Genomic DNA, 72,089 nt, shown 5'->3' on the forward strand with positions numbered 1-72,089 from the left:
GACCATTCTTGAAAACTTCCATGACAAAAATTGATGTTCACAGTGTCACACTCACTATGGAATTTGATGGCGAGGTTGTGAAATTTAATATTTATGATGACATGAAATTTCCTGACAGTGATGATTGCGTATTTTATGTTGATATTGTGGATTACTTGGCGCAAGATTATTGTGAGCATTCAGGATGGAATTGGATTCAGCGAAGAAGTGAACGAGATTGCGTGAATTCTGAATAATTCGCCTAAGCTACCCCAGTCAGGTAATGTCTCTTACATCTCTTTACCAATCTCTGATACTCGGCGTCTTCCATCTGTTTTGCAGGCACCAGTGTTCGAACTAAAGACACTTCCAAAACATCTTAAATATGTTTTCCTTGGAGAAGGCGACACATTACCAGTCATCATCTCCAATAGTTTGGAAGCCGACCAAAAAAAACAGCTAGTCAAAGTACTGCAAGAGCACAAGACTGCTATTGGGTGGACTATAGCAGACATTAAGGGAATTAGCCCTTCCACATGCATGCACCGAATTTTGATGGAGGAAGGAGCGAATCCCTCACGTCAGCCGCAAAGAAAGCTGAATCCACCGATGATGGAGGTAGTCAAGGCTGAAATTTTGAAACTACTTGAAGTGGGGGTCATCTAACCAATCTCTGACAGTCAGTGGGTCAGTCCGGACCAAGTGGTACCCAAGAAAACCGGGATTACTGTGGTGAAGAATAAGGATGACGAGATGGTTCCCACCCGTATTCAAAATGGGTGGAGGGTTTGCATTGATTATAGAAAGTTGAACGCCGGAACCCGAAAGGACCACTTTCCTTTAACCTTACTATTGTTTTCTTGATGGATATTCTGGTTATTTTCAGATTGCTATCGCACCGAAGGATCAGGAAAAAACGACATTCACTTGTCCGTTTGGCACCTTTGCATATCGATGAATGCCCTTTGGACTTTGCAATGCACCGGCCACTTTCCAACGGTGTATGGTTAGTATCTTTTCAGACTTCATTGAGCATATCTTAGAAGTTTTTATGGATGATTTTACTGTCTATGGTGATTCATTCGAAAACTGTTTGTCTAACCTTGCACTTGTCCTTAAAAGGTGTGTCAAAACCAACTTGGTCTTAAATTCTGAAAAATGTCATTTTATGGTTGGGCAAGGTGTTGTATTGGATCATGTCCTTTCCTCTAAGGGAATAGAGGTATATAAGGCTAAAATTGATATTATTCAGTCTCTTCCTTATCCCACATGTGTGCGGGAAGTGCGTTCTTTTCTTGGCCATGCAGGTTTCTACAGGAGATACATTCAACACTTCGCTAAAATTGCATCTCCCATGTGCAAACTGTTGCAAAAAGATGTCCCGTTTGAGTTTGATGATTCATGCAAAACATCTTTTGATAAACTCAAAGACTCCTTGACATCTGCACCAATAATCCTGCCACCAGATTGGAGCAAACAATTCGAGATTATGTGTGATACCAGTGACTATGCAGTTGGCGCTGTTTTAGGCCAAAAAGTTGTGAAAGCATCGCATGATATATACTACGCTTCGCGTATCCTTAACGATTCCCAACAGAACTACTCCACCACAGAAAAGGATCTTTTGGCTGTTGTTTTTGCATTAGAAAAATTTCGCTCTTATCTACTTGGTGCTAAGGTCATTGTTTATTCTGATCATGCAGCTCTTCGTTTCCTGATGGCTAAGAAGGAGGCAAAACCAAGGTTAATAAGGTGGATATTACTTTTGAGCGAATTCGATGAGGAAATGAAAGACAAAAGAGGGACAGAAAATAGAGTTGCTGACCACTTGAGTCGTCTAGTTCATGTTGATGAGGAGCTGAAGTTGCAAGAAGAATTTTCTGATGAGCAGTTATTTTCAGCAAGCGCCGAATTACCCTGGTACGCAAATATTGTTAATTAATTAGTGACTAAAGGGTTTCCTTCTGAATTTTCTAAGGCGCAAAGGGACAAAGTACAGAGCGATGCGAAGTATTATGTATGGTATGACCCATACTTGTGGAAACACTGCGCTGATCAAGTTATACGTCGATGTATACCCGCGAGCAAGGTAATCCCTATCCTCACGTTTTGTCATTCTTATGCATGTGGGGGCCATTTTGGAGCGAAAAGGACAGCAAGGAAGGTGTTGGACATCGGTTTTTTCTGTCCTTCCTTATTTCGAGACGCTTACCTGTTCTGTAAGTCGTGCGCTCAATGCCAAAAGACAGGTAATATCTCCCAACGAAAGGAGATGCCCCAACAACCTATTCTAGTTTGTGAGATCTTTGATGTTTGGGGCATCGACTTCATGGGACCTTTTGCAAGTTCATATGGATTTATTTACATATTACTTGCTGTGGACTATGTTTCGAAATGGGTGGAAGCAAAGGCTACCTGTACTGACGATTCTAAAGTTGTTGCAGAGTTCATCAAGCATAACCTTTTCTCTAGGTTTGGAATTTCGAGAGCCCTCATCAGTGATAGAGGTACACACTTCTGCAACCGAACTGTGGCTAGTTTGCTTAAAAAGTACCATGTGACGCACAGGATCTCTACTGCATATCATCCACAATCCAACGGTCAAGCTGAGGTCTCGAACAGAGAGATCAAGTCTATCCTAGAAAAAATCGTGAATCCTACAAGAAAGGATTGGAGCTTGCGTTTGGATAATGCTTTGTGGGCACATAGAACTGCGTTCAAGATGCCGATTGGAATGTCTCCGTATCGGCTGATTTTTGGAAAACCATGTCATCTGCCTGTGGAATTGGAGCATCGAGCCTATTGGGCTATAAAAAACTTCAACATGCATATGGATGAGAGTGGAGAGCACCGAAAGATGCAGTTGCAAGAATTGGAAGAGATCCAAAATGATGCCTATGCCAGCTCCAAGATTTACAAGGACAAAACAAAGGCCTTCCACGACAAGATGATATCTAGACGGGAATTCGAAGTCGGTCAAAAAGTTTTGCTCTATCATTCACGACTTTGGTTATTTCCAGGTAAGTTACGTTCACGTTGGAATGGTCCGTTTGTTGTTACTAATGTCTTTCCCCATGGTGCAGTCGAAATTCAAAGTTTGGACACATCTAAGACATTCAAGGTGAATGGTCACCGACTTAAACACTACTATGAAGGAGTCCAAGCGAACATCGGAGGGGACGAGCATGATATCACTCTAGATGCTCCGCCAAATGTCGACTAAATCGCGGCATGCAGTCGAGCTATAGATTGATTGCAAATTTAGCGCTGACTGGGAGGCAACCCAGTGTTTTTTTTTCCTTTTTGTTTTATTTGATTTAATTTCTTTTTTTTTTGTTTTGGCTTATTTTTGTTTTAATGTGTTTTTCGAAAATTTTTGAAAATTCAAAAAGAATAATAAAAAAAAATTTCGGGGCTCGCTCGATCGGTCACATTCTACCGATCGAGCGAGCGTTTTTTTTCGGAGGCAGTAAGTTGGTTTTTCCTTGTCGCTCGATCGGTCACATCTTACCGATCGAGCGACATGTTTTTTTATGCAGATTCCCCTTCTCTCCTCTCTTATTCTATCTCATCCTCTCTTATTTTCTCACATCCCTAATTTCCCAAAACCCTTTCTATCAATTTACCTCGTATGATTCTTTGATATTTTTCTTAATCCGCAGGGAATTTATCGGAGGCAACACTACGACTCTCCAGGCACCATCATCTCTGATCATCTTCTCTGGTCTTCTCTCACGCCGGAATATTGCTCACGCCGCCGGTTCGGCTATATTGCTCTTTTTTTTTCAGTCGCCAGTCATCCTCCTCGGGCTATCCATCTTATCAGTCACATCTTCCGGACTTCGTCTTCGGTTGTTGCTCTCACGTTTCTTCAAGGAGTCATCGGATTTTGTTTGCACACCAACTGTTCTACGTATTGTCTCTTCTACTCTTGGTGTCATCTTCATACTGAACATGGGCCCTAAACGCACCCGAGTTCGTGGCGAGTCTTCTTCCCAGGCAGCAGATCGCTCTTACGCCGAATTCACCGGGCTCTTTGTCAATGATGCGGCTCGTGAGCACTACATCACCGCTAAGGTAACTCGCTCTCCCATTCCCAAGCGTGGATTCGAATTAGCATATGGCGATAGTGAAATTTTTGGAATAATTCAAGAGCGTGGTTGGACAAAATTTTGCGAGCCACCTCCTCTCGCTGTAGTGTCGATTGTCCGAGAATTTTATGCCAATGCAGCAGAAAGGACGGATAGCAAGGCGGTTGTTAGGGGGAAACTGATTTCCTTTTTGCCTCATGAGTTGAATGCTTTGTTTGAAATCCCGGAGGTTGATGATTCTCTTTATCAAAGCATTAAACTTGCCCCGGACTTGGATGCGTTGCTTGTCCAGCTGGCATATCCTGGAGCTACGTGGGTTGACCCAGTGTTGTCATTGACTTTTAAAGAGCGTTTTCTGCATGTGCTTCCTGCTACATGGTGTGCTTTTGTGAATCGGCGTCTGATGCTGATTTTACATTCTAGCGAGGTCAGTCTGGAGCGTGCTCCCCTTCTTTATGCGCTTGATATGGGGTGGCCAGTTAACGTGGGGCGCGTCATTCATAGCAAGATTCACCGATCGATCACTTCTCCTACTGTGGTCTCTACTTTCCCATGATCATATCTTTTTTGTGCATCCGCGCCGTTGTTTCCATTTGCAACGATGAAGAGTGGTTGCAGCCTATGCGATCAATTGACGCAGCCTTTATAGAAGCAAAGAGGGCTTATCGCATTAAGCATTTTGTGCGCGATGGCCAGTTTCATCTTTCTCCGGTACACCAACGACCACCTCAGCCCCCTCGTCGCTCTCAAGCCGATGCTATCCGTGAGCTGACCGCTTTCGCTCATCACCAAGATGCCTACAACGCTGTGGTGGCTCACAACGCTCAAGCTATTGACTCTCTGATCCGCGGTATTTCTACGCACTTGGGCATTGACACTTCTGCCATTCTTGATGCGCTGCCCTATCCGCCACGCTTCCCATTTCAGTATGCTGCTCCTGTTCCTCCGCCCGAGCTCGAAGAGGAGGACGACGCCGACCACTAGACCAGGGGAGTTCTGTTTTTCTTTTGTTTGCATAGCATTATGTTTAGTTGTTTGGTTGTGTTTTGGGTTGTGCTGTATTGGGGACAATGCTTTGTTTAAGTGTGGGGGGAGTTGCATGCATATTGTTTCATATTGTTTCATTTCGTTGTATTGCATTATCTTGTTATGTTATTGTTTTGTTGTTGTCGTTTGTGTTGTTCAAATGCATGAGCTGAGAAGGAGTTTGTTAGCCTATGACGAGGTAGTTGAAAAATAATGATTTTTTGAAAAAAAAAAAAAAAAATTTGCTCTTGATTGGATATGAGAAACCGTAGGTTTTCTGTTGAATATTCTTAAGCACGCATGTTTAACCGGTGAATTGTAGCGATGTATTTGATTTTGTGGATGGCTGTTGGACCATTGCACAACAATAGGTGTTTTTGGAACTTGATGGTTTTCGAGTCTCGATGATCTTATTGATTTAGCATTTACTCTCTTGGTACTTTTAGAGTAGAAAAAAAAATATTTTTTTTACATATCTTAGATAAATTAACTCCATCCGGGTTGCGAGAAAGATGTTTTAAATCCTATTCATCTTGTTTGTGGCTAAGTCTGCGGAAAAAAAAAATAATAAAATGGGGTTAAGCCTTGAAAAAAAAATCTAGTAAGGCATCAGTTCCATCCGGGCTATAGACGAGGGGATTGAAATTCGAATCTTATCTAGTTATAGCTAAGTTTGCGGGTAATTATTGGGACTGTCAAAAGATCTAGATAATTGGTGCGTATTTTGCTTGAGAGAGTTTATGTTTTGTTGATGGATTGTTGGGAGGAGAGTTCTTGATTGTGAGGCTTACACTGAATTGTTATAGGTCGGCGAACAGTCTTGAAACTTTGTCTTTTGAAGTTGCATGTAGCTGGGGTAACATGACACACACACACGTTCGCATTCGACTGAAGGTGTATCATTGATGATTGAGAGTAGCTATGAACTTGTTTTAGATGACAGTGGTTTTCTCTGAGGCTATGTTGTGTATGCTCATTCTTGTTTGTGTATTTGTTTTGTTTCATTTTGTTTTGCATGACTTACTCGAGGGCTAGTAATGAGTAAGTGTGGGGGAGTTTGATAGTTATGTTTTTATTGCATTTGTTAGTGTCATTTTGCTGTTGTTTTGCATTTGTTTATGTGTTTTATTTATGCATTTTGTTCGTATTTCATTTTCCGTGTTTGCATGATTGGTTTTCCGATTTTGTGGTTAGGTTGTACATTTTGGCGGATACTAGGATGGAACTTTGAAGCAATGGAAAAGCTGTAATTTCTGAAGAATTTTGCGCCGCTCGATCTGCAACATTCTGCCGATCGAGCGGGCACCTTTATTTTGAAGACAGTAGCTTTTGAATTTTGCGCCGCTCGATCTGCAACATTCTACCGATCGAGCGGCACACATTTTTGCCAGGCAGTAGCTTAAATATTTTGGCTCGCTCGATCGGCCAATGTTTACCGATCGAGCGAGCGGGTCTGTTCAGGAAAGATTTTATATTTTCGGAAAATATTATATTTTGGACTCTAGGCTTTATTAGGCTTTTAATTCCGTTTTAGGGGGAGAATTATCAGACTTTGGAGATCTCTAAGGCGGCTAGGTTTTGTTCTGTCAATCTCTCTCTCAAGTTTTCTTCTCTTCTTTTGAATTTTTCTTGAGTTTTCATGAATCGTTGTAGCTAACTTTTATACTTGGTTGAGGGAGACGAAACCTTGATATAATTTATTCATGAGATTCGATTTTCAGTGTTTAATTCCTGTTGAATATTGATTTTTGATCTGTTTTATTTCATGTTTGTATGCGAGATTTTAGGATTGGCCATCTTAGGATTTTGTTTTGCAAACGATAGCTAAATTAGAATTCAAATCCGTAATTGTTTGAATCAACTAATTTGCGAAGCGACTACGTTTGATATTTTCTGCTGTTGAATTTATTAATTCGTAGGATCAATTATTGACTAGGCTAAATACAACCGCTGGTGTTTGTGTTGTCTAGATTCGTCAGTTTTACTAGTTTGAACGCTACCGTAAATTTAAATCTAGATCGCTGGAATCTGGGTTAATTTATTGGTAAGGGTTAATTTAGAATGCTGTTTTCTAATCAACTAAAATTAAGGTAAAATAGGAATTTGATTTTCAATGACGAATATTTAATATGATTAATTAATTTTAGGGAATCGATGATTGAATGAATGAATATCAAGGGTGTAGTCGACCAATACCAAGTCTCGTCTCTTATTGATTTATCCGGTTTAATTTTCAATCTTGCATGTTAGTGATTATATTTATTTTAATTGCTTAAATTTTGAGTAGTTAATCTCAAACCTCAAAATCCCCCTTTTATTTTACTTAGGACACACTAAATTTACCTTTTCTCGTGGGAATGATCCCTACTCGCACTACTACATTTTTTATTGTTTACATTGAGTTGGGTTAATTTGGGCGCGACACGATTGAGCGCTACCAGTTACCAATCCTTTAGAATGCATAAAGAGGTTTTTTTTTTAGCTATGTGGAATTTTAGTGAATAATTATGGCCTGAAACCCACAAGAAGTGTGAGTGTTGAAGAGCAATTGGCAACTTTCATGATGATAGTCGGTGTATGTGAAGGGAACAGACAACTACAAGAATCTTTTCAACGGTCTGGCTATATTAATAGTATGTCATTTCATAATGTCCTGAGAGCTTGTACAAAGATGTCTCTTGATTGGATTAGGCCATTTTTTGATAACACCACTATTCATCCATATATTCAACAAAATTCCCGATATTTCCCTCATTTTAAGGTAAATAATTATAAATTTTCTTGAATATTTCATTTTATCAATTATGTTAATGGTTTATGTCATTTACTTTATACAAATTTTCAGGATTGTATTGGTGCAATCGACGGTACTCACATCAAAGCATCAATACCGTGTCACTTACAAGTTCCATTTATTGGTAGAAAAGGTAGTCCAACCCAAAACGTAATGGTGGTATGTGATTTTGATATTTGTTTCACATTTGTTTTGCCTGGTTGGGAAGGGAGTGCTCATGACACTAGAATTTTATATTCCGGTATAAAAGACGCCTCAAAGAACTTTCCAATGCCACCCAGAGGTTCGTATTTCGATAATATTTTAACATTTAATGATATCTTAATTTCTGCATTGTAATTATATTTATTTTTTTCAGGAAATTATTATCTAGTTGATGCATGATATCCTAATATGTTGGGATTTCTTGCTCCATATACAGGGCAGAAATATCACATTCCAGATTTTCAGCGTGCCTCTTCATACAACAGTCATGTTGAGGTCTTCAATCACTTGCATTCATCACTGCGTGGTACTATTGAGCGCACTTTTGGTGTATGGAAGAAAAATTTTCAAATTATGAGTAACATGCCTGTCAATATTTCTTGGTTAGACCAGATTGCACTTGTGTCATCCACAATGACAATACACAATTTTATCAAAAAGACAGATGCAAATGATGAAGATTTTTTGGAGGCTGATTTAAGAGCAAATAATGGAAATGATTATATTGAACAGAGTGATGCAAACAACTTTGCATCTTACTGTATACAGTCAGATGAGACCATGGACAAATTGAGAGATGATATAGGCACATCGATAGCATTTGGAAGGACTAGTGTTCCCTTTTCTAGAACATCAGAATGAACATTAGAATATATTAATATTTTTTTATTTTTTATGGACAAATATATTGTGAATGGTTGCAGATATTCTAGCAAAATATCGAGATGATTTTTAATTTCTTGGTATATTAATTTGTTGGATGTTATATTAATTTGCTTTATTAGATTTTGCATCTTCAAGAATTTTAATTATTATAGATTGTATATGTTTTTCAATTAATAATGATTTAATTTGTTAACTATTTTATATATTTTATTTTGCTCAGGTTTAATGAGATGGTCCAACTAAACGGCACAATTTAATCATCCGACGAATAAAAATAAATTTTTTAATATTTTTGGAGATTATTTTAAAATTTTAATTTTTATTTATATATATGAGGTTTTTAATAGTTTCTAATAATGGAATTCATAAAATTCTCATCATATTTACTATAAGGATTTATTTTTTAAAAAAAATATTTGCATTGTTTAAAAGTTTTAATTTCTAGAATTTTTAAAAATATATATATATTGTACATTTATGCAAATTTTGTATTTTTTATTTTAATTAAAAATCGTAAATAAATTTTTAAGAAATAATTATAGAATTCTTCTATGTTGTCTTGAAGAATTAAAATAGCGGAATTAATTCTACAACAGGTTTTAAAAATATTTTGATGTGGAGGGATAATTAATGATTATATCACTAAAGTTTCCTACCTTTCCCAAAAATATACTAACACTTTTTTCGGGGCCAATTACATCCCTCTTTTTATAAAAAGTTTTCCTGATATGTCCTCCAAACTAAAAATTTTCTATACTACCCTTATATTAATATTTTATATTAATATTTTGTATAAACATTTCCCAATGTATAAAAATGGTATCAGAGCCTAGGTAATTTTATTCAGACTTTATATTATTCATTAAATCATACTTTTCTTTGTTGAGGAAGAGATTTTCAACAAACCATGGTTTCAAACAAGAGTTTGAACCAGAAGGATTTCATTTATATGAAATCCCAAAAACAAGTGAATCTATTTAAAATAGATTCTTTACAAAACTTAAAGAGACTTAGGTCTTATATACTCTCTGAAGAGATTAAGAAATATGATTTTTAATTCTCAATTTCTAGAGATCACACCAGATTCCTCTAAACTCTCCGGAGATCTTAGAGAAATTCAAAAGACGATACAATACTACAGTAATCAGCTGTACGAAATACCTCGGCAGATTGGAGAAATCCTTAAGAAACAAAAAGAAATTCTTGTAACTATAAAGGATCTTCAAACCAAAATCGTAAATCTAGAACACACTTCTAGTTCTAGAAAGGAAAATACAGGAGGAAGGTTACCACTCTCGTTTGGTACCGAACCTCTGTTACATCAGAAAGTTAAAACCAAAATGGTTCAAAAACATTTAACTGATGATGAAATGATGATTAATCTTATAAAGGAAGTATCAGAGAAAAACACTATCTGATGACTACTTTAGAAAGATTAAATCTCGAGGATCTACAAGATCTTGTGGATTCTTTTGCGAATCTCAAAGTAGTAGATCTAAAAATGAATTCCCCTAAGGGTGAACAACTCATAGGGAATCCCCCTAGATATGTGGTTAAAACAGAAGAACCACATAGTGAGTTCCATGTTGGAAAAAATTCACATCTAGCCGGAACCAGATAAAGAAGGAGTAATATACCAATACATCAAACTCCTTATGGAAAAACTATTTTAGACCCTATACATCCTTATGGGGTTATGTTAAACCTGGATATTCTGGACTTCAAAAACAGAGAAGATCTTATAGATAATTGGACATCAGCAATGAGAATAGCAGCAGGAACTTTAGATCTCAATAAAGAAGGATTTATCAAACTTCTGGAAATGAGTCTAATGGGATCTGTCAAGATAGCTTGGGAAATGACCATGCTAGAAACCAAGGAATCAATCTTAGCAGGAGAATCACTTAGCGAGATTGGAGGAAGAATGGCCACCCTTTTTAAAGCACAATTCATAGAGGTAGACTATTTCAATAATCAAGATACAGAGAAAAAGAAAAAATATACTCAAGCTCTGTATAGCCTCGAGTTACATGATATCTGTTTAGTTGATGAATATATTATGTTATTCACCAAATACAGATGGAATTCGTGAGTTGAAGAAAATATAGCCATTCAGCTATTTTTCGCAAAAATGCCAAGCCCCTGGAGAGAAATGCTGATAAAAGAATACGTTCCAGGTAATCTTGATACATTGGCAAGACGCGCCTCCTTTTTGAAAGGTAAATTGGCGGAATGGTGCCATATGGCAGCATTACAGAAGAACTACAAGAAAATAAGGGGTATTAATAAGCATACTCCTCTATGTTGTAGAGAAAATGATCTCCCTACGGTTATAGAGAATAAATCACAGGGATTTAAGAGGAAGAAATTCAGAAATAATCCCTACAATAAAAGAATGAAAAGTTCTTGGAAACCAAGAACATTTTGGTCCAAACAAAAGGCCAGAGCCTATAGATCTGGTAGAAGAAGTGGACCTACACGAGCATCCCCAGCAACAAACTCATCACAAAGCAGGGAAAGAACACCATCTAGAAGAACTTTCAGAAGAACTCATACGAGAGCAAGTGAAAGTTTTAAGGATTGCAATTGCTGGACATGTGGAGCTAGAGGCCATATATCTACAAACTGTCCAGAAAACGAGAAAAAAGGAGTTAAACTCTTTGAAGCAACACCAGATATGGATGATGCGGTCTTCTTTCAAGATCTAGTCCAAGTATATCAATTTGAGGATATCCCCTCAGATGAAAGTATATACGAAGAAGAGATATTGTTTAACCAAGATGAATCTGAAGATGAATCAGAATCAGAATAAAGAAGAAGTGTTTCGACACGAAACACATGAGAGTTTGGCTGGGTTTTTTAGTCAAACCACGATATCTCATAATATGGTCCAAAGGATTATGAGAGAAAATCCAACATTACAAAAGTACCAAGGATTTTCGGCAGGACAAGTAGAAAGAGTCTTAGGCAACCTAGGGCTTAGACAAATAATACATCATTTGATTTACAAAGTATCCAGAAGGGAAATAGCAATCCCTATGGAGTTAACAAGTAATCAAATAGAGATGCAGTTAATTTCTTTTGAAGACGTAAGAGAGGAATTGCAGAAGCTGAAAAGTGAGGTAGCAAGAACGATGTCTTGGATTCATATTGGAGCAATCCAAATAATGATCAAGGCAACTTTTAAAGAAGGGATAGATTCATCCATTGATATCGTAGTATGTGATAAAAGAATGGGGAATATCCAAGATGATGTTCTGGGTACGATCTCAGGAAATCTATGTGCAGGGAAAATTGTAGGAGTTATTTATCCAAGAATAGCCTACAATTTAGCTGACAGAGACTTTATTCGAGCCTTGACGTTGCATCAAAACTTCAAGAAAAAAAGATTAATGAAGGAAGGTAATAAACCATATTCTATTACCTATCAAATTTCATATGCTCTTTCTAATACTCATAATTCTGAATTATTTATTAGAAATGAGTTTATTGAAATTCCATAAATCTTTGGAAAAGTTGCTCAAGCAATATACCAGGAAAGAATCGAGTTTCCTTTAATTCAAGAAACAGACATTCAAATACAAGATAAACCGGTTCTATACAGAGATCTTAAAATAGAACCCCGTAGGTTATCTTTCCAAGGTGACCGAATGACAAGTCGAAGGTGGGAAAAATCTCCTATTCAGGAAATTCCACCAGAAGAAAAGGAGTTTTCGATAATAGAAAAACTTAGATCTCCAGAAGGATGGAAAGAAGTCAAAATAGTATTCGAAATTACAAGTCACAGGAACCAATTTCCTTGTAACTCGATTTACTATTTAGAGCAGCGGGTAACAGGAACTTACCAAGCATTAATAAATATTGGAGAATTGGAAGTTCAAATCTGTGGAATTCCAGGAAAAGAAGTGAATCAGCTCATTCTTGGCCTAGAGTTTCTGGAGGACCAACGCCTTGAAAAAGGAATAGAGTTTATGGCAAAAGAAAAGACTTGGAGGATTCAATAAGAATTCTACGAGATGGAAAACCAAGACAATTGGATAAGAGACAATCCCTTAATCAGATTCGAAAACTCTGTTCACAAACAGAGGAAGAAGCAATTGTTGAAATTAGTAATTCATGAACATGATTTACTAGAACGCATTGAGGAAGTAGAAAAGAGTAACCATACTCTACCTTCTGAAGCCTTAGGAAAACTAAAGGTGAATAGTCTTAATCGGATTACTAAGGTACAACATAGTCTGTTAAAAATGGCGGGGCCATTTAGTAATCCCTTTAAAAAATGATGGCAAGTCCTTTCTCCATATACATTCCGATTGGTATGTTGTATGAACAATATAAGGTTGAATACTTTGCAGCTTATATTGACTCGGGAGCAGGAATTTGTACAGCAAAAAGGGGAGTCTTCCCTGAAGAATGTGAAGAAGAATTGCCAAAAATTGCTGGACGAGATTTCTCTCGACGAATTTTAATTCTTTGCAAAGGAATAAAACAAGCAGAGATCATTGTGGGAGGAGCAGGTCAAACACCCTGGTACAAGGTAAAAACACCACCAATCTATTTCCATGATACAGGAGCAGACATCCTGTTAGAAAATAACTTCTTACAAATGTTTAAAAAGTACACACAAGACAACGAGTCAAGAAGACTTATGTTCACTACACTTTGTGATCATAAAATTATCATTCAAAAACTCAAGGTTGCTTTTTATCGACAATTACCGATAATATTTCGCAGCCAGCGTGGTGATAAAGGACAACTTTTTCACCCAAAAATGAAAGATCCAAGAAGGTTTGGAGAAACCATGTTGAAAATAACAAGAGAACAAGAACTCCAAACAGAGGATATGGAGCTTCTCAAAGTAACTCTAAAGCACAGAGATATAGAGTTAGCAAATAAAGTATCCCTTGAAGATGTCAAAAAGAGGATCAAAGAAAGTTACAATGAGCATCCTTTGGCATGGTGGGATAGAAATCAACTGAAAGCCAGTCTTACTCTAAAAGAAGGCAAAGAGTATGAATTTGTCAGATATAAGCCTATCCCAATGAACATAACAGATCAAAGGGATATGAGAATGATTATCAAGGAACATTTGGACCTTGGTCTAATCAGAGAAGGAGTTTCACCATATAGCAGTCCAGGTTTTCTGGTCAGAAATAATGGTGAAATAAAAAGAGGAAAACCCAGGTTAGTTATTAACTACCAAGGTATTAATAAAATTCTGGAGTTTGATGGGTACTTCATACCCAGTAGAGAACATCTAATTAGCTGTGTACGAAATGCTAAAGTGTTCTCAAAATTTGATTGTAAGTCTGAATTCTACCAGATTCGAATGGAGGAAGGCAGTAAGAAATTCATAGTCTTCTCTACACCACAAGGACATTATATCTGGGAAGTTATGCCTATGGGATTGGCTAATGCACTCCAAATATTTAAAAGAAAAATGGATAATCTTTTTAAAGATTATTTCAACTTCATGTTTGTTTATATTGATGATATTCTTATAGCATCAAAAAATATAGACGAACATGTTAAACATTTAGAGATTTTCTCTAAAATTTGTAAACAATAAGAACTGGTTTTATCTGAAAAAAAAGCAGTCATAGCCACAAGAAAAATTGAATTCCTTGGGATTGAGATTGATGAAACTGGAATAATTCTACAACCCCATATTGTGGAAAAGGTAAAGAATTTTTCAGATAAACTCAAAGATGTAAAACAACTCCAAAGTTTTCTAGGAGTAGTTAATTTTGCAGGGATGTTCATAAATAATCTGGCAATGTACAGAAAGGTGTTCAGCCCTTTGTTGAAAAAGGATGCAAGGTTTATATGGACCGATGACCATACTAAAGGGGTGAACCAATTAAAGGAGATATGTAAGAATCTCCCAAAAATGGCTATACCCGTGGATGAAGATGATCTGGTGTTATTTACGGATGCTAGTGATGAATGGTGGGCAGCAGTGCTTACTAAGATCACTCCGGATGGAGAAATACCATGCAGATACTGTAGCGGTCTTTTTTCAGAATCTGAAGCTATCAGATGGCATATCAACGAGAAGAAATTTTATGCAGTAAAAAAGGCTTTCGAAAAATGGCCATTATTTTTACTTGCTAAAAAATTCACTTTGAAGGTTGATAACACTCAGGTAAAAGCTTTCCTAAGGAATAAGATTGAATCTAAACCGGAGAAAGCTAGGTTATTAAGATGGCAAGCTTTATGTCAAAATTATATTTTTGATATTGTTATTATTAAATCTCATGAAAATATTCTTGCAGATTTCTTAACAAGAGATGGAAGAAAGTGACGTAGATTCCATCATGAAAATGCATAGGCATCTCAGGGAACACCTTGGACTGCTTCAAACCGAGTTCAACCAGCTTGTCCTAAGTGCCGATATGGCGGGCAGGTTACAACAAGCTGATCGGATCAAAGTATCCAATCGAATCACAGGATGTATGCAAGCTCAAACTCAACTATGGGCTGCTATTCAAGGGCCAATTATGCGTGCCATAGAAAAATCACTGGTTTCTCAAAAACAAGAAATGTTAAAACCATTGGTTTTATAAGAACAAAAAATACAGCCACCGGTTGTAAAACAATATGTTGAGGATTCTAATACTCAAGAAACAAGCGCTAATCTATCATCAGCTTTTGATGATCTAGATAAAGCAACAATTGATGATGATAACTCATCAAGTCAACCCTCCGCCTCTGGGGTAAAAGAGGAAGAGATCAATCTTAGACCCCCACACCGACAAGGGCAAATCTAAGATCGATACTAACCCAGCTGTCATTTCTCCATTTCAGGTTTATCAACAAAGATGGGAGAAATTAAGCACAAGAAGTGAAATCAACCCGATCACTTGCAGGGTTGATGTTGCAGGAATATATCCAAGGGTTTGGCTAAAAAACAATGTCAATCCTAAGGATGTAAAGCTATGGTATGAATTTGGGGCTCTAGCCTCAGTTTATACAACTTCACCAGGCTTTTAGGAAATATCACAACTACCAAAATGGATTCAGGAATCAGTCCAAGAAACATGGGCAAATAATGATCATTTGTCCAGAGGAAATGTGCTCGAGTTATACTTCTTTAGTGCAGCTCCAGAACCAACAGCGAAAGGATCACACGAGCCCTTTCATTTCATCAAGCTAAGGAGACCCGACATAAATAATCAAAGATTTATCAAGGATCCTATATCTGAAGAAATACCATTGTTGTCCACTTTTGGAGAAAATGAAATCTCAACCATAAGGGCATGGGGCATTTGGGTTTGTCTCACCGAGATGGATAAGGTCAAGTTTTCGTTCAAATTTTATCAAAATTCTGTGAACGGATCATTCCTGTTAAACACAATAACAGGGAAAACTACGGCTTTTGCGGAAGAACTCTTCGAAAAGAAGAGGAACTTTTTGTGGAACAACAAGCTAACGGGGAGTAAAGAAACTCATCGAAAATTTTGTAACATGGCTCATATCGGAAGATGGTCAAAGAATATCTGCCCAGAATGTCCAAACCAGAAAGATCCAGAATTCGAAAAAACCTTCAAACCCCGAACGGATCGAAAGATTTTTCCGAGACAAGCAAAGGTGGACAGGGACCACCAAAACCGCGTTTTCCCAGGGGCCCACTGCAAAAGCAAAAGATGCCCCGACAACAATAAAGAAGGCATGTGAGGAGAATAAATCCAAAAGAAAAAGTCAAGCATGTGACTCCTCCACTAGTAAAAGATGTCATCGGGCATGTGACTCTCCCACTAGCAAAAGATGCCATCAATAATGGCATAAAGAATTCAAGACAGCTGTAAGATTCCCTGAAGTTTCTCGGTAAAACGAGTGGAACTTCGGCTATAAATACAGGATTTTGAGGAAGCTGAAGACATCGATCATTCCCTTCAATTTTCTTACGAAATAAAAATTATTGTAATATTTCTCTTTCTGAGTTTGTGTTAAATTTCTGTTTTATGTATTTCAAGAACAAGGCTACTATAAGTAGCTAAACTAGTTATCTCCTCCTCTTCAAAAGAGGTTGATTTATGTAATAATATATTATCTGAATAAATTTCCTAAGTCTCTTGTTCATCCATGCTTATATTTTATAATTAGTTTTATATACCATACGCCTTAAGGTAGAAAACGAATTAAGGCTGTGCTGGGTGTCGTTGAAGGAGCTTGTGCAGAAACCATCTGTTGCGACTGCGTGGTTGAGTGTGAGGAGCACTTCGTAAAACTCGGCAGGTATGACCCGACGACACTATGGTCAAAAAGGTATTTAATTTTAATTAATCTTACGGAAGCATGATGGGCTTATGCATAACTTTAATAAAATTGGAAAATAAAGGGCAGAATAGGTATTATTTAGTTTCAAGGACATGTTCGAGACACTTTTTAATTGAAAAGGGATATTTTCAGGATACGAAAAACAAAAGGGATATAATTGGCTCAATAACGAAAATAAAAGGATATATTTAGGAATTATCCCTGATGTGGACAATAGCGGTTTTATTAATTAAAAGAATTAATCAAGTGTTAAATAAGTTAAGGATATTGTTGTCATTTTATTTAAAATTAAGCTTAAAAGCATTTTTTCTCCAAACACTTAAATTTTAGCTTGTATTAACTTTTGACTTTTGTTTTCAAACACTATCTACTTTTGCTTATCACCCACTTCTTCATAATCTCTAAAAAAATCACTTTTAAATAAGTAGAAGCTCCACCAAATACACCCTAAATCATCCTTGCACTTGATTAAACTAAATACTACAGTAAAGTGTCAAATTTACCCAAACATGGGTGTATTGCATCAACTAATGGAAAGTGGTGTGGATGTGTATACATAAAAATGATTGCAAACGATTCATATAGCAATCCTCGACTCTAGCATTTAGAACAAGACTTTGTTTCAACATCCTATGTAGGCAAAGTTCTAAGCAGATGAAGGGCGCGCGTCCACTGTGACCCTTGAGAAAGCACGATTTTCTTCAAGACTGGAACCGCCCCGGCTGCTACAATCACTGCATGGTTCTCACTATTCATTCCTAAACTATAAAGAATCGCTAAGCTCGCCTCCTTGGCTCGGTCACCACCGTTTTCCATCAACTTCACCAATGCAAAAATCCCACCTTCCGAAGCGACAGCTCGGGTAGAATCTATCAAACCTTCTGATATTATCCTGTTGAGCTCTAAAACAGCAGCTTCTTGGACTTCAGGGTAGAATGAACTTTGGATCTGTTGTATCAATCTTGGGATTGTCTCGTAAAGAGTTACTTCTGTACTTATCGGGTTCTCAAAGCCTGAGTAACGCCCTGATAATGAGCTGAGTTTAACAAGGGATGCCGCGACCCAGTCTTTATAATTAAGAGGGGCGTTAGATACGATGATGGTGCGAAGTAGCTCCGTGAAATGGGGAGAATTTACGGTTTGGCGAAAGTGGTTGTGGTCTAGCAATCGAGTGAGCAATCTGGATGCTGCAGATACTGCTTGGCCAGCTTCTTCAAGTTCCAGGGAGTTTAGTTCAGGCTGTTCACCCCGGGCGTCGTCTTCGGTTTCTGTGGATCAGTTTATACGGATTAGTATAAACACGATCGAAAAGAAAATAAAGGAATAAATAGTTCGAGGATTTTCTCATTATTGATCAAGTTCTCTCCTCGGACAGCACCTCTAGCCAATGGCTCCATTATAGAAGCAAAGTTCGTAACGAGTTAAAATCTTGAATTTCCAGAAATTTTTTGCATTTCACTTATTGCTCACAAAAGTGGAGAATGTTGGGGAGGTGAAAGATCTAAAGTAGCAGGTAGCTATGGTAAAAACTATTGTAAAATCTGGGGATTTCCACCATACCACAATCTTTAACTGAAAATAACAAGCAGAAATCTTTTAAACTATAAAGTTCCCCCTGCCACAAGGTAAACATTGGTTAACAGGTGCTATGCTATGGAGGGCGTAACAAAATGTCGCATTTTTGCCTTGAGCTCCATTTCCCAACCCCTATAGTCAATATATTGACTCAAAATTAGAAATAACTGTTCGACTCATTCTGGATTTCACACATACTTCAATTATAAGGAATTAACAAAGGGAAAATGGATTTTTCTTCATGGAAAAATCTTGCAGTTTTCATCCTCTCCTAAAATTTTCCATGATTACTCTGATTATTTTGGTATAATCTACCAACAGGGCTCACACGACTTATAATACATTCATACCTGTCAAAGATTTTTGTCGAAAAACTGCTTCTAGACCAGATTCAATGTCTGCCAAGATGAGCTTTTCCACACAAGGTTTGATCATGGTAATAAACTCTACGATTGACAAAGCTTTTCTCTGTAAATTTGGATTTGATGTCTTCATTATGTCCACTAGGGAAGTAAAGACAGTGGAATCAACAAGCTCACGTAAATCAACAGTCTGCCCACTGTCAAAGAATTAATCTGCATCATGAAATGGCATCTAAAGTGCAATTTCATATTACATCAGTAACATAAGACCACATTTTGGGATGATTTTTATACCAGATAAAAAAGTTCTGAAAATGCTACTTTTCTTTATAATCGAAGTGGGATGTCTAGTATAGTAAGTATACAGGAAAAACAGCTCAAGCGTTGGATGTAGTCCTATAGACTTTCGATGCAACAACGATCATGGCAGATCAACATGAAAAGTTGAAGCAGTTTTGTAAATTCATTATATGCAGCTAAATGTACCTCAAGTCATTTATGATATTTTTTTTCTTTCTCGTGCCTAAAATTAGCACGTTCTTATAAAGAGGACAATGAGACAAAAAGACAGAACATTGAACCCAAAATTTCTAATGTATGTTTCAATATTAACTCAAGAAAAACAAACCTGGAGGACGACTTTGATGACACCGTGTCATTCCCCTCATCTGGTATTGAATTCCCAGTCTCATCCAATCCATCTTTTGAATCATCCACTGTTCCATTGTAAAACTAAAACATCGATATTCAAAGAAAAGTTCAATGAGAGAAGAAGCTACAGAAATTCCCTGAAAATCACTGGTCAAAGTAGCTACATACCTTCAACGTTATTTCTTTGTTGGGGTCCAAAATACGAGTAAGAATACTCAGAATCTGCAGTTGAACATACCAGTATCTAATATTTCAGTAAAACAGATTACATTGTATTCAATATAGGAAAAGAAATCAGTCTTATCACCCTTGCAATTAAGCTCTGAGATGTCTCCAACTTAGAATGCCGCAGCAAATTTATTAGAGGATGCAAAACGCCTTCTGCTTCAATTTTCTGGCATACATCATTGCTGGATTTTAATGCATACACAAAGTTATATCAGCCAATTCCCAGTGGATAAAGTGCAGCAACAGATTTATAGAAGTTAAAAATGGGATTCATAGAAAAGGTTGGTCTAAAACTGGCTCTTGTGCATTAAAAGAAAAGAAAAAAAACTCATGCAAAGAAAAGTTCATTTTCAAGAAAACAGAATACTAGGGCTTTTGCCTTCTAAAAGAATAAAATGCAATAAAATCAGCAAGCAGTAGGGCACATGAGAGATGACAAAAAATTTAAGAATACTAGAAACAGATTTCTGGACCTTTTTTCTGTTTCTGGACTTATCATGTTTATGTTTCTCCAGTAATAAGTTCTCCCAAACAGGATAGTTTACTTATTAATTGTGTTTGGAGAAACAGAAACAAATATCGAGATACGCCTAATTCTGAGCCACCAGACAAGACCAATATAGTCAGTGACTCAGCATGCAGTTTGATTACTTGATATATGAAACAGGACAAAGAATATGAGTTTTACCTGATGGACAGCTTGTCCAAGGCTTGAAGTACGGCCAATCTAATAGTGTCACTTGAATGATTAATTAACTGAACAAGAAACTTGAGAGCACCCGCTTCCATAAATGAAATCCGCATATATTCATTGATGGATGCATCGGCAATAGACCTTGCAGCTCTAGCAATAGCTGACTCATCTTCAAGTCCGAGAATTAAAACCAATCGAGCAACACCATCTATACATGGCAAGAGAGTAAACCTCTCATTTGAATTGCAATGTTTGTCAGATTTATTATCATCTTCCATTTCTATTGCACCTATACGGGCAAGAAACTGCTGTTGTGTCCGTCCCACTAAAGCATTAGTCTTTGCCTCATCCAAATCGATATTTTTTCCCTGAACATTTAATCCAAGCAGTAGTTCTGAAGCACCATATTTAGAAGGACCTTTTGATGTCTGTTCAATCTTTGTACCATCGGGCAAAGAAGGCCATGCGTACAAGGCCGGTCTGAAAGACTTGTAGGCAGCTGTCCCAATCAAAGGGACCAAAACTATACCCTCCTCCATAACAAGTATCCTATTATACTCATCTTTAGCAAATTCCAACAAAGCATTTCTCGCTACCTTTCTGATGACTTTAGATTCTTCAAGCTCAAGCTTCAAGAATTTTGCCTGCATAGTGCACAGTGCATAGTGCATATAACTAAGTTCTCAAAATTATTAATTCAGATTAAACATTATCAATATTACAAGGGGAAGAGTACAGCACTTTTAGTTGATGCTGTCATTCTCTAGAGACAAAACACTACTTAGACCACGGTTTTGATTCCATTTGCTTGTTATAGTAAATATACCAACAAGAGAAAAATGTAACAGGAAAGCAAACATGTGGAGGTTTACAATGACTAGGGGGTACATGATTCTGTAACACCAATCTGAAACCATAATCACCAAAACCAAACAAATCTGAAAATTCACTTCATTTTCAAACCAAAATGGCACAATGTGGTTCAAAACTTATGATCAGAAGTTCAAAATGAAATTGAACCATATTCCACCGTTGAGGGCTAAACCCGAATATATGTCTCTTCAGTTCAAACCTAAGCAGTTTCTTTTAGATGTGTGTGTGTGTTTGTGTGTGATCAAGAAAAAGAACTACATTATTAAGACTTCTATAATTGATATGTGTAACCTTGTGTTGATAAGTTTATCTTTATTTGAATAATATTTGTTTAGATATAGATTTGATTTATATTTGGTATGATAGGATTGTGGGAATATTATCCCAGATTTGTTAGGATTTAGTTCTATCTCTTTAATCTATTTAAATGTATGCATTGGACAAAATAACGTAAGAAAAAGAAGAATGAAAGTGATCTTTTCTCTTCAACATTTTGTTCGTCAGTTTCCATATGGTATCAAAGCCAGCCGATCATGAATTTTAAGGCTGCGATGGTTGGAGCAGGGTCTGGTACGAGCGGCAGTGGCAATTCTGGTGGGAGTGGCTCCAGCAGTTCTGGTAGCAATAGCAATTTCCCCCCATCCTTGGCTGTATCCGAAAATTCCCTTCAAATATCGATCCTTAAATTCAATGGCAAGAACTACCTTGAGTGGGCTCAATCAGTCCGCCTTGTCATCGATGGAAAGGGAAAATTGGGCTATCTAAATGGTGAAATGAAAACGCCTGCCTCCACAGATCCAAAGTATAAGCAATGGAGGTCCGAGAACTCCCTGGTTACCGCCTGGCTGATCAATTCGATGGAGCCTATCATTGGTAAACCTTTTCTGTTTCTTCCTACAGCCCACGATGTTTGGGAGGCAGTTCGGGAGACATATTCAGACATGGAAAATTATTCACAGTTATATGAATTGATTACCCGTATGTGGCGGGTACAACAAGGTCATCGAGATGTCACTTCTTACTACAATGAATTGATGTCCATATGGCAAGAATAAGACCTTCTTGAAGTTGAAGAATGGGAAAGCAGCAAGGACAGCATTCGATTTAAGATTAAAGTGGAACGAAGTCGAGTGTTTGTTTTCCTCGCAGGTTTAAATAAAGATCTTGATGAAGTTTGCGGCCGTGTTCTTGGTCGTAAACCACTACCCAGCATTCGGGAAGTCTTCTCTGAGATTCGGCGTGAAGAAGCCCGTCGTCTTGTCATGATGCCAAAGCTAGATGAATTCAGAACAGAATCTGATAGCTCGGCACTTGTGAGCAAAGGCAAAGGCAACAGCTCATCTGTGGATGAAAGCAGGCCCAGAATATGGTGTGAAAAGTGTAATAAACCATGGCATACGGTTGACACTTGCTGGGAAATCCATGGCAAACCTGCAAATTTCAAGAAAAAATCCGGTGGACCAAAACGGGTTGGTCGTGCTTTTCAATCAAGCAGTGTCAACTCCAGTCAGCCCTCATCCCCTTCGGAATCAACTCCTTTCACTAAGGATCAGCTTGAGCTTCTGTCCAAATTGTTCCAATCCCACCTAGGCAGCTCTAATTCCTCCTGCTCCTTAGCCCAAACAGGTATATCCTCCTTAGCTAATCTTGCAAACTCGATTTCTAACACCTCCTGGATTGTCGATTCAGGTGCCGCTGATCATATGACAGGATCTTCACACCTTTATTCCACCTATATCCCATGTGCTGGAAACAAAAAAGTTAAAATTGCAGATGGCACATTTGCTCCTATTGCTGGAAAAGGGACTATTGTCATTTCTCCCTCTTTAACACTTAAAAAATGTTCTGCATGTTCCGTTGTTGTCATATAATCTTCTCTCTGTTAGCCAATTGACTGCTGATATTAGTTGTCGGGTTGTTTGTTTTCCTTCTCATTGTGAATTTCAGGATTTAGCCTCGGAGAGGATGATTGGCAATGTTAGGCAGGATAATGGTCTTTATATTCTCCATGCTGATTCTTACCATACTCAACTGACCCAAAGGACTTGTCTCAACTCCATTTCTACTTCTAAAGATTGTGAGATTATGTTATGGCACTGTCGTTTAGGGCACCCAAATTTTGGTTATTTGAAACAATTGGTACCAAAACTTTTTATTAATAAAAATCTCTCTTCATTGTATTGTGAATCATGCGTTTTGGCTAAACATCATCGGTCTGCGTTTCCATCTCAACCTTACAAACCGTCTGCTCCGTTTACTTTAATTCATAGTGATGTGTGGGGTCCTTCAAGAGTTTGTACTTTATCTGGAAAGCGTTGGTTTATCACTTTTATTGATGATCACACTCGTCTCACTTGGAAATTTCTTTTAAAGGATAAATCTGATGTTGTGCATGCTTTCAAGAATTTTTATAACATGATTCAAAATCAATTTAATATTGCAATTAAAATCTTTAGAAGTGATAATGGGAGAGAATTTTTTAATAATTTACTAGGGACCTTTTTTACGATAAGGGGATTGTACATCAAACCTCTTGTCCTCATACTCCACAACAAAATGGAATAGCTAAAAGAAAAAACAGACATCTTATGGAAGTTGCTAGGGCAATCAGTTTTTATACTAAGGTTCCAAAGCATCTTTGGGGTGAAGCAGTTCTTACAGCTACTTATTTAATTAATCGTCTCCCATCCCGAGTTTTAAAATTTCGGCCTCCCATTAGCATCTTTAAAAAATGTTTTCCAAGTACTAGACTTCTCACAGATATTTCCCTAAAAATATTTGGAAGCCTAGTCTTTGTTTATAATCATGATGTTAACCGTTCCAAACTCGATCCCAAGTCTCACAGGTGTATTTTCGTTGGGTATCCCTCTAATCAACGGGGGTTTAAGTGCTTCGATCCTGTGTCAAAACGAATGTTTGTCTCTATGGATGTCACCTTTTTTGAGGGACAGTCATATTATGACACTCAACTTCAGGGGGAGTATAAATCCGGTGAAGATGAATGCCAACCTACCTCAGACCAAACTGTCTTAGACCTAACAATTGAATTTGAAACTCCTGATAAATCTATTCCGTATGATAGAATAGAAATGAATGAGAAGCAGTTCAAGGGTCTAGTTTATACAAGGAAAGGCAAGGCACAGAAAAGAGGAGACATTATCCTACCACAAGGCCATGAATCTGAACTTGGGCCAAATTCAGAGACACGCAATCACACATCAACAGATCCTGTTAATGTGAGTCAAGGTACGCCCAAGTTAGCTCCTTCAAATACTCTTGACCTTTCTATTGCTCAAAGGAAAGGTGTTCGATCATGTACCATGCATCCTCTATCCAATTTTGTGACTTACAAAAATTTATCACCCACATTTTCTGCTCTTATTTCTAAAATAGATTCTGTTAGGATCCCAAATAATGTACATGAAGCTCTAGCGATACCTGAATGGAAGGAAGCAATTTCTGAAGAAATGAGAGCTCTGGAAAAAAACACAACTTGGGAGAAGGTTGATCTGCCCAAAGGAAAATCCACTGTGGGGTGTAAGTGGGTTTTCACTACAAAATACAATTCTGATGGCTCACTAGAAAGATATAAAGCTCGTCTAGTTGCCAAAGGTTTCACCCAAACTTATTGGGTTGATTATTCTGAGACTTTTTCTCCAGTGGCAAAATTGAACACTATTCGAGTTATATTATCAATTGCTGCAAATCTTGACTGGCCTCTAAACCAACTCGATGTGAAGAATGCTTTCCTAAATGGTGATTTTGAAGAAGAAGTATACATGGATCCTCCCCCAGGTTTTGCGGATCAGTTTGAGTCAAAGGTGTGTAGGCTGAAAAAATCTCTCTATGGATTAAAACAATCTCATAGAGCTTGGTTCGAGAGATTCACAAAGTTTATTAAGAGTCAGGGATTCACTCAGGGTCAATCTGACCATACTTTGTTCACAAAGAAATCGTCCACTGGTAAGATCTCGGTATTGATTGTGTATGTTGATGACATAATATTAACAGGAGATGATATCCAGGAGATGAGTAAATTGAGGAACAGCTTGGCAGAGGAATTTGAAATCAAAGATCTGGGACATTTGAAGTACTTTCTTGGGATGTAAATAGCAAGATCTAAGAAAGGAATTATGGTGACTCAACGCAAGTATGTTCTGGATCTTCTGAATGAAACTGGGATGAGTGGATGTAAGCCTTCAAATACTCCAATAGAGACGAATGGTAAACTTGGACAAATTATAGACGACACACCAGTAGATAAAGGAAGGTATCAACGATTAGTTGGGAGATTGATCTACCTATCTCACTCACGACCAGACATTGTCTTTCCTGTGAGCATGGTGAGTCAATTTATGCATTCACCTTGTGAAAAACACTTAGAATCTGTATATCGGATTCTCAAATATTTGAAGAGAACACCAGGCAAAGGATTGCTCTTCAAAAAGGGTACAAAGAGAGAGATTGAGGTGTATACAGATGCAGATTGGGTAGGTTCCATCTCAGATCGAAGGTCAACTTCAGGATATTGCACTTTCGTATGGGGCAACTTGGTAACATGGAGGAGCAAGAAACAGAGTGTAGTCGCTAGAAGCAGCGCAGAAGCTGAATTCAGATCTATGGCTCAAGGAGTATGTGAGACTCTTTGGCTTAAGAGAGTTATGAATGATTTAACGAGGGAAGTGAAGTATTCAATGAAGCTGTACTGTGACAGTAAAGCTACTATTAGCATTGTGCATAATCCAGTTCTACATGAAAGAACCAAGCACATAGAAATTGACAAGCACTTCATAAAAGAAAAACTTGAGGAAGGAACCATTTGTACACCATTTGTTCCAACTACATTGCAGGTTGCAGATATTCTAACCAAGGGGCTTCCAAGACAACTATTCGAAGATCAATTGAGCAAGTTGGGAATGATAGACATCTTCGCACCAACTTGAGGGGGAGTGTTGATAAGTTTATCTTTATTTGAATAATATTTGTTTAGATATAGATTTGATTTATATTTGGTATGATAGGATTGTGGGAATATTATCCCAGATTTGTTAGGATTTAGTTCTATCTCTTTAATCTATTTAAATGTATGCATTGGACAAAATAACGTAAGAAAAAGAAGAATGAAAGTGATCTTTTCTCTTCAACATTTTGTTCGTCAGTTTCCATACCTTGTTTATAAAATATATTGATTTTCTCATCATATCAAAGAAAATGTAATAAATTTCTATAATGATGAACACTTTTGGCTCAAATAGATAGAAGGATGATATAGTGACTTTGAAACATAAGTGTGTTTTATTCATGGTTAAATCAAATTATGACATATGGCCATTAGTCCATGCAAAAAGGGAAAAAAAAACAAAGAGTTATTATTGTTAGGCATCTTACAACAGAGATTTGGGTAAAACTCTTTCTTTATTATCCAACCAACCTTTTCTTCAGTTTTCAAGAAAGATTATTTTTTAAGGTATACATTAGCTGAAAACCCCCACAGAAATTACAAATATATAAGGAGTAATCCTCACCAGTTTAGGAATAACACCTGCTTCAATCATTATATCATGTTCCGAGTGGCTCAATGCCAAGTTAGCCAAAACTCCACCAGCAGCCTCGTTAACTCTCAAATCCTCGTCCTCCAAGAACTTGACAAGTAGAGGCAGGATCTCGGACCTGGTAATTCTCGCTCTAACCTTCTCATCTACAGACAAGTTCCACAAAGTACATATACTTTGCTCCTTCACCTGCAGGCGCAAAAAAAAAAGAACAAAAAAAGAACAAAACAAGACATCAATCCTGATCATTAACCACAATGCCAATTGCCAATATAGTGAACGATGTTCTTCTTTACCTCAGATGACAAGGGAGATCGTCTCAATAGGCCAGTCATCTCTTCTACTGCAGCACTCTCAGCAACTAAATCTCGATAGACATTAATCGCGGATATAACCCGTAAAAGACCAGCAGCTGCTTCACATGCAGAATCAGAGTCTGATTTTAGAAGGTTAACAATGAGATTTACAGTGCCACTAAATCTCATGATGTTGTCAACAAACTCCTTGCCACCAAGCGAGTACTTCCACAGTGTCACAACAGCTTGTTCTCTATCTTGACGATCATTATCCAAACCTAGCATCCGAACAAACATAGCGATATAACCATCATTCGAGCAGGATAAGCTGTCCTTTGAAATGTCAACATCCTGAAATCATAAGATGATAAGAAATATCATCCATTGCATGCAAAGGAACCACACTTCATCACCATGATCAATCCAATTTAAAGAAATCTGTTACCAAATAAAATGTAACGAAATACATACAAACAAACACACATACTTAGCAATCAACTTTGAACCCAAAAAAAAAGACGTTTAACAAATGGCTGCATGCAGCCACAACATCCCTTATATGTATCTGATCTATAACCAACTCAGAGACCAAGACTGAACATGAAGAATCTGTACTTTGAACATCGTATCCAAAGTTAAACATGTTTTACATTTTGTTTATTAACTTCTAGGACTCCATAACATGAAAAATATAGTATAATATGATTCTATGGTAAAATGTGAACCATGTACTAAAATTTTCATGAAAACTGACTGTGTGGAAGAAGAGATGAATGAGCTAAGAACGAAAAATTTCCAGTATATTTGGTAAAGCTGACGATATTGTTCAAGAAAGTGTTACTAAGCATGTTCCATACAATCACGAAATTAACGATCTTTAATTTCATTAAGGCCATCGGTTCAGATTCACCCTTCAAACATTTCAGGAATGGTATTGGATAGATTAAGTAAGCATCAATCAAAATTCTATTAAACCGATGCATCCCACGATTACTCACGCGAAGTTCATAATTCCAAAAACAAGAAAGCCAAACCGTCCAAAACTCCATCAGTATCACCATAATCGAATTCATACATGGAAGTCAGAAATGCCCAAATACCTCTATTTTACACGAGAACTAACACGCCCAAGTGAATTTAGAATTTTCACTAAGGAAATAACTTACAGAAGCAAATGCCTGCTCTTTGGCAGCAAAAACTTCAACTCCATCGCCATCACTGCAAGCTCTAGTCAACACAGAAAATCTACGGACGCCAGACGGGTTAGTGAATTTGTGAGGAAGGCAATGGTTTCTTGAAGTAAGGATTGTATTCGTGGATCTTTTAGCTGAAAATACTTCGACACGAGAATCAAAATGCAAGTTTTTCTGCTGTTGGAGAAAATTGGGTGGCTTGAATTTGAGATGGGATGGGATTATCAATGCCATAATTATGGTTACAAGCTTCCGTAGAGTTACTAATATGGATTGAAAAATGGAGGGTTTTAATAATCTTGACGGGGTTTTCGGGAGAAGTTTTTTTTTCTTTTTTTTAAAAAAAAAATTTATTAAAAAAAAGTTACATGCCTTAAGTTTTTTGTATTTATATGTCAAATAACATTGAATTCTTTTCGTGCAAGCAGTCACGAGATAGATTATGATTACTATTGGAGTCTCAAAGCTCCATCACCCTCATTCATGTTAAGAGATCGGCGAATATTACTGCGCATTCAATAGCCGCTTTTACCATTTCTTCCTCTTTCCCTTTTGTTTGGGAAGCCTGAAATTTTTCTTTATAGTTGATTAATCTTGTAACAAAAGAACTCTATTTTATGCAATAAATTACAAAAATTTTAACCGTAAAAAAATAGTTGATATTATTTATTTATATACCATATCAATTATAAGATATTATCTTTAATGTTACGATCGTTTGTGTGAGAAGTGGTAAATACACACTTTTAAAATATTTCAAATATTTTATTGAGTAAAGCAAACGGTCTTGTTAGGGCCTTAAAAATGGTTTGAACCACAAAAATAGTGCGGATAAATGGTCCAAGAGGTTTTTTGACTTTTTTATACTCAGGCAAGCACAATTAACGAGATAAATAAGCAAATAAATAAATAACACAAGAATTATGAAAGTTCAAAGCTAAAATCCTTCTATGTTTCTCTTTCTTCCACTTAGGAAAGAATTCACTAAAAGACTTGGCTTATACAATCTTTTTTAAATAACTCACTCCAATCGTATGAATTATCTCTTGCCTAGACTGAAACTCCTAGTCCACAACAAAATGAAGACAACAAGTCTTAACACCAATACAAATACACAAGTAAGATAAATGAATGAATCATCAGATTTACACTGGCGAGCAAAATATGCAATGGTTTAAGATGAACGGTTGAGAGGTTGACTCTAAGCCCTTGATGATCCTTGATAATATGATGAATAGACTTGTATGAGTAGGCAATATGAGCAATGTAGATGTAGATCTTGCAAGTGCTCAAAGAATGCAAGCTTGTGAAAATGTACGTAGTTCGGGTTGTCTTTAAGATTGCTTGCATATTGTATTTATAGGCTAGCAACGCTAACGTTCGACTGCATCCTTCTTTAAATTCTTAAAGTAAAGATGTCTCATTTTATCTTAAGTCGTTGTACATGCTCAATAAGTACGGTACGAGACTCTTTTCTAAAATGGATGAGAACGATTACTGCAACCGCTAAAGTGGACTATCCACATGTACCATTTTTAGCAAAGATTTGAACGTCTGAATCTTAAACATTTATTGTCATCAATTTTTTTGCTCTTGAAGTACGTGAAATGTGACTTATCTTGCACGAACATTGAAGTTGAGGAATTAGTTCAATGAAAATATCTTCAACATTGAGTTGTTTGAGCGGTTTGAGCCTACAGACAAATTATATCAGCGATTTTGAGCTTCTGAGCAGTTTGAGCTTGTATGGCCAGTTCAAAACTTCTTAAGTTGTTCAACGGTCTTGAATATATCCATAATTGACCTTGAACTAGTCTGAACTACTTGAACTGGCCAGAGTATTCTTAAATGGTTCTGTTTATGAATTTTATTAATTGAGACGCCCCCGCGCCTATCAATTGCACCCTTGCACCACTCTACATCGTGAAAAAAAGTAAAATCAAAATTATAGACGCACCCGCGCCCGTCGGAGTCCAAATTTTTGGAAAGTCTTTCTTCTCGGTTTTAAAATATTTGTTTGCATAACTTGAGAGAGGATCAAGGGTTTCAAAGGAAAAGATGGCTAGAGACATAGGAACACTTGGAAACACCGAAAAACGAAAGATTTTGGCCAAAGACGGAGATCACATCAATCTCGAAACGGAGAACGCATCTCCAATCTTCGTTCTAGTTTCTTCCCTTCATAAATTCTTTCTTTTAATGAATTATTTTTAGAACATGTGTGATTATTTTATTGAGTTCATCATGAACTAACTTTATTATCTAGAGGAAGGACGTAGTTTGACTTATATATATCATTTTTTTAAAAATAATTTTATTGATAGATTATAACTTTTCACTGGTTTATTTATGTTATCTTGATTTGATTGCGTTTGATTAAATGATCATTAATTGAATAATTATATTTATTTGAAATATAGTACTCGAGAGAGAAGATTTTGAATAAGATTATAGGAAAATATATTCTTGGAGTTTGTAGTTTCGGAAAACCAATAACTTCATTGAAGACGTTAGAAGAATATTTCGTGCTATTTACCAGGTTTGATATTTGATAGGAATATTGAAATCAATATTAGATACGAATTTATATTTGTCACTTGGTAAAGAGAATAGAAAATATTAAGAATTCTTGGCTAGTAAACTAGATGAAGTTATGATCTAGATATCTTTAAGAATTAAAAATGGTTGATAATCAAGTGAAATCGAACCTCTATAAATTATCTAATTTTTTTATTTTTTCATGCGAATTCATATTTATTTCATTGCAGATTGTAGTAATTAAAAATCATAACAATTTTGTAACTTTAAATAGAATTAAGATTATTTTAATTTTATATATTTATTATAACATAAATTGTTAGGATCAGTTTAGACACCACTGCCTAATATTGCTAAAATGAGTTAAGTTGTGGTTGGAAAATGAACTGGTCTTTTCTCGACTGTCCATATATATTTACAATTAATGTGACAGCCCACTCCAAGACTTGGATTTATTCAACTGCCTATCCCAGAACTCCTAGTAACTGGACTGAATGCAGTCCTCGACTGATTCATATTACAACGATGTTTGCAGCACCTCAACTGAAATATTATAAAGATGTTACAACTATATAAACTAAGCACAACTTGATCCTACACTTGATCTGATTAATTCTATGAAGTGTGTGCTATATCAGTTGAGGTGCGAGTTGCTTCTTGGTACGAGAGTGATCTTAATGGATCTTGAATTGATCTCTTATCTTTTGTTGTGTTCACTCTCAGTCTTCTTTTGTTAGCACAAATGATCTTTTATTTATAGCTTCCAACTCCAACGGTAACCTGATTTAAATTCTAGCCGTTGGTTTGACTTGTCTACTACCTTTTACCTTCTCTGAAAAAAAGTACATTGATGCTTCTGTAGCTCGGCGGTGTCAGTCTTGTATGGAAAACTTTATCCAATCACTGTTGTATACTTATGACTTCATTCGTAGTTTGGTCAACTGATCAGCTTTCCTAACTGATCAGTCAAGGTGACTATCCAGTCTTAATAATTCAGTTTAGCTCTGCACGACTGAATACAATTAGCTTTGCTAGTCCAGTCGTGGTTTTAGCTCAGATACTTTTTAGGTGACTCCAATTGACGTGTCCAGTTGACGTCTTCAATTTCAGTCGTGGTCAAAGTCATTCGTCCGATGATTTTGCCTATGTATGTGAGACCCCGGTTCTAATCATCTAATCTCGGGTTAAACAATAACTAAGCATATAAGATCCAAGATTAAAAAGCAAATAAAAGAATTTTACTTTTCCAGAGCTGCAGGCCTCGCTCGATTGATAAAACTCAACCGACCGAGCGGGTTAAGTTCTGCCCTCTACTGCTCGCCTCATGGACCAGCTCGCTCGATCGGTGAAACTCAACCGATCGAGCGGGCAAAGCTCGAAAAAAAGAAAGAAAAAAGGTTACAAACATTCTCGCTCGATCGGTCAAACTCTATCAATCGAGCGAGGGTAACTCTAAACCAATTTCCAGAAATAAACTCAAACCAAAATCAACTACATAAATCCATTCAATACATAATGAAGTACAAAATACATGCAACAACAACATACAAACCTCAATTCTCGCATAATCTATACAACATAATCAACAAAGTTCGAGTTCTCTACATGCTTCAAAACACTCTGCCCCTACCGTACTCCAGCTTGGTAGTTTCCAAGGCCTTTTTCGAATAAGCCAATTCATTTGGGACCTTTTTTCATTGCTTTTCGAAATGAAACTCTATTCTTTACTTTAGCAATTTAAAGCAATTATGAAAATACGCAAGCGGAAGACTTAAAGCAATCAATAATAAATGCGATAAATAAATGCGTAATCTAAATAAAGCAGTAAAAGGGATATGAGATGTTTATGGAAGTTTGACGATAAATCTTCTACGTCTCCTCTTCTTGGTTAGGATCGATTAACCAAGGATCCACTAGCACTTCAACTTCTTGGCCTTGATGGCTCCAAGGATAGCCGTACAACTCAACACGATCACCGTGCCAATACAACTCGATACACTTGGCCTTAAGGGCTCCAAGGATAGCCACAACACTCGTACAATATACTCGGCTTCACACACGAGTATTTACAACAATTGAACAACCAACTCACAAATGATCTTATACAAACAACCCTCGATTTGAATATATCGCACAAATATCACTTGAACACTTGATGGAGAGGATATTGCTTGTAAAGAAGAGAGAAGATGAATTGGTGATTTGAAATGGCTTCAAATGACATGTATTTATAGTTGCTGATCCGAGCTGGTTCGGAGCCTCCGAACGGGTCTTTGGGTCGTCCGAACGTTGTCTGATTCAAGTTCAAATTTTTGCGGCTGGTGAACTGTTCGGGGGATCCGAACTCGTCTTCAGGTCGTCCGAACGGCTGCATTAAATTCATTCCGGTAAATTTCTTCCGAAGGCTTTCACCTTGTGGCTGAGAGTTTGATTGGATCTTTCTTTGCAGTTCTTTAGCTTTTATAGAAGACTGGACTTCATCTAGAGTGATTGTTTGATCTCTGTCATAGAGTAATGCATCACGAAAGTTTTCAAAAGACGATGGCAAGGAGTTCAGCAAGATTAAAGCCTTATCTTCGTCCTCTAATTTGATCTTTATGTTCTCAAGATCATCCAGGATCTTGATGAATTCATCAATTTGTTCTGAAGTTCCCTTATCGATCATACGAAATCTTGAATGGGTAAAGCCTTTGCTTCATATGCAATCTATTGGCTAATGATTTCGTCATATATAAGTTTTCCAACTTAAACCAAATCCCAGTAGCTGAAGTTTCCTTTGAGATTTCCCTAAGTGGTTTATCTCCCAAGCAAAGTATGATTGCACTTTGAGCCTTCAACATGATCTGAGCTTTCTCCTTAACATGTCCTGTCACAGCTTCATCACCTTGTAGAGCTTCAAAAAGTCCTTGTTGGATCAAGATTGCACGCATCTTGATCCTCCATAACCCGAAATCATTATTGCCGGCCCGAAATCATTATTGTCAGTGAACTTTTCAATATCGAACTTCATAGTTCCCATCTGAATTTGATTCTCCTCTTTCTTGGTTCCCGCGGACGGCGCCAGTTGTTAGGAAAATCAACCCAATATCAGATGAATGCAGCAACAATAAGAGGCAAAGACTTTGTTTGTGAAAGAGCTATAGCAGATGCAATATGAAAAACCGATCCACCAAGATCAAACACACAACCAATATCAAGCTATAAAAGAGAGACAATGCAATTACGTGGTTCGACCCTTAATTGTTCTACATCCACGGGAGAACAACCACCATTTAATGATAATCACCAAGAACGATTTATAGATTACAACCCAGAGTAAAGCAGTAAACAAGATTACACTTTTGGCTTCCTAATCCTCAAGCACGATCAAGATTAGGGTTGGGATACCGAACCAAAATACCGACTTCTCGGTATACCGTACCGAAATTTTTTCGATATATAAACATTTTTTTGTTATATCGAATTTATTTTTGGTATCTATACGGCATTAGTATGTATTTTTTATATACCAAAATTTCGGAATTTCGATATCGATATTGGTATGAATTTTTTTCATACCAATAATTTTGATACGGTATACCGAAAACCCACCCCTATTCAAGATTACAATCCTTGATCTCCTTGTTGACACTGCTGGATTTGATTCTCTCTAATCGATATGTGAAGATCTTTAAGTATTTTTATCTTCTGTCTCTCTATCGTTTTCCTTGAGCTGTCAATAGCATATATATATATATATATATATATATATATATATATATATATATATATATATATATATATACTTTTCCCTTCAAAATCGACTAACAAACTCCAACTAACTCACGGACTTCTCTTGATGGATCTGAAAGCCTCATATTGAAGCCTTAGTCTATGGCCCAAGTTGTCCTTTAGCCCAATGAAAGGAAAATAAGATTTATGGTCCAAGCTTGTACGACACATCCACTTACAACCAATGAAGTAGAACTGATGCACTTGATGAAACGACCCTATCTCTATAATTAATAAATAAATATGCGGAATTTTTTTTTTTTTATACTTACTAAATAAAATATATACATATATGCCCATACATATATGCACAGAATAAAAAGTTTTAAAATAAATAAATAAATAAATAAACAATTAAACACTTAAATAAAAATGCATTCTTTAAAATAAAATAAATATCTGAGTCAAATATTTAATTAAAAATACTGCATAAATAAAATGATTAAAATTTGCATGCACTAACAATATTCCATAAAAATATTCAAAATTCCCAACCACTGAAAAATAATATAAAATGTAGCATGCTGACATAAATAAACATGCACGTGACTCAGACATCTATCACGGTCACGGGGTCACTGCATGTCCGCTCATACATCCTCGCCTCCGGTGGGTACAACATCCTCCTCAACGTACTCACCTGCACCATACCAGTGTAGTGAGCCTAGAGGCCCAACATGCTAACATAACAAGGGTTTAAAATAATTTAAAACAATTAAATACTAATACATACATATACATGAATGAGCATGCTTAAAAATTACATAACATAACTTAACTTAAATAAACTTAAATAACATAATACATAACATTGTTGAGCAATTAATTTTCTAACATCGCATGGTTGTATCCGTAGTGTAACCTTAAATCATACATTAAATACTGATCAGCGTGAAAACCAACGTACGTGGCCGGTGACGAATCACCTCTTAAATTGGCAGTAAACTGCCCTTCAATCATATGGGGACGAATCCCCCTTAAATTGTCACACTACTTCAACTTCCAACATAAAATATTTTCTTGCTCAACCTTAAACATTAAATCATGCATAAAATATTATTTCATGAATGCATGTACTTGAATAAAATGTGTGTCCTTCATATATATTTAATTTAAATTTCATACTATCATATAAATATAAAAATAACTTCCATGCATAAAAAAAAATAATTAAATATATATTCAGGACACATGCAATTTCTCATGGGTTGTCCTGAACTGCTGGCCCTAACACTCAAGCCCATTTTTCTTAAATCTGGCCCATTAACACTGAGAATGGCCCAATAACATACTTAAGCCCAAAAATACAATTCTAAGCCCAAATAATTAATTTAAGCCCATTAACACTCTATTCTGGCCCAATTGGCCCAAAAGCCCAAAGACTGGCCCAATAATTTTCATGGGCCCCCAAGGCCCATAAAATTAATGGACTTACTTAATTAAATTAATTAAGCCCAAAATAAATAAATTTGACTCAAAATAATTAAATGGAGCCCAATTAAATTTTGGGATTTAATTAGGCCCATTAAATACTTAATTAAACCTAAAACTTAAAAATAAAAATACCCGAGCCCGACTCACTTAACCCGGACCCGGACCCAACTAACATAACCCATGACCCACTGACCCGACCCGAAACCCACAGCCCGACCCGGACCAGCTAGAAACCCTAGAACCCGAACCCCTCTCTTATCCTTCTCCTCGGCCGCGAGCAGCAGCTTTCTGGGGCTGCTGCCGCCGTGCTCCGTCCGTCCCCTGGCCGGAACACCACCACCTACCCCTAGCCCTCTTCAAGACGTTTCCAACAAGCTAAAAACCAGCCCAATCCGAGCCCTAACGAAGGAGAACGAACCAAAACAAACTAGCCCTTATTCTGCTCGCCTCCTGCGCGCGACAGCAGAGTTCCGACCGTTTGGCCGCCCAGCTCCGGCCACCACTGGCCGGAGAACAACTTGGATTACCTTCCCCTATGTCTTGTGGTTCTAACCCAACTGGAATCAGTCTAAAACATGCCTTATGGACCGAGAACGTCCCAATCTCCCAACATCGCTCAACCTGCGCACCCTAGGACCTGTTCTGAACCAGCTCCTCTCCTGGCCATGCATGGCTCGAACCAGGCAAGCCATTCAATCCTAGGGACCCTAAGACATCACCCTAGATGTGGTTAGCAGCCCTGGATCGGCCCCTTCCTTAAAAACATGAGTATGCATCATGAACAAGCCAACACATGCAGAAAAACGTGAATAGTTCATTCAAAATCCAAAGTTTCTTACAAAAATCGAACAGGACAGTACATAATCTGATGCATACACACTCACACATATACCCACTGATATGGTCTTAAAAAGTGGAAGAAAACATGCCTTTCACCGATGCAAATAAAGAGCTAAGTGCGTAGGACGTTTCCGGGACGACGATTGGACGAAAACTTGACAAAACGTTCGAAAGTTGGCTATGGAAGCTTGAAGGTTTCTGCTGAAAACGTGAGAATGGGGTGGAAGGAGAAGGTGTCGGCTGATGGAGTTAGAGTAGGATAGGTTTTTGTTTTAAATTTTGATAATTAGGAATAATCTAGGATAATAACTAACATAAAATAATTAGGTAGATAATATAACATAAATATAAGATTTTAAACTTTTAAAAATACAAAATAATCTGATATAAAAGATAAATCCCGAAATATAAATTTAAGGGATTTTTAAACATTAATAAAAGTCATTAAAATGACTTATTTTGGCTAAAAATAAACTCCTAAATAAATATATAATTAAATACTATAATTTTCTTGACAAAACACCTTAAAATATTATTTTGAGGCTCATAAAACTCATAAAATATTTTTGGCTAAAAATATTTTGGTATCTCGTCCGTCCACGTTCCCGTCTACGCGATCAAAACAATTAATTAAAATACTAAAAATCATAAAAATCACTAATTATGGGTTAAATGCTTAAAAATAAATTAAATCATGCACAAATAATTCACATAATTATTTAACCCATAAATCTAAAATTTAAATAATTAAATATCCTAATTATGCATGCGGATTTACGTATTTAAAAATACCGGGTGTTACAATTCTCCCCCCCTTAAATTGAATTTCGTCCTCGAAATTTAAAGTACTTACCCGAACAACTCCGGGTAGCGAATCCTCATGTCTGCCTTGGTCTCCCAAGTAGCTTCCTCCTCTGAGTGATTCAGCCACTGGACTCTGACCATCGGTATGACCCGCGTCCTAAGCCTCCGCTCCTCCCTTGCCAAGATCCGCACTGGCCTCTCCTCATACACTAGATCTGGTGGCAACTGTAAGGGCTCGAAATCCAACACATGCGACGGGTTGGAGACATATCTCCGAAGCATGGATACATGGAAAACGTTGTGCACTGCCGCTAGCCCCGGTGGTAGAGCTAAACGGTAGGCCAACGTGCCAACTCTCTCCAAGATCTCGAATGGCCCTATATATCTCGGATTAAGCTTGCCCCTCCGTCCAAAACGCACTACTCCCTTCATCGGTGACACCTTCAGGAATACGTGATCACCTACAGCGAACTCCAAATCTCGTCGTCTGGCATCTGCATAACTCTTCTGCCGACTCTGAGCAGTCCGCATCCTATCTCGAATCTGAGTCACAATGTCAGCTGTCTGCTGCACAATCTCAGGACCCAGTAAAATCCGCTCACCAACCTCATCCCAATGCACAGGAGATCTACATCTCCTCCCATACAAGGCTGCATAAGGAGCCATACCTATAGACGACTGAAAACTGTTGTTATAGGTAAACTCCACTAATGGCAGTCTAGTCTCCCAAGAGCCCCGAAAATCAATGACACAAGCTCTCAGAAGATCCTCGAGAACCTGGATCACCATCTCAGACTGACCATCTGTCTGGGGATGAAATGCTGTACTGAACAAAAGCCTCGTCCCCAAAGCTGTGTGCAGACTCTTCCAAAACGCAGATGTGAATCTCGGATCTCTGTCTGACACAATAGACACTGGTATGCCATGCAGTCTAACAATCTCTCTGATGTAAAGCTCTGCATACTGTGTCAAAGTATAAGTAGTCCTCACCGGCAAGAAATGAGCTGACTTGGTGAGTATATCCACAATCACCCAAATCGCTGTGCACCCTCTGGCACTCCTCGGTAAGCCAACCACAAAGTCCATCGTAATATTCTCTCATTTCCATTCCGGAATAGGAAGAGGTCTAAGAAGTCCTGCTGGACGCTGATGCTCTGCCTTGACTTGCTGACAAGTCAAGCACTCTGACACCACTCTCCCGATGTCACTCTTCATCCCGGGCCACCAATACAATAGCTGCAAGTCTTTGTACATCTTCGTACTTCCGGGGTGAATGGAGTACGGAGATGTGTGAGCCTCTACTAAAATCTCAGCTCTCAACTGATCGACGTTCGGTACCCACATCCTCCCACGGTACTGAACGATACCATCCTCCACTGTATACAAGAGATTACCTCTAGCCTCATCTCTCTGTCTCCATCGCTGTAACTCCTCATCAGTGGACTGTCCCTCCCTAATCCGATCTCGCAGAACTGGCTGCACCGTCAACACTGACAAGCTCGGTGCGCGACCACTCGGATAACACTCCAAACCAAATCTCTGAATCTCGCTCTGTAGTGGTAACTGTACTGTCAAACACGATACCACTGACGACTTCCGACTCAAAGCATCGGCCACTACATTAGCTTTACCCGGATGGTAGCTAATGTCGCAATCATATTCCTTCACCAACTCCAACCATCTGCGCTGTCTCATGTTCAACTCCTTCTGTGTGAAGAAGTACTTGAGACTCTTGTGGTCTGTGAAAATCTTGCACTTCTCGCCATACAGATAGTGCTTCTAGATTTTCAAAGCGAAAACCACTGCTGCCAACTCCAAGTCATGCGTCGGATAATTCTGCTCATGAATCTTCAGCTGTCTCGACGCATACGCAATAACCTTACCACACTGCATAAGCACTGCGCCTAAACCTAGTTTAGACGCGTCGGTGTACACCACTAACTCCTCGTGTGGTACTGTCATCGCTAATACTGGTGCAGTAGTGAGTGCTTCCTTCAGCTGATCGAAGCTCCTCTGACAGGCTGAACTCCAGATAAACTTCGCATTCTTCTTGGTCAAGGAAGTCAAGGGTACTGCAATAGAGGAAAAACCCTTGATAAACTTCCTATAATATCCTGCCAAACCCAAGAAACTGCGAATCTCTGAAGCATTCTTCGGAATACCCCAATTCTGCACTGCCTCAACCTTAGACTGATCAACTGCAATCCCATCCCTCGAAATAATGTGGCCAAGAAATGCCACCTGCTCAAGCCAAAACTCGCACTTGCTAAACTTGGCATACAACCGATGCTCCCTCAAAGTCTGCAAGGCCGTCTGAAGATGCTGTCTATGCTCCTCGATGCTCCTAGAATAGATCAAAATATCATCAATAAAGACTATGATGAACTGATCTAAATACGGCTGAAAGACTCGGTTCATGAGATCCATGAAAACCGCTGGAGCATTGGTCATCCCAAATGACATCACTAAGAACTCGTAATGCCCATATCGTGTCCTGAAAGCAGTCTTGGACACATCTGCATCTCTGACACGCAACTGATGATAACCAGATCGCAGGTCGATCTTGGAGAACACTGAAGCTCCCTGCAACTGGTCAAATAAATCCTCTATCCTCGGCAGTGGATACTTGTTCTTCACTGTGACCCTGTTAAGCTCTCGGTAATCGATGCACAGTCTCATACTGCCATCCTTCTTCTTCACAAATAACACCGGAGCTCCCCACGGAGAAAAGCTAGGACGAACAAAGCCTTTCTCTAACAACTCCTGAATCTTCTCCTTCAACTCTTTCATCTCGGTAGAAGCAAGTCTGTACGGTGCCTTAGAGATAAGCACGGTGTCTGGCACTAAGTCGATGCCGAACTCCACATCTCTCACTGGTGGAATTCCTGCAACATCCTCCGGAAAGACATCCGAAAAGTCACGAACCACCTCTATCTCTGATAATGATCTGCTAGATGGCTCTGTGTCGTGACAATGCTCGCTAGAAACCCCTGGCAACCCCGTCTCAACAACTTCCTCGCCCGAATAAGAGATATCACCTGAGGAATATCACTGCTCTGAGATGCATGAAAAGTGAACGGATCGCCCACTGTAGGTCTCACTGACACTGATCTCCGACGAAAATCAATCGAAGCTCCATTGACTGTCAACCAGTCCATGCCCAAAATCAAATCGAATCCACTCAATGGCAAAACTACTACATCTGCTCGAATGGAGTGTCCCTGCAGCTCTAACTCCAGTCCTCGAATAACCTTCGAGGTAGAAATAATCTGTCCTGACGGCATAGTAACATCATACCCACTGTCACTACTCTCAGGTGTGATGCCTACCCGCCTGATAAACTCCAGAGAGATAAACGAATGCGTAGCCCCTGAATCTAGCAACGCAAACGTGAAGTTTCCTCCTAGTAGAATTTTCCCGATGATTAAGGAGGTATCTGGGTATGCCTCCTCAGCCTGCATGACAAACACCCGCCCAGTGGTGTTCTTCTTCCTTGAGCAGTTGTATGCCCCATTACCTAGCTCCTTGCAGTGGTAGCAAACGTTGGAACCGATCAAACACTGACCTGAGTGAGGCCTCTAACACTATGGGCACAAGGGAACTACTCCTGTCTTAGGGGCCCCGCCCCTCTACTGCTGCTGCGGCTGGCGCCCCTAAGGCCTCTGCTGTTGTCCCTGCTGATTCGGGCCCTTAGACGGCCCAGTAAACTTCTTCTTCGCAGAAGGCTGCGAAGATGGTCGATAAGCTCCTGGCTGGAACTGCCTCTTGCTTTGCTGTTACCTCTGCATCTCTCGTCTCCCTTCCTCAGAACGCAATGCTCTGCTAACTGCCGCCTCGTAAGTAGTGACATCCAACATGCGAACGTCATGCTTGATGTCAGCCCGCAATCCACAAACTGTCTCAACTTGTCTGGTGCACTCAGCAAAAGAGGCACGAAGCGACACCCTCTCTCGAACTGGGTAATGTAATCCACCACATGTTTCTTTACGTAAATCGCCATGCATAACTAAGTGGTTTAAAATTTAATGCTAACTGAAATTCTAAAAATTAAATCATGCTATAAACACTTAAAACTTACAGACCGGTAGCGTGGATTTCTGAGCTCGCATAGCAGTAATGACCCCTCCGAGGACCGTGCTCTGATACCAACTGAAACGACCCTATCTCTATAATTAATAAATAAATATGCGGAATTTTTTTTTTTTTATACTTACTAAATAAAATATGTACATATATGCCCATACATATATGCACAGAATAAAAAGTTTTAAAATAAATAAATAAATAAATAAACAATTAAACACTTAAATAAAAATGCATTCTTTAAAATAAAATAAATATCTGAGTCAAATATTTAATTAAAAATACTGCATAAATAAAATGATTAAAATTTGCATGCACTAACAATATTCCATAAAAATATTCAAAATTCTCAACCACTGAAAAATAATATAAAATATAGCATGCTGACATAAATAAACATGCACGTGACTCAGACATCTATCACGGTCACGGGGTCACTGCATGTCCGCTCATACATCCTCGCCTCCGGTGGGTACAACATCCTCCTCAACGTACTCACCTGCACCATACCAGTGTAGTGAGCCTAGAGGCCCAACATGCTAACATAACAAGGGTTTAAAATAATTTAAAACAATTAAATACTAATACATACATATACATGAATGAGCATGCTTAAAAATTACATAACATAACTTAACTTAAATAAACTTAAATAACATAATACATAACATTGTTGAGCAATTAATTTTCTAACATCGCATGGTTGTATCCGTAGTGTAACCTTAAATCATACATTAAATACTGATCAGCGTGGAAACCAACATACGTGGCCGGTGACGAATCACCTCTTAAATTGGCAGTAAACTGCCCTTCAATCATATGGGGACGAATCCCCCTTAAATTGTCACACTACTTCAACTTCCAACATAAAATATTTTCTTGCTCAACCTTAAACATTAAATCATGCATAAAATATTATTTCATGAATGCATGTACTTGAATAAAATGTGTGTCCTTCATATATATTTAATTTAAATTTCATACTATCATATAAATATAAAAATAACTTCCATGCATAAAAAAAAAAATAATTAAATATATATTCAGGACACATGCAATTTCTCATGGGTTGTCCTGAACTGCTGGCCCTAACACTCAAGCCCATTTTTCTTAAATCTGGCCCATTAACACTGAGAATGGCCCAATAACATACTTAAGCCCAAAAATACAATTCTAAGCCCAAATAATTAATTTAAGCCCATTAACACTCTATTCTGGCCCAATTGGCCCAAAAGCCCAAAGACTGGCCCAATAATTTTCATGGGCCCCCAAGGCCCATAAAATTAATGGACTTACTTAATTAAATTAATTAAGCCCAAAATAAATAAATTTGACTCAAAATAATTAAATGGAGCCCAATTAAATTTTGGGATTTAATTAGGCCCATTAAATACTTAATTAAACCTAAAACTTAAAAATAAAAATACCCGAGCCCGACTCACTTAACCCGGACCCGGACCCAACTAGCATAACCCATGACGCACTGACCCGACCCGAAACCCACAGCCCGACCCGGACCAGCTAGAAACCCTAGAACCCGAACCCCTCTCTTATCCTTCTCCTCGGCCGCGAGCAGCAGCTTTCCGGGGCTGCTGCCGCCATGCTCCGTCCGTCCCCTGGCCGGAGCACCACCACCTACCCCTAGCCCTCTTCAAGACGTTTCCAACAAGCTAAAAACCAGCCCAATCCGAGCCCTAACGAAGGAGAACGAACCAAAACAAACTAGCCCTTATTCTGCTCGCCTCCTGCGCGCGACAGCAGAGTTCCGACCGTTCGGCCGCCCAGATCCGGCCACCACTGGCCGGAGCACAACTTGGATTACCTTTCCCTATGTCTTGTGGTTCTAACCCAACTGGAATCAGTCTAAAACACGCCTTATGGACCGAGAACGACCCAATCTCCCAACATCGCTCAACCTGCGCACCCTAGGACCTGTTCTGAACCAGCTCCTCTCCTGGCCATGCATGGCTCGAACCAGGCATGCCATTCAATCCTAGGGACCCTAAGACATCACCCTAGACGTGGCCAGCAGCCCTGGATCGGCCCCTTCCTTGAAAACATGAGTATGCATCATGAACAAGCCAACACATGCAGAAAAACGTGAATAGTTCATTCAAAATCCAAAGTTTCTTACAAAAATCGAACAGGACAGTACATAATCTGATGCATACACACTCACACATACACCCACTGATATGGTCTTAAAAAGCGGAAGAAAACATGCCTTTCACCGATGCAAATAAAGAGCTAAGTGCGTAGGACGTTTCCGGGACGACGATTGGACGAAAACTTGACAAAACGTTCGAAAGTTGGCTATGGAAGCTTGAAGGTTTCTGCTGAAAACGTGAGAATGGGGTGGAAGGAGAAGGTGTCGGCTGATGGAGTTAGAGTAGGATAGGTTTTTGTTTTAAATTTTGATAATTAGGAATAATCTAGGATAATAACTAACATAAAATAATTAGGTAGATAATATAAAATAAATATAAGATTTTAAACTTTTAAAAATACAAAATAATCTGATATAAAAGATAAATCCCGAAATATAAATTTAAGGGATTTTTAAACATTAATAAAAGTCATTAAAATGACTTATTTTGGCTAAAAATAAACTCCTAAATAAATATATAATTAAATACTATAATTTTCTTGACAAAACACCTTAAAATATTATTTTGAGGCTCATAAAACTCATAAAATATTTTTGGCTAAAAATATTTTGGTATCTCGTCCGTCCACGTTCCCGTCTACGCGATCAAAACAATTAATTAAAATACTAAAAATCATAAAAATCACTAATTATGGGTTAAATGCTTAAAAATAAATTAAATCATGCACAAATAATTCACATAATTATTTAACCCATAAATCTAAAATTTAAATAATTAAATATCCTAATTATGCATGCGGATTTACGTATTTAAAAATACCGGGTGTTACACTTGAAGCCTGTATAGAAAGGCTGAAGAGCAGTTATTGCTCTACTTTTTGTACAAACGTAAAAGATAATGAGAAAGCAATTCAGCTGCATAGGACAGTTTGTTTAAAATCCACTATTTTAATTTAATTCATCTTTACCCACGTATAACGCGTTGCACGTGCACTCTACTAGCCTAATCTAATGTACATATAAATATATCAATTTGAATCGTGAATTTTTTTGTACATTTCATTTTCTACTTTATTATCCTTTTAATAATCATTTTGTGTGTCAATTAATATTGTCAATCAAATATTAACCGGGTCTAACATGTACAGTTCAAAACGGGTTTGACATGGGATCCAACCATTGTCATCGTTGTTTGTAACTCAGACCCCAAATTTACGATGAAATCTCATATTCAATGTTCCTCATATTCAATGTTCAATTGTAGCAATTGTAGCAGTCTCTTCTCCAACTCAAGAATTTCGGGTGGAACAATTGTGAGTGTCTTCTCCGACTCAAAAATTATGGGTGGAAATTTTAAAACGTGAACTTTTTCGTTAGTTTCAACTATTAAACATAGAATCGATATCAAAGGGCCAAAAGCATCGAATTCATTGATCGAGGACCATCTGACACGTCACACATCACAAGCAATGACCAAAATGATTTTACACCAAAATAATAATAATAATAATAATAATAATAATAATAATAATAATAATAATAATAATAATAATAATATCTAAAATAACAAATCAACAATCATTTCCAAATCTATCAAAGGTAATTTCATCTCACAAAATGGCCTACTTCATAGGACCAAAAAAAAGGGGGTTCTTTGTGAAAAACAAAACTGGATTGTGCGGAATTACATCAAAGTATAATTAACCCTAAACCAATAATAAAAATTATAAAATGAACGGAACGGAACGAAATGAAACGGAGATAAGTTCCATGGCTGTACCTCTACCAAATATATTTGAACTCAAGTGTACCTGCTAGGACTCGCTATTGCACGAAAACCCAGCTTTCCCTCTTCATAATAATTGTGATTAGTTTTTGAAAGGTGGAAGGAGCCGAAAACCTATCTTTGACGTCTCCAGGACCCACCAAAATCTTTAACTTATTGGTTGGCATCGAACAAAACTGAAAGCTTTTTCAAATCCCATGAATCGACGATTGGGGAGATAACAGCAGCTCCCACAGCCAAAACGGCGATAGTAAACACCACAGTTTTCACGCAGCCACCACCACTGGATAACTTTCCTGATATCGACTTACAGTACTTATCAGCATCTTTAAAGAAAGGCTGCCGAGCATCATCAACTCCACCACTTAATGCTTTCTCGTTCTACAAAATGAAGTTGAAATTGAATGAGCCGTAACTTCCAACTTATAGACGAGGAAATACACAACGAAAGTTTTAACTCTGAGCAAATCAAAACTGACGATAAAAAGGGCCTACCTTTTGCCTAAAACTCTTCAGAGTATCTCCAAGAGCTTGAAGAGAAGACTGTTTTGAAGAAAATTCTTTCCAGTCCTCAGCAAGCTTCCTCAGGATAGCTACACTAGCTTCTATGTAATCCAAATATATCTTGTCCTGTTCAAATCAATTGTATAGCATCAATGATTTGGTATACGAAAGGTACACACAGCAGCAGCTGTAGTTCGTATCCGCAGAAAATTTGCACATTACGGGAAATGAACCGGTGTAAAGAAGAGTAAGGCAAATTCAAGATCCCAACTAAAGAAACCTACCCACTGTTGGTAACAATCAGGGCTCTGGGTCAAACACCATATGAAGATGCTAGTTGCTTCCCTGGATAGCTCAGGGATCCCTGCATAGCATCATTTGCCAAATGCATTTCAAATTCGTAACTACTTGTAGAGTACCGTATAGGTTAAATAGCATCCTCCAGTACTTGAGTAAAAAAGATTAAAAATGAACTACCAAAAAAAGACCAAAAATGTAGAGCATCTCCAAGTTCAGAATTACCTTCTCCAGCTGCTTTTACAGCTAAAGCTTGTATTTTATATGACACTTGCTTCATGGCCTTGCTTCCAGGAGAACCAGCAAGAGCAACCTCTCTGAGAATTGGGTAAACTGCCTCAAACCTTTCAGTCGCCTGATACACACAGCAGCAAATGTTAAAATTGGTACAAGGATGGAGCAAAGAGCCGGAACTACTCTATGGAGTTTTAAAGATATTGTTGATGTAAATCAAAGACTCCTACTACCTTAACTCGAACAGAGGATGCAGGGAAAGTTAAATGTAATAGTAGGTCAAGTGCTGCAGGTGGCACCAGACGTTCCCCCTTCCTTACAGCACTATTTACTAATATACCACGAGCCTTTGGAGCAGACACAATTCTGATACACAAACTTAGCATGTTAATGGGAACTAATCTGATAACATGTTGAAAACTTGAAAGTTGAAACATCAAGTACAGTAACTGAAATTCCAAACCTTTCCACTATCTGCAAGACAAGATCCCTAGACTGCGGATTAGACCCTGATTTTCCTCCAAGTATTGGCAAAATATGATGTGCCCACAAGTACAATCCAACAGCTAGATCTCCTTGACAAGCCTACAGTAAAAGGTCACATGTCAGCTTAAAATACAAGATTCAAACGGGACAAAGATTAACAAATTTTTATGATGAGAATTGATTCTAAAGTGAATAAGCATATGTGAAACTCGCCTGAATAGACATCCATATAATAACTAGAAGCTTATCTTGTCCTTGGTATTTTGAGTTTTCACTCAATTTTGGTAACACATTGATTAAAACATCCGGTTTCCGACGTAATACCATTGCTAACACTACAAAGATAGCAACCTGCCATATCAGCAAAAAAAAAAACAGTTCAGATCACTAGGGATAAAAATTATAAAATTGACAAATCTCAACTGTCACATTCTTTCCTTAGAATTGCGAAGATGTTTCACACATAAAATCAGTGTTAAAAGCTTAGAGTTTCAAACAATTTAACAACCATGAATCAGATGGATATACATAAAAATGTCCCTTTAGTTTAGCCTTGTTCCAGTTCAGTCCTTCAATTTACTCGTGCTAATTTAGTACCTCAAGTATTACAAGTTGTCCCGGTCATGTCCCGACGTTAACTTCACCATCAATACTTAACATATCGAACATGTGAGGGTCAGATAAAGTGTTTTCAGCTAACCGGATTATAACACCGGGATAACATATAAAATCGTCCCTGTAGATTAGCCCTCTTGTCGGCTCAAACCCTCAAATTGACTCGTGCGCTAATTTAGCACCTCGAGTACGTTCAATCCGCTAAATATCGACGAGGAAGTTAACACCGGGGATGTGATTACGGCAACTTAAAATATACGAGGGACTAAATTAGGACACGAATAAATTGAGAGACTGAACTAGAAAGACACCTAAAATACAAAGACTGTCAAACAACTAACAAAACATTCTATGGTCTGTCAAACGGCTCAACACCTTAACTCCTAAACCTTGAACAGATATAATGGAATAAAAAGCTCGACTCCTTTTCTCTCGTAAGAAGAGATTTTTTAGTCAAAACAACTTCATCAAATGTTCTGGGCAATCGTTCTCAGGTGAAAGTGCAGCTAAAACTTCAAGTAGTATATCACACCAATCAGCCAACATAGATACAACTTCAACTTTTTTCATGCCTGGAAGTCTGGAACCACATTACGTTCTCACTCTTGCTCGTGGATAGAATGAAATATGAATCAGTAAATAATTTGATATTAGTTTACTAAGCATTTCAAAATTTTTCACAAAAATAAGCTAGGTGTTGGGACAAGGAGACAAATAATTACATGAGAAAAAGAAGAAACTCTCTTACTACTAACATACTCTTAGAAACAGGTTGTCCAACTCACAAGAATAATAGTCAGAGAGAGCTGCATGCAGTTGCAGAAAAATATACCGAAGAAAAGAGAAAATTGACTTTTTTGGATAGATTAGGTATAGAATTTGGTACTTCTGCAAGAATAATTGAGTGGAGAAGGCTGAGGACAATCATGGTGTGAAATAACAGATATTTCCAGCATTTCACATTTTCTTCCTAGAACTTCGATTCTTCAACAAACACCGGAAAATGGATGAGATGTTCATGAAAATGTATAGCCACAGGGAAGTTTAGGTACCACATACAACTATGGGAGAGCGATAATTGGCATTCCACAATTCCAAGTTTTATGTAATCACAGTAACCTACAAGCTCAAATATATCAAAGAGAATGGGTACAGGTTTCGAAGTAAAACGGTCTCCATATTGGAATTCTTCATCAAAAGCTACATTTGACTTCCCACTGATACTGTACTTCAACATTTAAAGTAAACCCTAAGGACAGAAAAGAAACGAAAATAAAATAGAATGAAAATTGATCATATTTACCTGAGACTTTGAGGATGGTGGTGGCCCTCCCTTCTTTGAGCCCTTAGAAGCCGGTTGTTGGATTGCCAAGTCCTGAAGAATGCTGTCCAATGACCACAACAAAAAATTCTCCAGTGCCTCATATGAGTGATGGCTGATCCAGTCAACTGAAGTCTTGTATACAGCCTCCGGTACATAGGACAATGGGATCTGTTAGTAAAAGATCAAACAACAAGTGGATTCGGGCATTAACGAAGGTCACAAAAAAATGTCCAAAACTACATATAACAAGAACAGGCATGGATATAATCATAGACGTCTTTCGATGCTAAGTTGCTAACAGCAGGAGTTGAAACAGTGCTATGAAGGCCAAAATAAGGTTATATGCATGCAGAATTTAATTTTACAAAATCAACGATAATTTCAGTTTGATAACAATTAAAATACGTCGGTGCATTAACGATTAAAATTCGTCAGTCCATTACTTTCCCAAAAGAGAAAGAAGAACAATGTCCAAATCGAATACGACATCCAGTCACCGTTATAAAATTTTACAGATCAGGGAGGGACCCCCTAACTACCAACAAATAGAAGATACGGACAAGCTGATGAAAATCATTGAATGTGAACCAATTAGAGGAGAGAAAAACCATACTACAGATTACTAGCAGGTCCATAAACTAAAACCATCAAAGGAAAAAATCAGAATTCCTCGAGCACCATCAAATACTGCCAAAATTTCCACTAGCACAATCTAAGAGGAAATGCTGTTCACTCCAAAACTACTCTATGGCTTCGACAAAGAAAAATCAGAAATTACTACATGATGCTACTTTCTCCTTGAATCCCCAAAACATACTACGCATCACGCATAAAAGTGATCACAGACCACCCGCCAATTTAGGACATTTACACGCTAAAACAAATGTAGATAAAAAAGTATGGGATGCCATCCAACGTTTAACCAACTCACGTCAGCATATTTTGCCACCGCAGACTCTCTAAGAAGCTTCAGCCATGGAAACTGTGACGCACTCACTGCCGAAAATGCACGCCCAAAGTAATCCGCAAACCTCATCAATTGAATATCTTGTTTCCCTTCATAAGATTCCTATCACCAAAACACCAAAAAACTCAATAACGCTTAAAATCAAACACAAAACAATCAAAAAGAAAACCAAAAACAAAGAAAAAGAAAAAGAAAAAGGAGCCGTATAATTACCGAAACGCCAGAAAGGAAAGAAACAAGATCAGAATCGTCGATCTTCGCAGCAGCCTCCGCCACCGTAACCTTAGGCTTCTTAACCTTCTTTGTCTTCTCCTTCTTATTCGCCTCGGACGCACTATTCTCCTTCGCATCAGCATCGTCGCTGCTGACGTCCCCGTCCACTTCATCTGCCCATTTCTTCCTCGATCGCACCGGAATCTCATCATCGTAAATCGCCGCCGAGGCGCGTTGAGCCTCCAATTTTAGCCGTCTCTCCGCCGCATGCTTCTCCAAGTTATTGAAGACGCCGTTTTTATCGGCGGATCCGTTCGGCGGCGCCGCCGTGGCATGATCCGACACCGTCTTGGGCTGATTCTTGCGCTGTTTCTTCGCGTACGAGACCTTCTGCCAGCCTTGGTTGTTCTCCTCGGCGGATTCGGCGGGGAGGGAAACTGATCTCTCTTCTTCCATTGAAACTGCGGAGATCGCCAGGTGGAAATCGGGAGAGAAAAAAGAGATCGGAGAAATGACACGAAATGAATTAGAAAAAGGGGAGAAGTGAGTATTTATCGTAGTTGACTCTGGCAGAAATTGTCCTTGTTCATGCTTAAAATAACGAGAATGCCATTTAGAAATTTTTATAGGAAAAAAAAAAGTAGGCAATTTTATTACGTAAACTCTTTCCAAGGAAATAGCATTTTAAAATTCCTTTTTTTTTTTTTGGTTGTTTTTTTTGGCCCCGAGTAATGCGTTGTAATTAACCAATTTCATGACTAGAATAGAATTTTGTTCAATATTATTTAATATTTGGAATATCCACATTATTTTAAGGGTAAGTCAAAAGTAAAATTTCTCCATCACATGCTTCCTTATCTTTCAATCATTAGTAACATAAGTATTGATTGATTCGAGGATAGGATAAATAGTACTTGGATAAGTAATATAATGTAATATAATATAGATAAAAAATGATAGTTAATATAGTATTTAATTTGATTGATATATTATAGTTTATTTGATTTGATTGATTGAATTTTATATAAAAATAATAAATTACCATTTTGTTCTTTTTAAAAATAAATAAAATATAAATAATATTATTTATAAGGGTAATATAGTAATTTAAATTCAATGATTAGATTGATATAAGATAAATGATTAATGATTTGATTGATGTAAAATAAATAATTAATAGATGGATAAATAATATGACGAGAAGAACGGAGTATTGGATATGATAAAGTATACCAGGATTAATTGTACTGGTACCAAACAAGCCCTAAGATTTTAATTTTAATTTAGTTTGTGATGCACAATTTTTTTAACCGTTGTTTATTTTTATGAAAATGTATGATGTAATTTAATTGTGATCAACATATTCCAATAAGATTAGTTATTTGTGTGCGTTGCGAGTGTAATATAATACATAAATACACGTAAATTTTATAAAATGGGTATTTTATATAAAGAATGTGATATACACTATATCTCTTTTATCTTTTCTATTTTATTAAGAATGAGTAGGTGATAAATATTTGGTACATTGGTATGACAAAATTTTAAATTAGAAAAAAACAAAAACAAAAACAAACAACACCTTTTCTTTTTTTCTCCTCCACGTCTGCAAAGTGCACTTTTCTCCCGCTCATCTTCCGACATTTCTTTCTCAAATTCCTTTACAAATTTCAAAATCAAAGTTCTTATCTCTTAAAACCTTTCTCTACTTTCATCCCACTATCTAAAATAAATGTATTTGAAAAAAGTGATACACACACTGCGTGAAGATTGACCTATCTTGGAATGGTGTTTGCGGAAAAACGTGCATAACCTTTTCTTTTCATCCTTATATCTATTTTTAGGTCAAAACAGGTGTGAAATTATATGATTTCTTTGTTGTTTATCGATGTTCTTTTGCAATTATGGATACCATAATTATGAGGTGATGATTTCCCCGATGCTTGATGTTGTCTGGTCGAATTTGTTGTACTATTTTTTAATGATGGATCTTTAAAGTTTATTTCATTTCTGTTATGCTCTCACATCATTTTAGGAAAAAAATTTCAAAGGAAAAAAAAAAAGAGGTGAAAGAGGGTTAGAAGCTTCCGACCTCATCGTTGCTTCGACTTTCCATCTATCTTGGAGTGCTCAGAACATTTTAAAATTTTTAGTGATTTATCGTTTCGTTAAGGTTTGGCTCTTCTTCCTCAATTGATTCTGCCAACCAGTTACCCTTTATTTCTCTTATGGGTATGAAAAGGATAGCAGCACACTGAAAGAAATTTTTTTGTGATTTGCATCGAACAAGATATCACCGATATATGAAGGAATAAGATGAGATCAAAAGATCATATAGTACAGCCTGTGCAAGTTGGAGACACTCTCCTCTTCAAATCAAGTGTATTAGAGCATCTATGGTTTGGATAAAGGTGTTCGTAGTTTTTATCATTTTTACTTCATTTCAGACTTCTATTTTTTTAATGCTTCTATTTTGTAATATCTTCATTCCAAATTTGGGAAAATGACTGTACCTACTATTTCGATTTAATGTTGACTTCTTGATTGTAAATTTAATATGAAAATATGGGAAAAAGAATTGTTGTAAAGTTATGTCATTGAAGTATATAATATGAGCACATTTCAAACAAATATTTTTTAACTTTATTTTCTTTATATGCATTTTGGGTTTTCATATTTTATTTTGATATGCATTATAATATTGTTACTTTTATTCTAGTTCTTTTCAGTTTTGAAGCATGTAATGTGATATATGGATTGCAAATACTTTATATTTAAATTACTTGAGAAGTCGCATTATACTCTAGTGAGGGGCAAAATCATATTGATAACTTGTTTCAATTTAAATCTGCATGAACGGGGAACGAAATTTAAAAAGACATGATATAATGTTGGAGAATAAATTATTTAAGTTGATGTTTAACAAGTAAGGAAAAAATAGACGATTTATTAGAGTAACTCAACTGGACGCATATGGACAACTTATTGGGGTTACTCAACTGGTCAGTTTAGTCGTGATCAAGAATCAATCCTAATCTAATTGGATATCTTATACAACTGATCTAAGGACTTTCAACTGAACGTTAACAGAATATTTTTTCTGAATACTGAAGTCAACGACTAAACTCGATACCTCGACTGGATGACTATCTCAAATTAGTCAAGGACACTCAACTGGAGATCGGGAGACTAACAACAATCAAATAACAATCAAGAAAATCAGTTGCAGCCAATCCGGCATTCCCTAAATTATCAGAGTCAAGTTATTTGAAATATTACCATTTGTGAAAAAATACAAAAGAGGATAACAGACGATGCAAAAGTAGTAGTGCACAGGGGTGTACTATTTCAAAATTTTCTCCAAGACTTACAGCTCAAGAAACAAGAAAGTAATGTGAGAAACAGATGCATTTGTATGTAATTTTGACCGTTTCAAGATTATGCCTATAAATAGGCATGAATATCAGTTGTGAAAGCTCTCTAGAATTTTTGAACTATCAATCACTCTAAGATCAAGTTAGTCAAGTTTTCAAAATATCATAATATCACAAATATCAAAGCGAACTCTTTCAAGTTATTTATTCAATCATTAAGGATAATTTTTTATAAGTATTAAGCACTTAATTCATACTTTGTAAAATTAGTTGAGGACTGAACTTGTATTGATTCAAGGATTTTAAGCTTAAGGCATTGTTAAGTAATTGTTGAATTGGGATTGTATAAGGTGTTGTATCACTCAAATATTATAGTATAAACCTTCAAAGTGAAAGAAGAAGTGACATAGAAGTTTCTATCTCCAAACAACCATAAAAAACTATTGTGTTCTTATCATTTCAGTCGACCATCTTCATTTGTGTTCTATCTGTTAGTTGATCTTGTTCCCCACATTTTATTTGTTGATCAATTAACATCGAAAGTCAAGAAATAAATAAGTTGTTCAGTTGTGACCATGACTGAACCAAGACATAAATTTGAAGAAAAGTGAAAGTGGTGTATTCACTCCCTCTACACGTACTCACCAATCCTAACAATTGGTATCAGAGCGGGTTATTTTCTGCTTTGAACACATACATATTAAAGATGTCGTCATACAACAAAATTCCAATGTTCTCCAAGGAAAATTTCGTTGACTAGAAGATCAGAATGCAGGCGCCCTTAGCTTCTCAGGATGATGACATGTGTTATGTCATCACAGATGGTCCTATTATCATAACCAAAGCTAACAATGTTATTTTCATCAGCAGTGGTGCTCCTCAGATGACAGAAAAGCCAAGAGTAGAATGGACAACTGATGATAAAAAAGAAAGAAAACTTGGACAATGTGGCCAAGGACATTATGTACAAGACTTTGGACAAAAATACCTTCAGTAAAATCAATATGTGCAAGATCGACAAAGATATTGGGGAGAAATTGATTCATCTATGCGAAGGCGATGAACAAACCAAGGAAAACAAGTTGTTAGTAGCCACTCAAAAATAAGCATTAAGATGAAGGCTGGAGAGTTTATGTCTGAATTTGATAAACGTGTTATCAGCAGTATCATTGAGTTGGCAGCACTGGGAAAAATCTATCCAAACAGAGAAGTCATTCTGAAATTCATGCGTGGACTTCCCAAAGAGTGGGATCTCAAGACTATGGCTATGAAAGAATCAAAAGATCTGAATAAACTTGAGTTACATGATCTTTTTGTAGACCCGAAATCTTATGAGTTTGAGCTTCAGAGCAGAGAAGGCGACCAGTCAAAAACTTCAATAGCCCATGCGCTCATAGCAGTGAGATTGGAACCATCAGTCTCAGTCGAGAAGACTGCATGTAGTAGCCTGATTTCCAAATTAAGCAATTAAATTTCTAAGCATTTTTATAATTGTTAAAACTTGATTAAAGAATCCTTGGTTGAGATTAATAAGTATAAAATTGAATTCAAGACGTCTGGAAATGGTCCTAAGGGCTTTAAGTGTTCAAGTAGTTCGGAAGGTCCGAACTTGAACCAAGAACAGATATGTGGCTTCGAACCCTTCGACGATAAGAATTGTGTTTGGAATCCCCGATCCTGAGTTCGGAAGATCCGAACTCTCCACCGACAGTCAGATATGGGTTTCTGATTGATGATTTGACAAGGGTGCATTCGGAAGCTCCGAACCCCTAGTTCGGAAGATCCGAATGTTGTCGGTAGTAGTTTATTGTCCAATCATGGGACACATGTTCAGTGGACAATAAATCTTTGGTATAAGATTTCGTGATTTCAGCATTCTTGGGAAATGTGATTCTGTATTTGAACTATGATTTTATTGATAAAAGAGAACTCTAAGTTCAGTATGTTGATCCACGGTGTAAGATTCCAGTAGGAATCAGTGAACGGAAGTGGTTACGTAACTTGATAAATATTTTGAATCTAAGCATAAGCAGCAGTAAATTGCTATCAGTAGATGATATTGTTGTGTTGGTAAGTGAGGACTTGAAATTCTGTCACAGTGGAACATGAACCCTAGTCATGATGGTAAGAGTTCTGGAAGTCGGTTGTGCTTTAGAACTTAGCAAGAGAGGATTACCCTTGGGAGACTATTAACTCATACTATTAGAGTGTTCACACTCAGAAGATTATAGTTGATTGAAATGTTTTTCAGATGTAATTCAAATAAGGATTCAGGATTTTATCTTTACGAGAAATAGGGTTTGAGGTTCATCTATTGTTAGGAACATAGTTGTAACTTCCAAATTCTTTATTGTATGACAACAAAAGTAAGGAGGAAACTAGAGTAGCAGTTTCTACAACAGTTTAACTACCAAGTTACAATCAGAGTGTGTTTCCTTTATCATGAATAGATGACATGATATTTGATCGTTTGATCTAAGTACGATAAGATAAGATTAAGATCCAGACATACAAGTTGTGTTTTATTCGGTGTAAGACTGTATGAGTTCCAGTGATTTCAATTGTTCTGACAGTGAGACAGACCAGTACACTGACACTTAAGCTGAGTCTTGAAAGACTAGCTATGTGAGATCTATTGGTTCACTCAAGGCATGATTAACTATACAATACTACGAGGTTCTTGCAGTATCTTAGTGCGGTTCAGAGTTGCGGTATTGTGAGAACAAGTATAATTGTTTTCAATGGGCTCTAGCAAGATTGAAACAATATTCGAACAGGGGATACGATATTAGCTAAGACCTACAGTTTTCCGAGGCTGGTGGGGTTATGGTCGCTGATTTCTTGTGTTTATCTTTCTATACGCTAGAACATTGACATGACTGATTAGACAGAGTCGATTCAGAAGTAACCTTGATTGCGACAGAATTGTGAGAAATTTGCAAATATATTATTTTCCTGCTTGTGTTCACCAAGATGTGTGAGTTAGGATTTGGTACACTTGTTTTTGTCAGTAAGTGAAATGAACTGTATTCTCGTTTTAAATAATTGAGATATTTTCTAAATCCTTGAGAAAGGTTGAATTGTGGACAACGATCTAGTCACAACGCAGGTTAAGTTGCGGAGACATTTTTTGTTCTCGCAAAAGAAGTATCCTTTCGGGTAGATTGATTTCACCTGCAGTATCAGAAATAACTCAATTTTATTTTATCAGAATTATTTATTTAAATGTTTGACTCTGGATAAGAGCTTTGGTGCAGTTAGCCAATGGGATGGTTGAAGACAATTATCGATCATTGATTGATCTTTGAGATATCGGAACCAGTGACTAATTGCAATAGATGATTGAAATTCTTCATGGATGTTCTACTGCTAGTTGAGTTGCAGTAACTCAAATTCTCAATTCAGTACTGTTCCTTTAATGTGAGCCGAGAGCATGTAAGTAACTAGAAAGGTTACTTGTACTTTCTGTAAATGTCACAATTGATTGAAGTGCTAGCCGTATTATTATAAAAGATTATGGGGTAATTTTGACACAGTCTAGTTAGACAACACCATCGTTGATTGTACTCGTGTATAAGTTAGATATCAGAGAAATCTCGAATAAAGTGCTTTAAAGCCTTGTACCAACTATCGTGAACAACTGTCGGTACATCGAGATCTGCTAGGATTTTAGAATACCGCTTGGTTGTTCAGCAGAAATTTTCATTTCGAAGCATTGTACGGAAAGAAATGCAGATCTCCTCTTATTGGGATGATATCTCAGAGGTACCTGATATTGGGTCAGATATTATTCGAGAGATGATACATAAAGTGAGGCTTATTCAGAAGAGAATGAAGACAGCTCAAGATAGACATGTCAAGTATGTAAATGTTAGATGCAAACCTTTGTGTTTTGAGCAGGGAGAGAGAGTGTTCTTAAAGATTTATCCTTTCAGAGGCACAGTCAGATTTGGTAAGATAGGAAAGTTGTCTCCGAGATTCATCGGACCTTATGAGATTTTTGAGAAGATAGGCGATATTGCTTATCGACTAGCTCTTCTTCCAGCTCTTTCTGGGATACATGATGTCTTTCATGTTTCTATGCTGCGAAAGTATCATCCTGATATTTCTCATGTGCTTCAGCCAGACGAGGCTGAACTTGACGAGAAATTGAGCTATTTCGAGAAACCAATACAGATTCTTGATCAGAAAAAAAAAACAACTCAGAAACAAGACCATTCCACTAGTGAAAGTGTAGTGGAGTCGTCATGGAGTTGAAGAAGCTACTTGGGAAGTTTAATCAGATATGAGACAACGCTTTCCCGATCTATTTCACTGATGTGAGTTCTTATTCAGTATTTCTACTATTTCTTTCTCTTATATGTGTATAGATTGCATACAATTTCGAGGACAAAATCAGATCTTAGAGGGAGAGAAATGTAAGGCCCGAGATTATTTAATTTTAATCCGAGAATATTTAATTTGAGAATTTTTTGAGTTTAGATTTAAATTATAATATTCTTAAATTATTAAGGATTGAAATTGAATTAAAAATATTGACCGATGACTGAATTGAAAATAGTAAAGAGTTCAGGGGCTAAATTGCAAAAATGGAATTTTAGTGGATTACACATGGCTTGGGAATATGTATTCACGTGTGATTGTATGTATTTGGATCAGATTTCTCAGCCAAAATTCGAGACCTTCAGCAGCTCAAATTCTTCAAGTCAAATTTCATTTTCAAACTTTGATTGTTCAAGATCCGTCCATCCGATTTTAAATCCGGGCATAGTTTTGGAATCCTTGCGACAAGATCTTCAAAGTGATGTAAGTATTATATTGATCAAGCTGGTGTCAAAATTGAGATGTTGTAGGAATCAAAAATTGATCATAGATATATGTTCATGAGTTATTATAGACTATATATTCGAAGTCGGATCAAAGAACAGATGCCGTATGAAATTATTATGATTTTTGAAGTGATTTTCGAAAAGGGACAAGTCTGATATGGTTTGGTTTTGCTGATTTTATGCTGATATGAGATGTATTTGAGTTGTATTTGATTGTTAGATTTGATAGAAATGAATTACGGTTGTCGGTTTTTCTACCGTTATGTCGTCGGTTCGAAAATGATCAAGATTGAGTTTAGATTGATTGAGCTGAGCTTATATGGTGTTGATTGCTGATATTAATGACTTGTGAATACTTCATTTCAGATTTGTAGTGAATGCCATCGAGCTCGGGATTCCATATTTCGAACCGGAAAAGAAAGATCAATGTTTGTAAGACTTTTGATACCTTGAAGATTGAGATATTGTTGAGCAGATTTTGATTGATGATTGTTGTGTTGCTTGATCAGATTTGGAGCACACCTAAACTCAAGATAAAAGGTATAATCCAACATCACCAAAATGGGGCAAAGAACTCAAGATAGACTAGTTCTTGAGTTGTCCAAAACCACATACTTATTTGTATTCTTGCTTATTCTTGCTTGACTACTTGAGATTTGTTGATTGCTTGCTAGACTAACATGTATTGATATGTTGGTTCTTATTTTAATGCTTCTATATTATTTTGCATTCATATTGAGCCAACAATTATTTGAGATTTTGAATGGCAGATTCGCCTAAAAGAATACGAACGTTTGGACGTATATTGAGGAGCCTAGGAGATAGAATTACTCTTATCGCTGAAGCTCAATATAGTGGGCCAAAGTCCGGGAATAAGAATTCAACGCCACCTCGAATGGGAGAGTAGGTGGGAGAGTTGTTGCGTTCTTCTTTCCCAAGATCCCAAGAACTGAAACTGAATAGATAACTGATTTTTTTAAATCATGCATTGCTTAAGCTTATTATAAAAGAATTTCTACTACTTAAAGACTTGTTGATTATGTTATATGTTGAGTTACATTTAAGTATATGCATGATTATGTTGTTTTATACTGAGAATTATATTCTCACCAGAGTTATCCGGCTATTCCTTTGTTTGTATGTGTGCATTGCTGAGACAGGAGCTGGGCAAAGACGTCGTGAATAGCTCGAGATTGAGAGATTAGACGTGGAGTCTTCGGGTTTTGAATATGAAGTTTTTGTCATCAACTTTTTTTGAGTTTAGTTGGTTGTAAAACACCTTAGTAGACATGTATATGTATCAACTTTGGAAGAATAACTGTTGTAATGCATGTTTAGATTGTGTTTTGATGTTGTTCATCTCTTATAGATGTATTTTGAGATGTTGGTAGGTCATATACATCAGAAACTCCCAATATGACAGCAAAAGAGCAGAATTCAGTGTTCGGACAGAGTTTCTCTCGCTCGAGCGTAACCTTGTGCGCTCGAGCGAGCCATGTTGTGGCTGCACCCAAGGAGCGCTCGCTCGAGCGCACGAACATGCGCTCAAGCGAGGCATGCTCGGGTCCAACCATAAAAAAAATAAAATAAATTTGGGATTGAATGCTTACCTTATTTTCCGAACTTCATTAAGATTAATTGTCCAATAAGAATCGAGTTTAGCATCCGAGGTTCCCACAGGAACATACTGGCCTTGGCCAATATGCGCCTCATATCGGTCTTGGTTGCTTAAACTTTCATTTTTTTTGGAAGAACCCATTCGGGGCTCAATCGGAAATATCAATCCCGTACTACTACCACAAGAACACATACAATATGAAATATTTTCATGCATCATCATTCATAAAATTCATCATCATCTTAAAATTCGTCATACTTTTTCATCATAAACATTTTTCATCATGAAACTTCATGCTTTCAAAAGGAACATAGCTTTCGTGAAGAAAGATAACATCTACATGCAATACACAGCTAACCCGATCCATGTGGGTCGTTCTTTCAGTTCTAGACGTCAAAACTTGAAAAATTTTTGATAGAACATTTTAAAAATACTTAAAATACCTTAAAAGATAATAAACATGAATTTAGGACCTCAAATACATGTAGTGAAATTTCCTAGACAACTACTTCTCGCCAGGACGGAGAAATATTTTGCCCTAGCGCGACCCCCTCGTGCTTGGGCATAAGAAATTTGCGCTTGGGCGCGAGGCGATCTGCTTGAGATTTCCAGGCAGGCCGTTGCTGGTGCGAACACGACCAAAAACTATTCAAAACGATCCAATTCGATCCCCTTCGATGCCTTTTGAGTAAACTACGCACTCACACATTGAAAAATACGAGTACACACCCAAAAAGCTTCAAAATATGAAGAAAATCCATCAAAACAACCCAACTTTCAAAAATTTGATCAAAACCCCACAAAAATTATATGCACACAAAAATTCTGAGTTTTTACACATCTCAATTCATAAATCTCAATAAACTTCAAATAACTTTACATCAAAACCTCAACAATGATCCACACTTTACGAATCTACATCACGTTCTTAAAAATCAATGCAAAGGAGTACTTACACACATCAACATGCATATTTTCATATCAAAATCCGTATGTTCGAATGGTGGTTTCAAAAGCGTTAAAAACTTGCCAGATCGTTGTAGGTTGGAGATAACCGGTACCTTGGTAGCGATCCTAGCCTTGCACAAACGAGATTGGGAATACTTTCTTCTTCCTTGGTGCAACGTTTGAACGAGAAAATGGAGAGGGAATATGGGGTAGGCGGCGACTAAGAGGGAGAAACTGATAAAAATTTTGACACCTATTCAGTTGGTAACTAATGAGCTTGGAAGTCGATCCATTAGTTGTAAATACTGCTTTTTAAAATTTTCTTCTCAAATATTAAAATAATAGTGCACAAACCTAAAACTTAAAAAGAGCTTGAAAGTCGATCCATTAGTTATAAATACTGTCTTTTAAATTTTTTTCTCGAATATTAAAATAACAGTGCAGCAGCCTAAAACTTAAAATAAATTTGAATGGTTTGAAAACTAGTGTCTTTGGTTCGAAAGCTAGTCCACTTAGTCGGTCCAGAATAATCCCATCTTGAAAAATAATCCCAAACTCATTAGAGATCGGAACTTTTTTAGACCCAAAGCAGACATGTCGAAAAAATTAGGGCAAAATGAGTTCCACCGGTGATTATCGGCGCTCCGGAGCACCTTTCCTTTCCAAGTATGAAATTTCCATCGGCCATTAGAGTTCCGTTTATGTAACGACGGCAAAAACACCGATATTGCGAACCATAAATTTGGTAGAATCAGTTGTTATTTTTTTCCTCGGTTATTTGTTTTCTTGTAAATTGTTGATTAATTAATTATTTCTTAGACTGATTGATCTGCGTGTGTATTGTCCATTGATTTATGCAGATTGGAGTCTATGTGTATGGGTTTTATTTTTTCTGTACATCGTATTGTTTTACTGATTTTTGGTGATTTAATCTCCTTTTTTCTAAGTTTGAGTTTGTTTTCCAGTATCTAGAAACTGCAACTCTATGTATTCGAGTTGAGATCCCTCGAATTCTGTTCAATCCCAAAATTTTTGCTGAGATCTAGCAAAGGGCTCAAGAATAAGCATTGGAAATATAAAGTTAAATTTTTCTTTGTATCTCATATCCTATCAAATCAATTTTGATGGGATGTGATAAGTGTATTTTATACACTTAATTTATATATGATTTTAATTGTTAAATATTTGTTTCGAACAGATTTATGCGGAGTTTTGTTGTTTTTGTGTTCGTAGGAGATTATTGAATTTATTTGGAAAAGAGAAGAAATTGAAGAAGAAAGGAATTAAAAAAAAAAGAGATAAAGAAGATAAGGAAGAAAAGAAAAGAAAGCGTTTAAGGTTGTAGAAGAAAAGAAAAGAAGAGAAGAGTAATGAGCTTTTCTATTAGGCTTAATTGTTTACGCTTCTTTAAGCGCTAAAGGAGAGGAAGAGAAGAGCAAACGCGCTTGACAGGGGAAAGTGAGAAATCAAGACAGGGACTCATGCGCGCCCGCCTAGCTCAACTGAGCGCCCGCCCCGTCGCTGCATATCAGATTTTAATTATTACGGGCAAGTATTTTATGGGCTTTTTGGATGGGCTTTTCCATGCGATATAAAAGGGATTTCTGAGCGTGAGATTGGGGGGCAGCCGTCACACACGTACACACATATCAGAGACAGATTTGATCGTGATTTCTGAAGGAGAATTTTGGGCGTACTTGAAGAACGAAGACGGAGATCGATAGACCGGACACGGCGTCGACGACGGATTTGTTTTCTATCTTTTATTTAATTCTGAATATGTTTGGATTTATGAATTATTGTTTTATTCAGAATTTTATTATGAACTACTTTTTTAGAGTCTAGAGGTCGAATGGAACCTGGTGTAGGCGTTGTAGCTCAAAATTCTTTATTTCTTAAAATTAAGAAATAAAAAATGGATACAAAGTGAATTTGAGAAATTAAATAAATATTAGTGGATGCAATCTCTAAATAATCTATTGATTTTCCTCTTCAATGACAATTTCTTGATAGATTTGAATTTTTTGAGAATTTGATCTTCTTGGAAGACGATTTGATGTCTTGAGATTTGATTTGATGTCTTGATAAATTTAATTCGATGGGTTAACACCTTGATATCGAATTAAACTTCAAAATTTGGAAAGAACGTGATGAACTCCTTGAATCGCGACTTGAAATTTGTTATCTTGAATTTGATGAAGAACATGATCTTCTTGAATTTGATTTATTTGTTGAAGAACATGAACTTCTTGAATTTGATGAAGAACACAATCTTCTTGAATTTGATTTATTTGATGAAGAATGCGAGCTTCTTGAATTTGATGAAGAGCACAATCTTCTTGAATTTGATTTATTTGTTGAAGAACACGAACTTCTTGAATTTGATGAAGAACACGATCTTCTTGAATTTGATTTGTTTGATGAAGAACACGAACTTCTTAAATTTGATGAAGAACACGATCTTCTTGAATTTGAATGAATTTAAGTATATTTGAAGAAGAACGCAATTAATCCCTTGAATCACGCCTTGATCTTATCGAATTTGATAATTTTGAAGAAGAACGCCTTGAATTGCGCCTTGAACTTCTTGAATGTGACTTGAGAGAAAAATCTTGAATTCTTATACTTCTTTGATTGGCTCCTCCTGATTTATTTGGTGATTATCTTCCATTAATCACAAGATTTGATTTTAAATACTAAAAATATTAGTATTTTCTTCTATTTGATTCAAGATTTGATCTCAAATACTAAAAATATTAGTATTCTCTTCCAATTTGTGCAAGATGCAATCTTGATTTAAAAATCTTGATTTGATCACAAAATATATTAAAATATCATTTAATTAACTATTTATTTTTTAGAAATTTAATCTTCCCAAAAATAGCTAATTGTTTTATTGATATTTAATTATTTTGTATTTGCCATATTTGAAAGTTGACAAATTTAATGGTCTACAGACGCTTTCATGAATTTTTTATTTTATTGAATTGAGTTTTTTCTAGATTAATTTTTTTTTCTAGAATTGATTGTCTTTTCAATTATCTGATCAATAATTGATTTGTTATATTTATTTGAAATCTGGCACTCGGGAGAGGAGATTTTGAATAGGACCATTAGAAAATACACTGTTGATTATTTATATAACTCGGGAGAGTATATAAGTTTAACAGAGCTTTTAAAAAAGAATATTGTTTTACATAGATCACTGCAAGTAGATTCTTAATAGGGATATTGGAATTGAACTGTAGTTGATATATTTTATTCGGCACTCGGAAGAGGGAAATAATACACATAAGTGTTCTTGGATATTAATTGATTGAAATTCATGAAGATAAATTAATTAGAATTGATTATTGTTGAAACCAGGTGAAATCTAAACCTCTAGACCATTTTTCTCTGATTGATTATTTCTGAAAGTTGTGTGTGTGCTATCAAAAACTCATTTAATTATTTTATTCTGCAAAATTCTGAGATTTTGATTTTCTAGATAAAGTTTAGACTATTTTAATTACAAGAACTGAATATTTTCATTTTACTCTCTGTGGGAACGATACTTGATTTTTTACTATATTAAAACTTGACACTCGTACGCTTGCGAGCAAATTTCACAACAGGATGAAATTTGTCTCTGGTTAATTTGTTTTTGTAAATTTAGATTTAGTATGATGGTTGATATAGATTTGTTTGTTTGATGCATTGTGGTAGTAATATGATCTGCATGCCATACTTACAATATGTTTGGTAGAATGCCTTTGGATGTGTGCTCCAGTCTCTGGTATTCATTTTTTATATTCTTGATTTGGTTCGATAAATTGGTGCAATTTTTTATGTAACACGTGTATATTTGGTGCTATTGTAATTTAATTTATTAACTTAAAACCGATTTAGTTTCTACTTCGATATTCATATCATAACGTTGTGATGATGTTTGATTAATATTGATTTGCCTATACAACCTGGGCATCTAGATTCTTGAAACAGGCGAGTATTTTTTAATTAGTTTTGGATGATGATGATTATTTAGTCAGTTAAGCAAACATGTCGGAAAAATTAGGGCAAAATGAGTTCCACCGGTGATTATCGGCGCTCCGGAGCACCTTTCCTTTCCAGGTATGAAATTTCCATCGGCCATTAGAGTTCCGTTTATGTAACGACGGCAAAAACACCGATATTGCGAACCATAAATTTGGTATAAACAGTTGTTATTTTTTTCCTCGGTTATTTGTTTTCTTGTAAATTATTGATTAATTAATTAATTCTTAGACTGATTGATCTGCGTGTGTATTGTCCATTGGTTTATGCAGATTGGAGTCTGTGTGTATGGGTTTTGTTTTTTCTGTACATCATATTGTTTGACTGATTTTTGGTGATTTAATCTCCTTTTTTTCTAATCTTGAGTATGTTTTCCAGTATCTAGAAACTGCAACTCTATGTATTCGAGTTGAGCTCCCTCGAATTCTGTTCAATCCCAAAAATTTTGCTGAGATCTAGCAAAGGGCTCAAGAATAAGCATTGGAAATATAAAGTTAAAATTTTCTTTGTATCTCATATCCCATCAAATCAATTCAATTTTGATGGGATGAAATTTGTCTCTGGTTAATTTGTTTTTGTAAATTTAGATTTAGTATGATGGTTGATATAGATTTGTTTGTTTGATGCATTTTGGTAGTAATATGATCTGCATGTCATACTTACAATATGTTTGGTAGAATGCCTTTGGATGTGTGCTCCGGTCTCTGGTATTCATTATTTTATATTCTTGATTTGGTTCGATAAATTGGTGCAATTTTTTATGTAACACATGTATATTTGGTGCTATTGTAATTTAATTTATTAACTTAAAACCGATTTAGTTTCTACTTCGATATTCATATCATAACGTTGTGGTGATGTTTGATTAATATTGATTTGCCTATACAACCTGGGCATCTAGGTTCTTGAAACAGGCGAGTATTTTTTAATTAGTTTGGATGATGATGATTATTTAGTCAGTTAAGCAGACATGTCAGAAAAATTAGGGCAAAATGAGTTCCTCCGGTGATTATCGGCGCTCCGGAGCACCTTTCATTTCCAGGTATGAAATTTCCATCGGCCATTAGAGTTCCGTTTATGTAACGATGGCAAAAACACCGATATTGCGAACCATAAATTTGGTATAATCAGTTGTTATTTTTTTCCTCGGTTATTTGTTTTCTTGTAAATTATTGATTAATTAATTAATTCTTAGACTGATTGATCTGCGTGTGTATTGTCCATTGGTTTATGCAGATTGGAGCCTGTGTGTATGGGTTTTGTTTTTTCTGTACATCATATTGTTTTACTGATTTTTGGTGATTTAATCTCTTTTTTTTCTAATCTTGAGTTTGTTTTCCAGTATCTAGAAACTGCAACTCTATGTATTCGAGTTGAGCTCCCTCGAATTCTGTTCAATCCCAAAAATTTTGCTGAGATCTAGCAAAAGGCTCAAGAATAAGCATTGGAATTATAAAGTTAAAATTCTTTTTGTATCTCATATCCCATCAAATCAATTCAATTTTGATGGGATGAAATTTGTCTCTGGTTAATTTGTTTTTGTAAATTTAGATTTAGCATGATGGTTGATATAGATTTGTTTGTTTGATGCATTGTGGTAGTAATATGATCTGCATGTCATACTTACAATATGTTTGGTAGAATGCCTTTGGATGTGTGCTCCGGTCTCTGGTATTCATTATTTTATATTCTTGATTTGGTTCGATAAATTGGTGCAATTTTTTATGTAACACATGTATATTTGGTGCTATTGTAATTTAATTTATTAACTTAAAACCGATTTAGTTTCTACTTCGATATTCATATCATAACGTTGTGGTGATGTTTGATTAATATTGATTTGCCTATACAACCTGGGCATCTAGGTTCTTGAAACAGGCGAGTATTTTTTAATTAGTTTGGATGATGATGATTATTTAGTCAGTTAAGCATACATGTCGGAAAAATTAGGGCAAAATGAGTACTGCCGGTGATTATCGGCGCTCCGGAGCACCTTTCCTTTTCAGGTATGAAATTTCCATCGGCCATTAGAATTCCGTTTATGTAACGACGGCAAAAACACCGATATTGCGAACCATAAATTTGGTAGAATCAGTTGTTATTTTTTTTCCTTGGTTATTTGTTTTCTTGTAAATTATTGATTAATTAATTATTTTTTAGACTGATTGATCTGCGTGTGTATTGTCCATTGGTTTATGCAGATTGGAGTCTGTGTGTATGGGTTTTGTTTTTTCTGTACATCATATTGTTTTACTGATTTTTGGTGATTTAATCTCCTTTTTTCTAAACTTGAGTTTGTTTTCCAGTATCTAGAAACTGCAACTCTATGTATTCGAGTTGAGCTCCCTCGATTTCTGTCACCTGACCCTTAGGAAAAATTAAACCCGAAGATGAAATTTTCATTGATAGCTGTCACCTGACCCTTGGGAAAAATTCTTCTGCAGCTTAGCTCATGGTCCTTTTGTTTTCCCTTGCATGCTCAGCCGGTCACCACAAGTGAGGCAAGTACCACAATCGGTCTTTGACATCTTTTAATTAAATCATGTTCTTAAAATTCAGATTAAGAATATTCTGTCCAACTGATTAGTTAACTACCCCTATTTGAGATTTTTTTAAAACTTTCATTTGTTCAATGGGTTTCCACAGACAGTTCTTTATAAAGTCTCATGTCAGTGCAGCATAAAAACTATAGATTGATGGGTTTAGTCATGGCTGTTGATACCAACAAAGTCAGTACATTCAGAAAAAGGCTGCACTCATTGATAGAGGAACCGTAATACCACGAATCCTTCCAGCAGGTTAGCAATTCTATTGTCTTTGGATTTCAGTATCTCCTAGAAGCTGTCCGTTTCAGCTCACCTTGATCTTGCAGGATCAAGAATTCCAATCGGCCAACTTGAAATTGTCTCTGATCAGAGCTGCCAGATTCAGGATTCTGTTTTATCAACTCGTTGGATTAACGATAAGATCTTCCAGGAATACCTGAAATTGAAACTGGAAGGTCATCTAGTGCGAACCATATCTTGTCATTTGCAACTCCAAAGTGCCGGCGGATTGATATCATACACTGGCCAGAAATTTTGATGCTTAATTATCGTGGTTTTTTGTTAGGCATGATGTTAGCTTTATTACCTTTCATTTCAGCAGTTTGTAGGGATATTCATACATAAATAAATATTCACTGAAACGACAATATCAATGATTCCTTGGGATAAGTTCAAAGATTCCTTTAGCATGTTTATCCTTAAAAATGGTTTGTGGAATTTCATGTCTTGTGCATTTACTTTTGGTGCATGTAATTATTATTTTTTTATGACTTTTGGTATTTCTTGTATTTGCACTGGATGTTGTTGCTTTCTCCCTGCTTTTGCTCTTCTTTTTGTCGTACGCTTGTTGTCTACAACTCTACATGGTGCGAGGTAGAAGGCCGGGTGTGTTGTCGGATTTGGGTTTCAGGTGGATTGTCGTTTGGCTACTTTCTATGATATTTGCTAAATCGTGTGTGTTTGCTTGCCCTTTTTCTCCATTGGCCTCTCTTTCTTTAATAGGGGTGTCGTCGAGAAGCGGCCTTACTCTGTCCCCTGTCAACCATGATGTCCGCTAGCATATGGTTTTCATTATCCATCCTCCCTCTGTTTTGGATTCAGTTATATTATTGTTTTCGATTAAATAATTCGCTTGGTGTGTTTCTTTTGTGTTGTTTCTAGGTCGCAGAGCGGCTTCTGTTTCGTTTAGCGTGGCCTGCATCTGCATGCATGCCTATATGAGTTCATTACCTCTGCTATTTCTTGTGTTTGCAGCTCTTTTAGTTTTCCCATTCCAAAATGTTTGTCTATTGCATTCCTGAAATTGTTTTTTGGTTTTTGTTTACGCACAAACGCCACAAACGAACAACCTGTGTTCTTTGCATTGGATGGACCTGTGTTTTGTATATCGAAAGATCACAATGTTGCCTTTTAAGGGGGTGTACAAGTTGGTGGACTATGTGAACTCTTGGCCAGAGGTCAGGAGTTCGATTCCCCCTACCAACACCTTCTTGGACTAGCCTGTCACACAGGGCTTGCCTAGTGTGGTTTACCTGACTAACGTAGTTTGCAGGCTATTGCGTTAGTTCGGGGGTTTACCCAGTGCGCACCGAAGGTAGTGGCCGCGGGTTCCCACGTTACAAAAAAAAAAAAAAAAAAAAATCACAATGTTAGAGAATGACCTAGATTTAAATGCCCTAGTAAAAGATGTTGCACATTCCGGTGCTCTGTTTCTCCCATTTATTTATTTATTTATTTATAAAAGGGTTGACCCCGAAGGAAATACCATTTTACATCAGTCAGAGGCCCATTGGCTCATGCGGAGGGTAAATCGAGAGATGTGTATGAGCGGTAGAGATATTGTGTGATATGTTTTCTGAAATTTGATTTACATTGTTTTTCAAATGAACATAATTGAAAAAAATTGGCAGATCATACTATTTTTGGCCGGGATTCTTTTTTCACATTTTCACCAAAATAATTATTTATGTTCAATGTCCAAATAATTTGAAGTTGAATATGATATGGATTTTATTGAAATATTTTTTTTTTGTTCAAGGTTTGCTCTTAAATGTTTTAAATCAAAGTTGAGCCTCCATGATTCTGTGTTTATTTTTTTTTTTTTTGTATATAGGAGGGGCATAGATCAAAGAGTATAGCAAATGTAAATGTGTTAATGACTCGAAATGCATGTGCTTGTTTTATTTCGGATGTTGACTCGTTCTGATTATGCAACTTTGTTTCTTGCCATCTTTACGTACATAAAGAGTTTTAAGGTGTCGATCGAATTTAAAAAAAAAAATATTTAATACCATAATATTCTTATGAGACGGTATAAAACAATAAAAAATTTATTTTTCATGAAAAAAAATATTATCAATTAGTTATTATTTAATTTATATTAAATTATAATGTTTAGATGTTTATGTCCGGTGGGAGTATAGAGGAAAGTAATCAGGGCGGCTCCGCCCCTGGGTTTGCAAAGATAGGTCGTCTTAAGGGTGGTCCGTGCAACAATGCCGCGGACGCAGAAGCGAGCATGGACGGAAATTCCTCAGAATCGCCCTCCTTCCCACTCTTATCCTCTCTCCAGGGCTCTGTGTGAAGCAAATGCAAAAAGTTTTTTTTTTTTTTTTTTAAATAATAAAATTTGGGCGAAGGGTCCGCCATGCTCCCCATGTCCACCTCGTCATTACTGGGCACTGGATCGGGTGTTGGAAGTGATTAAAACTGTCAATTCAGTGCAAATTGAAGTACAACCCTTTTCCTTGGCATTGTAACTGCTATTCCATGCATTATGTGTGTTCCTTTCATTGGCTAAAATCAATTAGTAGTTCTGTGCAGCTTTCCAGGATTTTTTAAAATGTCTATTTATTTATATATAAAAGTAATAATACTAATACTGGTTCATGTGAAATATACAAGTGTTGCTACGTGCTATTCAGTTTTTATGTTCTATCAGGATGTGTTATTCACTGTTGAATCTCAAAAAGTTAACAGTTATGCCAAAGGTTTTTTTTTTTTTTAAAAAAAATTATTTATGTTGACTTCGATCAAGTGCTATTTTTAAAATTAGAGGAATATGAGATTCTATGGTAAGTAAATTTTGGATTAAAAATGATAATAGAAGAAATTTTTGGTATTTGCAGTTTAATTGCTGTATTATGGAACTTACTCTATCTCAAGATGGTATTATTTACTTGGGGATAAAATTTAGTTTGACTTATGATTGACATATGCTTGAGATGATTTAGCGAGAATGATGACTGACCTCATTTAGTGCTGCCGATGTGGTGTTCTTGGAATCTGGAAGTTAAATTTTGTTTAAAATTTCATCCCTATTCATTTATTCTGATAATGTTTTAATTAGTATATTTTGACGGAGACTTTTTGTGCGATTCATTTCATTAAAACAAGTAAACTGTTGCTTAATTTGTCCTTTCGAACATAAAACCCTGCTGATATTTAACAAACTTTGTGCTGTATAGTTTCATGAATAGAACCAATTTGTCTATTGTTGCAAGACCAAGATTTATCCCTATTGCGATCATAATTAATCACAATTGTGAAACCAAAAATCTACAAGAAGAACTGACACATATCTCATTTTAAATGCGCACTTTTACGAACTAGTAGAGATAAGTCAGACCAACCATTGATCTGTTACCTTTTCTTTTGTAATTTATATCGAACCACAGTTTGTAGAAAGCTTATTTACTATATTGTCATAACTTTGGAATTAGGGGGGGTCTGGCCTTGTCACTGGTAGATCCAAATACATCATTTTCTTCATCCTGTCCAGCCATGACACCTTTTTCCAGCCAGAGCTCATCAAGTGCATCGTCAATGCCTTTAGCTCTAGACAATTCCCCCAGTTTTGGAGTTACTAACGTTGTGGCTTCGGGTCTTCCTTCAATCCAACCAATGGAAGCGACTGCGACAACTCGAGTGCCTTCTACAAGGTGGCCTTATGTTTGCAGCTCCAAATACAGGGGCCGAGGATAACGTGACGATGGAGTCAGAGTTTATGTCTGGTAATACCATTACTCAGCTGATTTATTATTTTGAACTACATGGGGAACAATAAGAAATTAACCCTTTTCATGATCATAGATTTGAAGTTGTATGACACGAAGTCCGTTCCTTTTAGTTTCTTTGCTTTTTGTTAACAAAAATAAAGAAATACAATTTATGAACACAAACTCCGCATGGATAAAATTCTGCTGTATTATCCTGACATGAAATATGGTTCTTTTTCGTTTCTTTGGTTCTTGATAATAAAAACAACACTTGGAA

General features: G+C 36.7%; 3 protein-coding genes and 1 long non-coding RNA gene across 5 annotated transcripts in view; 2 read left to right on the forward strand and 2 right to left on the reverse strand.

Moving 5' to 3' along the window:
- Positions 1-17,477: 17,477 nt before the first annotated feature.
- Positions 17,478-28,719, reverse strand: LOC140863302 (uncharacterized). Its single transcript, XM_073266632.1, has 9 exons — positions 28,438-28,719; positions 27,272-27,622; positions 26,949-27,164; positions 20,545-21,194; positions 19,936-20,038; positions 19,797-19,850; positions 19,606-19,709; positions 18,966-19,174; positions 17,478-18,308 (listed from the first exon to the last, which is right to left on the reverse strand). The coding sequence occupies exons 1-9, from the start codon at positions 28,696-28,698 to the stop codon at positions 17,671-17,673; spliced, it is 2,586 nt and encodes an 861-aa protein (XP_073122733.1). The 5' UTR covers positions 28,699-28,719; the 3' UTR covers positions 17,478-17,670.
- A 16,832-nt stretch (positions 28,720-45,551) lies between these two features.
- Positions 45,552-50,970, reverse strand: LOC140864185 (uncharacterized). The gene is made up of 10 exons (XM_073268165.1): positions 50,468-50,970; positions 50,219-50,356; positions 49,267-49,455; positions 47,562-47,699; positions 47,326-47,447; positions 47,096-47,228; positions 46,854-46,983; positions 46,616-46,695; positions 46,323-46,457; positions 45,552-46,208 (listed from the first exon to the last, which is right to left on the reverse strand). Exons 1-10 carry the CDS (start codon positions 50,921-50,923, stop codon positions 45,981-45,983), a joined length of 1,749 nt encoding a protein of 582 aa, XP_073124266.1. The 5' UTR covers positions 50,924-50,970; the 3' UTR covers positions 45,552-45,980.
- Positions 50,971-65,009: 14,039 nt separating this feature from the next.
- On the forward strand, positions 65,010-68,469 carry LOC140865870 (uncharacterized). The gene is made up of 3 exons (XR_012144741.1): positions 65,010-67,769; positions 67,947-68,066; positions 68,141-68,469. It is a non-coding gene; the product is annotated as an uncharacterized lncRNA (long non-coding RNA).
- A 1,751-nt stretch (positions 68,470-70,220) lies between these two features.
- Positions 70,221-72,089, forward strand: part of LOC140860120 (uncharacterized) — a 6,274-nt gene continuing 4,405 nt past the window's right edge. The window contains exons 1-2 of one of the 2 annotated variants that reach the window (XM_073262934.1): positions 70,221-70,546; positions 71,537-72,089. The exon at positions 71,537-72,089 is cut by the window's right edge and continues 2,673 nt beyond it. The gene's annotated coding sequence lies outside the window, so the exon portion shown is untranslated. The remainder of the gene's footprint in view (positions 70,547-71,536) is intronic. The other variant, XM_073262935.1, reaches the window with a different exon arrangement.

The sequence above is a fragment of the Henckelia pumila genome, chromosome 4 (assembly GCF_033568475.1).
Source record: "Henckelia pumila isolate YLH828 chromosome 4, ASM3356847v2, whole genome shotgun sequence".
NCBI classification, from domain to species: domain Eukaryota; kingdom Viridiplantae; phylum Streptophyta; class Magnoliopsida; order Lamiales; family Gesneriaceae; genus Henckelia; species Henckelia pumila.

Bases quoted from the DNA above. Each gene is read 5' to 3' on its own strand.
- LOC140863302 (XM_073266632.1), bottom strand. From the start codon at position 28,698: ATGGCATTGATAATCCCATCCCATCTCAAATTCAAGCCACCCAATTTT. The intron at 20,039-20,544 runs GTAAAACTCATA...ATTAAAATCCAG, and splicing joins TTGGACAAGCTGTCCATCAG to CAATGATGTATGCCAGAAAA. The intron at 19,175-19,605 runs GTTTGTTTTTCT...ATTCTTTGACAG, and splicing joins TCATCAAAGTCGTCCTCCAG to TGGGCAGACTGTTGATTTAC.
- LOC140864185 (XM_073268165.1), bottom strand. From the start codon at position 50,923: ATGGAAGAAGAGAGATCAGTTTCCCTCCCCGCCGAATCCGCCGAGGAG. The intron at 49,456-50,218 runs GTGAGTTGGTTA...TTTTACTAACAG, and splicing joins CGGTGGCAAAATATGCTGAC to ATCCCATTGTCCTATGTACC. The intron at 46,209-46,322 runs GTAGGCCCTTTT...TTCATTTTGTAG, and splicing joins TGAAGAGTTTTAGGCAAAAG to AACGAGAAAGCATTAAGTGG.